The following is a 72,089-nucleotide window of genomic DNA, read 5'->3' as shown; positions in this document are numbered from 1 at the left end:
ACCGATAAAGTATTTTGTAGTTTTATTTTATTTGATTTAAGTAGTAGATAGAATAGAGTAGAATTACAGGTTGCAGTTAATCCAAGAAGCCCATGAAGTGACGGCCTAAAGGAGCAAGGTGGATGCGATCCATGATGATTCAAGTGGGAGCATTTACTTTATTAGTTTTCTTAGGATTAGGGGCCATGCTATGTCTTATTCATGCATTCAGTATTTTATGCATGTTAGATTTTATTGATGTTTTGTGATGATGCGCTAGAGTTCACTATTTATTCACAACATAATAAATCTAGATCCCAGTAATATTGAGGCAGTTTTTCCAATTAAAAACCCGATGAAACCTTTGACATTTATGATGGGTCATGCCAAAGCTGGGCGTCATAATTTTCATTGGGGAGTGGGGGTAGGACAAATTCTACACTTTTAATTGGTTATACTCAACAAGGTTGCCTAAAGATAAAGTTTAGAACCTTGAAGCTAAGGGTAATAATTAAACATGTGATGGTTAATTATTCAACTAAGAGTTACAAGAGTTGTAATCAGTAAATAGTTTACTCACCTTGAAAATGTAATGGTTAATGGCAGGGCAAAGTCCGGTCAATTATTGCACGAATAAAGGATCTTGGAATCATTTAATTCAATTGGGATCAATTAGCATTGAATAACTGCTTTAAAGTTACCAATTTAATTCGCTTTTGGTACTTTAAATTTAATAAACATAATTAAATTTTGTGTTTACTTATAAGTAACATGTCGTTCTAATTTTATTATTAATATATATAATTTCCTCGATTGAAAATAAAGTTGAGAAACGTTCTCAAAAGGTTAAAAGATAATCCATAAACTATATTCCAATTTTGCTAAGAATGTTCTAAAAGACAAGTTTTAGAAATTCATGTCACATGTCTAAGGTTTGTTTTATTCAAAATGTTTGAGAAAAATACCAACACATCTTCATTTTGAAAAGTGTTTTCAAGGGATATAATGAGATGGGAGGTACAATCCCTCAAAAGACAAGTGTACAAATCCAATAAAATCTCTTATCTTCAACACGATTGAATATAAGAAAGTGATTGGAAATCTCTATGATCAAAAGTTGATCAAATAACAGTATTCTTCATCTACTTTATATAGAGTTTAATACTTGATTAAACTTAAATATAAATAATGATAGAATAGACTAAGCAAAGTCATGAAAACTGCTTAAAGTAGTTGAGCAAGGTATCATTTTTAACCTAAGAGAAATGTTCTAAGTGGCTCAAACGGGAAAGGTTTAGGAATATATGAGGATTGCATTAAGAAGTTATAGGCCAAGAATTGCAAACAAGTTGCTACTTCTCAAACCTAGAACTACTTACATTCTAAAAGTTGTTATGAACAACAAATGTTTCAAATTAAATGGACCAATTCCAATTGATTAGATATTACCTCATATAGTTGGAAGGTAAAAGAATGGAAATATTCCAATTTAAGAAGTATACTATAGAAATTGATTTAGCATATTGCTACTTCTTGGACATATGATGTCTTGTTTAAATCACTCATTGCACAATCTGGTTGAACTAAAGGAAGATTTTAGCAAAAGGAGGAATAATCTACAAGTTTAGAAGCAAATGTTGCTACTTCACAAGTAGAATCTACATGTTTGGAAGCAAAAGTTGCAACTTTACAAGTAGAACCTACATTTCACCTTACCTTGATAATGGCTAGAATTAAATAAATGTTATTCATTCTTGCCATTATCAAAACACCATTCAATGTTAGTAATGACTAAGCATCGAAGATTCAAAAAACGTGGAATAAATGTTATTCTATGTTTCTTTGAGTCATAATGTGTTTTGAATTGCTAAATAGGTTTAAAAATTCTATATGATAGAAATAATTAAACCATTTCTATATATATATATAAATTGTCTCTAAAATGTCAATTAATTCGAATAAAAATGAAAATTGCATGCGGAAGATCCAAAAGGGTGGACTTTCAATTTCATTAGATTATGAATCCATTGATATATGTAATTATCATTCAAATTTGAAATTTTGACAAAATCACCATTTAGAGAAATGATGATGCAAACTCGAGGTCGCATACATATCGATGTAAGAAAGCCAAAGGTTCAAAGGCTAAAGGTGGACAACGAAACTTCATTTGTGATACGATCACTACTTGTGCTTAGTTGAAGCATAAGAGTGAAGATTTTAAAAAGTTCAAAATGTTCAGTATGAAGTTCAGTATCAACTTGACAAGATAATGATTGCACTAAAATATGATTGTAATTGTGAAAATTTAAGTCGAGACATGTATTGGCAACACATTCAAAGTATTGCGATATGATCGTAATAATGAGAATTTAAGCCAAGACATTGATAAACATCCAAGAGTTGTGAAAACGTTTTACAACAAACTCCGAAAGTAAACCTTGTGAAGTGTTTATGAAGGAAGCTAACAATCTATATGAGATATACTTTGATAATGGATGTAAATTACCTATCTTCCAATCATTGTTCAAGGGATATACTTTTAAGATAAGCTACAAAACAAAACAAACTACATACGTCAAATCAAATGTAGCAAAGGCTTCATATGTGATATGGATAAGAAAAGTTCTTATAAAGTCTTTCTACAAAGTAAGGAATAAAATTTGTATTACAACGTTTAATGCACATTCGATTCCTATATAGAGCAAGGGGTACTACTACACAAACCATACTTAGCACAAAATGTTTGTTGCTCAAGTAGGTGCCCTTATGGAAATTGTTCCAAAAGGTCAAGTGGGAGTAGTGTAAATCTCAAAAGTGTTTGAGAAAAGCAACAAACAAACGTGGTGCAAATCATGATTGGTTCACCCTATGCTAAATGTGCCTCCTCAAAAGGCAAGTGGGAGTATAAGAATCTTGAAAAGTTCGAGATCCTTGAAAGAGTTCAAGAAAAGTGATTTCGAAAATCTCGAAGAAATTTGAGAAGTTATCGAATAAAAGCAACAATATGAGCATGATTCACCTCATGTTACGAATGACAACGCGTGGTCTCATTAAGTGTTATGGGATTAATAACCATGTGTCGAAAGTAGTACATTCCAAGTGCAAATCCTCTACTGTCGTTTCTCATTGAAATCTAAACAAAGTTGTTGTATGAGTTTAATTGTTGCATAAGAACCCACAATGATAACTAGCATATGTAAAACTTAGTCAAAGAAATATGATTTCATATTGACTAAGAGTTCTAAAATATTGATTTTGGAACATTATGTTTATGCAAGTAATAAAGATGATTTGACAAGTTATGACTCCAAGTGGTTTAAAACCATGAAATCTGAAATAGATTCTAAGTCTGTAAGCAAATGTTTGACACTTGAATAATTTGCCTAAATTGGGTGAAACCCATTGTAAGCAAAGCAGACAAGAAAAAAAATGTTTTCTAACTAAAGCAAAGACTTGTTAATGGATTCAACATATTCATAGTATGACTATGATTACGATGAAACCTTTACATTAGTCATGTTGCAAAGATATATTAAAGATATTTGAGTGATTTCTACCTTATAAGATTTGGTAAATGGATTTCAAAACAATTTCTTGAAATTGTTCATGAAATAAGATTTGTATATGATACAGTCAAAAGTTTGGAGATCCAATAATCCTAGGGATGCATAAAAGATCCATAATGGATTGAAGTTAGCATCAGGGAGTTATGTTCCTAATTTTGTGAGTTAATGAAATCGTTCGATGTTCTCGTAAAATGAAGAAAAGGTCTTGTATGTACAAGATTTTTAGTGGGAGCTATGAAATCTTCTTGGTCTAGTATAAAGAGCATTTATTCATTGCTTGAAGAGTCGAGTGGTGGGTAATGCATTTTGTATGAAAATCTTGAAGAAGAAGATGAGTACATTTGGGATTCAAGATCTATATAGATAGGTCTCGAAGGATGTTTGAGTTTTGGTTAAGAAACTTATATTGATAAGATTCTTATAAGGTTCAACATTATATTGAAAAGAGTTTCAATCCCATGTGACATGGCACGTTCCTTAATGTTTCAATACCTTGAAAGGTTGATGAAATTAAGACTTTGAGTGATGATCCTTATGCAATTCGCAAAGGATGTATCATGCATGCCATGGACTATACTCGTCCAATTGATTCACGTGTTTTAAGAACAAGTGATGATAGATTTCAATCGAAATCCAATGTAACGTTGGAATACAAATTAGAAATTCCTAAGTTCATTCCTTGTGAAAGGGCGAAGGAAAATTCTTTGTGTATGGAGATGAAAATGATTATAAAACTTAGAAATTGCGAAATTCATGTTTATGAGAATGTCTCATGAACTATACTTACTGAACCCCTTCCATGACCAAGGTATGAGAGTCATACTAAGGTTTTTGGATTGAAGCAAGTTATGTAATTTTAGTTGTGTATGTTTTGAGAAAGCATATTACAAAAGTAAATACATTAGCTTGCAGAATTATGTTTATCAATTGAAACAAAGTTTCAATCTTATTTAATCGAGGTTTCAAGATTAAATAAAATGTCCAAAATAATTATGAATTGATGGGCTCACTAGGTTAATGACCTTTTGAATGAAACCCCACAAGTGAACTAAATTCAAATATCATTTAAGTTCCTAGTTCGGAATCATTAAACTGGAAATAAATGATTTCATTTAATGGACTAGCATGTAAGATTGATTGGATAGCGCAGTTTTATGGGCTATAGGAGCATAGTGATGCTCGGTCAATCACATGGATATGCATGAATGATGCATGATCGAACTAAGACCTATTTTGAAGTTCAGTATAGAGCTTCCGGATATACTAGTGGATTCCTTTGACATGAGTGGAACACTGATTCCATTCAATGATTGATTTGACTGTGGTACATTCAAACGTCTTACCGTAATTGGAGATTATAAAGGATGTTTTCCGGTTACTTCATGAGTTGAGTGGGAGCTTTGGTTGCCACAAGATTGGATAGAGTCTACCTATTTAATTAGGAATGTCTTGGCCCCTTGAAGAGGGAGAATTCAGAAAATGCATGGCCGTGCTCAAATGGATTACATTGTAACCATTTGTTTTGTAATTCTAACTCAGATTTCAAGAATGATTTGTAGATTAATATGATCACGACATAAGATGCAATCATAAAATCAAATCGACACACATTGACTTAAGGAATTTGAATTTTGCGCACTTGTCTCAGACAAGTGTGAGATTGAAGGAGTTATGTCTTCGATAAGTGCAATTACTAGATATATCAAGGATCACTATTGTGGAGATAATAAGTTCATTCTATAGGGTCGTCAATATCTGGTGCTAGATATGATAATTGATCTTTGGGTTAGTTAAATAGCCCAAAGCCTTATAGAATGGATCCTATGAGGTCACACAACAAGGGTATTGGGTTAAACAAGTAAGAGGCGGGCCTCATGAGGATATAACAAGCCATATAAGGAATAGAGCTAGTGTAGTTAGAAATGGGCAAAGTGTTTGGGCTTCACATGGACTCTAATTATATATGTGATATATAAATAGAGGCCATGCCTAGGGTTGCATCAAGTCACAACTCACTCATACAGTGAATTATGAAACAAGCAACCAAACACTCTAGAACTCTCTCTCACACGCCTCTCTCCTTCCCCTCATCCGTACAACTGTACGGACTACCGTAGCAAGGTGGTTGCTCGTGGTGGTGGTGGTGGTTCATGGCTCGTTTGTCTCCTCTCCTCTCCGTTGAAGGTTGATTGAAGCGTTCAGTCACGACTAACTAGCATTAGTGGAGGTTTAACTTGTGCCCGTGGACCAAGTAAAGGAATCACGCTTGGGGTTCTTTATCTCCCATTGTTCTTGCTCGATCGCACGTGGAATCACGCTTCAAAGGTGCAATTATTTGTTCTTTATGTGTTATGCATTAGATCCTTGGATTAGGTACTGTATGAATATGATTCTTGTTATTTCCGCTGCGTAGTACCCATAAATCCCTACAGTGGTATCAGTTAGCCTATTGCATTTACGCATATTGCCAATAATTCTTTGATAATCCACAATTTTAATTCAATTAGGAGGGAGAATAATTAATTATGGTTCAATCTTTATATTAAATGCGATTTAGTTTTTGGGATATGATTAAATATGATTTAATTGCTCAACAAATCCGAATTAAGCCCTAGTTTTTCGAAATTTTTGATTGAAATAAAGCCCTAAAATTTTGATTTTTCTGCTTACTTTTGATTATTTTCGAATATTTATGCTTCATAATTTTAATTAGTTTGATTTCATACATAAAATATGATTTTTTTATAATCAATTATTTGATTTAAAAGTTAAATTAAATTTGAATTAATTTCATGAAGAACCCTAGAATTGAAATTGGATTATGAATTTAATTTCAAAATTGAATTAGGCATAAGTGTTATGTTTAATTCAAAAGATCTAAATTAATTTAATTCAACAAATGTTATTTTATTAAATTAAATCTCTCAAAAAAAAAAGGAAAGAATCAGTTTTTTTGGGAGGGGCAGCCGTGGCTGGGTGGACGAACCACCGTGAGGTGGGCCACGGCGGCTGCCCAGGTGGACGAAAGGGTGCGCGAGTGAGGGCGGTGGCAACAGGCGGCAGCAGGCGGTGCAACTGTTGCACTGCCGCAAGCTGCAGCCTGCGGTCTGCTGTTGGCTGGGCTCTGGCCTAGCCGCGACGGACGCCAACAACCTTCGGTGAACAGACGCAGGTGACAGGGCGCAGAACTCAGGTGGCTGGAATGGTTCTCGGCTAGCTACAGGTTGTTGTCGTGGCTGGGATTCGTTCTTGGCTGCGGTTGCGCGTTGGTTTGGGGCTTCCTGACTGACGCACAATGTGCGTGGTTCAGCTGCTTCGTTGGCTGGGGATTACTCCCTGGCTGACGTGGCAGCAGTTTTAATTTCAAAAAAAAATGTTTTTTAAAAATTATTTTGTTTTAAGATATTTCAAAATAAAATCTGATTTTATTTTGGGATAAAATCAAATTTCAAAAGTTGGTTTTTGATAATTATCCTTAATTAAAGTTGTTAATTTTGGATAGGATTTGTTAGAATATTCTGAGCATATTCCAAAAGGATAAAGATTGATTTAAATAATGTGATTATCCCATAATTATTTTTGGATATAATTGATTTAAAATTTTGTGATTGGCTAGTAATTAGGATAGAATTTTCAAACTTTGTTAGGATAATCTTTGAGGATAAATAATATGATTTATCTTTTAAGATTAAAATAACATTTGATTCTATCTCATGACTAATTTAGAATATATGATATTTTATTGATGATCATGAATAATATATGATATTATCTAATTACATTAATTAAAATATGAGATATTTAGATGCCATGTTTCCTTAATTATGATCATTTGATGTTATAGTTTAGGAAAGCATGATGAGTGATTTATTATGTGGCAATTTTATAATATATGATGTTGTTTATTTCTATATAATGACTAGTATGGCCCAGTAGATTGCTAAATACGATCTGCGCATCGTGATGTATTTTTGTAATCTAAGTACGGTCTACGTACCGATAAAGTATTTTGTAGTTTTATTTTATTTGATTTAAGTAGTAAATAGAATAGAGTAGAATTACAGGTTGCAGTTAATCCAAGAAGCCCATGAAGTGAAGGCCTAAAGGAGCAAGGTGGATGCGATCCATGATGATTCAAGTGGGAGCATTTACTTTATTAGTTTTCTTAGGATTAGGGGCCATGCTATGTCTTATTTATGCATTCAGTATTTTAAGCATGTTAGATTTTATTGATGTTTTGTGATGATGCGCTAAAGTTCACTATATAATCACAACATAATAAATCTAGATCCCAGTAATATTGAGGCAGCTTTTCCAATTAAAAACCCGATAAAACCTTTGACATTTATGATGGGTCATACCAAAGCTGGGCGTCATAATTTTCATTGGGGAGTGGGGGTAGGACAAATTCTACACTTTTAATTGGTTATACTCAACAAGGTTACCTAAAGATAAAGTTTAGAACCTTGAAGCTAAGGGTAATAATTAAACATGTGATGGTTAATTATTCAACTAAGAGTTACAAGAGTTGTAATCAGTAAATAGTTTACTCACCTTGAAAATGTAATGGTTGATGGCAGGGCCAAAGTCCGGTAAATTATTGGAAGAATAAAGGATCTTGGAATCATTTAATTCAATTGGGATCAATTAACATTGAATAAATACTTTAAATTTACCAATTTAATTCGCTTTTGGTACTTTAAATTTAATAAACATAATTGAATTTTGCGTTTACTTATAAGTAACATGTCGTTCTAATTTTATTATTATATATAATTTCCTCGATTGAAAATAAAGTTGAGAAACGTTCTCAAAAGGTTAAAAGATAATCCATAAACTATATTCCAATTTTGGTAAGAATGTTCTAAAAGGTAAGTTTTAGAAATTCATGTCACATGTCTAAGGTTTGTTTTATTCAAAATGTTTAAGCAAAATACCAACACATCTTCATTTTGAAAAGTGTTTTCAAGGGATATAATGAGATGGGAGGTACAATCCCTCAAAAGACAAGTTTATAAATCCAATAAAATCTCTTATCTTCAACACGATTGAATACAAGAAAGTGATTGGAAATCTCTATGATCAAAAGTTGATCAAATAACAGTATTCTTCATCTACTTTATATAGAGTTTAATACTTGATTAAACTCAAATATAAATAATGATAGAATAGATTAAGCAAAGTCATGAAAACTGCTTAAAGTAGTTGAGCAAGGTATCATTTTTAACCTAAGAGAAATGTTCTAAGTGGCTCAAACGGGAAAGGTTTAGGAATATATGAGGATTGCATTAAGAAGTTATAGGCCAAGAATTGCAAACAAGTTGCTACTTCTCAAACCTAGAACTACTTACATTCTAAAAGTTGTTATGAACAACAAATATTTCAAATTAAATGGACCAATTCCAATTGATTAGATATTACCTCATATAGTTGGAAGGTAAAAGAATGGAAATATTCCAATTTAAGAAGTATACTATAGAAATTGATTTAGCATATTGCTACTTCTTGGACATATGATGTCTTGTTTAAATCACTCATTGCACAATCTGGTTGAACTAAAGGAAGATTTTAGCAAAAGGAGGAATAATCTACAAGTTTAGAAGCAAATGTTGCTACTTCACAAGTAGAATCTACATGTTTGGAAGCAAAAGTTGCAACTTTACAAGTAGAACCTACATTTCACCTTACCTTGTTAATGGCTAGAATTAAATAAATGTTATTCATTCTTGCCATTATCAAAACACCATTCAATGTTAGTAATGACTAAGCATCGAAAATTCAAAAAATGTGGAATAAATGTTATTCTATGCTTCTTTGAGTCATAATGTGGTTTGAATAGCTAAATAGGTTTAAAAATTCTATATGATAGAAATAATTAAACCATTAGATTATGAATCCATTGATATATGTAATTATCATTCAAATTTGAAATTTTGACAAAATCACCATTTAGAGAAATGATGATGCAAACTCGAGGTCGAATACATATCGATGTAAGAAAGCCAAAGGTTCAAAGGCTAAAGATGGACAACAAAACTTCATTTGTGATACGATCACTACTTGTGCTTAGTTGAAGCATAAGAGTGAAGATTTTAAAAAGTTCAAAATGTTCAGTATGAAGTTCAGTATCAACTTAACAAGATAATGATTACACTAAAATATGATTGTAATTGTGAAAATTTAAGTCGAGACATGTATTGGCAACACATTCAAAGTATTGCGATATGATCGTAATAATGAGAATTTAAGCCAAGACATTGATAAACATCCAAGAGTTGTGAAAACGTTTTACAACAAACTCCGAAAGTAAACCTTGTGAAGTGTTTATGAAGGAAGCTAACAATCTATATGAGATATACTTTGATAATGGATGTAAATTACCTATCTTCCAACCATTGTTCAAGGGATATACTTTTAAGATATGCTACAAAACTAAACAAACTACATACGTCATATCAAATGTAGCAAAGGCTTCATATGTGATATGGATAAGAAAAGTTCTTATAAAGTCTTTCTACAAAGTAAGGAATAAAAGTTGTATTACAACGTTTAATGCACATTCGATTCCTATATAGAGCAAGGGGTACTACTACACAAACCATACTTAGCACAAAATGTTTGTTGCTCAAGTAGGTGCCCTTATGGAAATTGTTCCAAAAGGTCAAGTGGGAGTAGTGTAAATCTCAAAAGTGTTTGAGAAAAGCAACAAACAAACGTGGTGCAAACCATGATTGGTTCACCCTATGCTAAATGTGCCTCCTCAAAAGGCGAGTGGGAGTATAAGAATCTTGAAAAGTTCGAGATCCTTGAAAGAGTTCAAGAAAAGTGATTTCGAAAATCTCAAAGAAATTTGAGAAGTTATCGAATAAAAGCAACAATATGAGCATGATTCACCTCATGTTATGAATGACAACGCGTGGTCTCATTAAGTGTTATGGGATTAATAACCATGTGTCGAAAGTAGTACATTCCAAGTGCAAATCCTCTACTGTCGTTTCTCATTGAAAACTAAACAAAGTTTTTGTATGAGTTTAATTGTTGCATAAGAACCCACAATGATAACTAGCATATGTAAAACTTAGTCAAAGAAATATGATTTCATATTGACTAAGAGTTCTAAAATATTGATTTTGGAACATTATGTTTATGCAAGTAATAAAGATGATTTGACAAGTTATGACTCCAAGTGGTTTAAAACCAGGAAATCTGAAATAGATTCTAAGTCTGTAAGCAAATGTTTGACACTTGAATAATTTGCCTAAATTGGGTGAAACCCATTGTAAGCAAAGCAGACAAGAAAAAAAATGTTTTCTAACTAAAGCAAAGACTTGTTAATGGATTCAACATATTCATAGTATGACTATGATTACGATGAAACCTTTACATTAGTCATGTTGCAAAGATCTATTAAAGATATTTGAGTGATTTCTACCTTATAAGATTTGGTAAACAACTCACTCATACAGTGAATTATGAAACAAGCAACCAAACACTCTAGAAATCTCTCTCACACGCCTCTCTCCTTCCCCTCATCTGTACAACTGTACGGACTACCCTAGCAAGGTGGTTGCTCGTGGTGGTGGTGGTGGTTCGTGGCTCGTTTGTCTCCTCTCCTCTCTGTTGAAGGTTGATTGAAGCGTTCAGTCACGACTAACTAGCATTAGTGGAGGTTTAACTTGTGCCCGTGGACCAAATAGAGGAATCACGCTTGGGGTTCTTTATCTCCCATTGTTCTTGCTCGATCGCACGTAGAATCACGCTTCAAAGGTACAATTATTTGTTCTTTATGTGTTATGCATTAGATCCTTGGATTAGGTACTGTATGAATATGATTCATGTTATTTTCGCTGCGTAGTACCCATAAATCCCTACACCAAATACCCCGAATGGGTTGCAAATGTGGGCCCAGTTCCGAAAAAGGATGGTTGGGTTTGAATGTGTGTGGACTATCGAGATCTAGATAAGGCAAGTCCAAAGGACGACTTCGCTTTACCACACATCGATATTTTGGTAGATAATACAGCGAATCACGCACTTCTCTCATTTATGGATGGATACGCAGGGTACAACCAGATTCTCATGGCCGAAGAAGACATGGAGAAGACAACGTTCATAACACCTTGGGGTACTTACTATTACACGGTAATGCCATTCGGGTTGAAAAACGCGGGTGCTACTTGCCAACGAGCAGCAACTACCTTACTCCATGACATGATGCACAAAGAAGTCGAGGTATATGTGGACAACATGATTGTAGAATCCAAAGACCGTCCAGGACATCAAGTGGCCTTAAGAAAATCAAGTGGTCGCACACCACGTGTGTGTGGGCGCACACCATGGTGGAGCGGGCGCACATGCCCTGTTGTGCGGCCGCATTGGCATGGGTCTTTTTCGATCGGATTTTGACGATTTTCCGCCTCTATATATACCTTTTGGAACCCAATTTTTGTAAGCAAGTTAATAGAATTAGATCATATTCTTAGCTTAGTTGAGAGCTTCTCTCTCAAGATTTAGGGGTTAGTTTTAGGAGTAGATTTTAGAGAGAGAAAGTGAAGAATTTCAATGGTGATTGAGAGATTGAAGATTTAATGGTGACAATTGTATTGGAGATCTTCTCTATTATATTATCAATGAGCATTTCTAAACTCTATCTCATTTATTGTTTTGTTTAGTATTCATGTTTGGATTGTTTGATTTTGATTGGAATTTGATGATTAGATGATTGATATTTGATTAGAGTAATTGTTCTTCTTAGACTGTTGATTGTTGATTTCTCTAGTTGTTGGTTGAATTGATGATGTTGTTAGAGTAGTTGTTTGGTTAGGGATTTGGTGAAACTTATATTATGTAATGGATTGATGTAGATTGGGGAATTTGATGGAGTTGATGATGTGATTAAATTGGTTAATTGATTATGTGCATGTGTGTGTTTGATTTAGGCTTGATCACCCTAGTTATTCACACTAGATTGCATTGTAAGTTCACATTGATACGGACCATTGATTTGTGGCTTGCATTTACACGATTGAGGTGTCTTGTGATGTTTTGCTAGCTAGAGTTTATCTTAGTTGACGCTAGTTAGACCTCTAGGAGAATAGCTTGATATGCTCTTTTGGTTGCATAATTGATATTCCCTCACATTGCTTGACTTAGTCAACTTCCTATACCAATTTGCTATGTTCATTACTATTATAAGTGAATCCTAATCCCTAGCACTTTATTTGTTTGGTTTCTTTATCTTAGTAGTTGTTAGTGACACCTTCTTTCCTTAGACTTCGACCTAGCTTTGGCACATAATTGAAAGCACTTAGACAATACCGTTCCTTTGGGTTCGACCCTTGACTTACCTCTATACTTGTATTTAGGTTTGTTGAGTGTTTATAAATTTTGTTTGGCTTAGGGAGAATTAGTCCAACGACCTAGTTTTCCCACGTAAAAATGGCGCCGTTGCCGGGGAACGGTGTCTATGTTTGAGTGTTTTTGATTGCTTGAGTCTAGGTTACTTTTCTTTAATTTCGTTTTGTTTGCTTTATATAAAATGGCATGTCTATCTTTTTCTCAACATGATGATGAGCCTTTTTGTGAATATTTCAATAGACTTAAGGAATTTCTTGACTATAATTGTTGTAGTCTTTGGGAAGCTTGTGAGATTTGTTATCATGGTTTTAATGAGAAAACTAGGGATATGGTTGAAGGAATGCATAATGGTAATTTTAGAGCATTTTTTATTGAAGATGCTTGGAAATTTTATGTTTGGTTTGCTTGGGAAGTCTATAATAAGGGTAAACGTGCTTCTATTTTTGATGTGCAATGTGTTAATTCTTCCATTGTTAGCATGATTTACCATGATGTGTCACATGTTCCCATAGTTGAACCTAGAATAAATGCTTCCAATTCTATTTCCTCTTTTGTTCATGATTATGTGTTGCATGTTCAAGCTAACAAATCTCATACATTTGAAAATGCTCCCAATCCCCTATTTGAAGAAAATGCTCATGTTTGTAATGATGATGATCCTACCTTTGGTTGTACTTATTCTTCTCTTGTTGAGCCTCAATCTCCTACCCCTTTTGAATCTCTTATTGCTACCTTGGAAACTCAAATTAGGCATGTTGAGCTTAGTGATGATCTTGGGCCTAAAAAGGAGTCGACTCTTGATTGTTTGAGAAGTTAATTGGAGATGATGAGAAAGAGTGAGGAGCGTCTTGAGGAGGGAAGAAGGAGAAATGAAGAGCTAGAAAGCCGTTTGTCATCTTTGACACTTGTGTGGGAAAATTTCAAATCCAATGTGTGTGTTGAGAGTGATGATGGTAATTTCGAGCAACCAAGAATATGTGAGGATCCTATTGTTGCGCATAGGAGTGAAGGAGAGAGAGTCGAGAGTGATAATGAGTTTGATGAAATTTTAAGTCTAGACTTCTCTTCCTTTGTTGATTGTGATGAGTCTCAAGTGTATGAATGTGACTCTTCTATCCATGAGTATTTGGACTCGTTTGAGGTTATGTCAAATGTGTTTATTGAGTGTATAAGGAATAGCAATAGCCTTTTAAGCAAGTTCATTGATGATGATTCATGGGAGAGAGATGATTTTGAGTTATATTTGCCTCCATTCATGCATGGTTTTGAGATTCTAGGCTTTAAGGAAGTTGAGGGAGCTATTGTTCATGAAGGTAGTGGAGGAGATTATGTGGTTCCTCTTGGGAGTTGAATGTTTGAGGGAGATGGTGATCATGATTGTTCTTCTTTTGAGGACTCTATGATTGATTTTCATGCCCTCATTGGCGACGTGAGACCTTGTGTTGAGGGAGTAGCTAACCCTTTGCCTATTTCTCATACCCCTTTCTCTCAAAAGTTTGACCACATCCCCAATTGCCCTATTTTTCTCCCTTCCTTTGTTGGTAAGCCTATAGGGGACCCTTTTGTCTATGAGGATTTGCATGTGGCTCATTTGTCTCCAATTTAGGAAGAGGGTGATGTTGCCACCCAAAAATATTTTGAGGAGAGTTTGCCATCTTTTTCTTCTTCTTCCTTTTCTTTTTCTTCTTCTTCTTCTTATTTTGTTAAGTTTTCTTTTGATTCTTCTTCTTTCTCTTGGCATCTCTCTCCTCATAGGTGTGCACTATGCTTGTTGCATACATTATTTTTGTCATGTGCACACTTACTTTCATATGAAATGTGTAGTAGTGCATTTGACAAGCTCTTGCGTGCGTTGAATTATTATTTTCTAGAGCGGTCAAGCTTGGACCTTAAGCAAGCCTTTCTCGGGAAGTAACCCATGTTTTAGATTAGATTTTCCTTTTCTTATTAGAATAGATTTTTCTCTCATGGAAATGTTTATGTGCCTTTTGCTAGGTACATAACTTTATATACTTTGGTGCTAGGTACATAACTTTATATACTTTGGTGCTTCGATTCGGATCAAGAACCAAGGAAGTTTGGCACCACAATTGCTAGCATATGGAAGGCAATATTCAATATTAGAGGTTGTTAGCTTTGAGAAGTTTAATTGGGTCATTTGCGGGTATTTACACCCACCTAATATTCGGTAATATCCTTCCTTGCTCTTTCTCTAGTGGATGATGACTAGTTGGAAATATGTTGGTTTGTTGGATTAATCTCCTTGTTTTCCCCTCCCATGGATTATATGATTTATGTTTGAGTGTATTGTCTCATTCAAGCTTGGGGGAGGGTTTTCTATCATGTTTGGTGGGATGTAGATCCTTATGTGTTTTGCACCTTTGTATATGATTTTCCATGTTTCTTATATTTTGAAAAACTCCAAAAAGATTTTTATTTCTATCAAGGCAAATTTGCAATGTCTTTTGTTTTGTTCATGCTTTGGACATAATAACATTTGGACTTGTATAATTGAATGCTTTTCTTCCTAAATGGTAATGGTGTGCAAGGTTTGAGAGTACGCTTGGTTGACTCTAGGATAAAGCATGCTAAGGTAATTGGTTAGAACTAGTGGGAACATGATACCGGATTCTACTTGTTTGTGGCATGTTTGATAGTTGCTTCCTATAGTCGATTTGACACCAATGGTGAGTTTTTGCTACATCCTTGTAAGTTCTTTGTTTTTAAGCCTTCTACCTATATTTGCATGAGCGGCATGGATCCTTGACTTTTGCAAACCTAATCTTGAAACTTGACTCATAGATCTTAAATCCGAGACCGAACCATTTAGGGAGGACGAAGGCATATTTACGGGGTGGTATCTTTTATTTTTAGGATAGTGTGTTTCATTCTTTATTTTTGGGTTTACATTTGCCTTCTTGCAACCATTTGAGCCTTATACTTTCTTTTCAAGCCACATCTGTAAATCTTTGGCCATTTGTTTCATTTTCTCTCTTTTCTTGGTTTTTGTGAAGTAATTGATCATTCTTGATGGAGTTTGTGGTGGAGAAGTTGGAATGTTTGATTCTTATGAAAGCAAGATTGTGTTATGATTTCTTTGTGAATAATGGCAAAAGAGTATGAGTAAAAGCCGTCCTACATTATAAAAGGCATGGACAAATAAGTGCAAGGTTGAAAAAGACGTCAAAAGTTAAAAGAGGCGAGGACGAAGCATTATTGAAAAAAAAAAGAAAAAAAAAGTGAAAAATGAAAAAATTCAATAATATTTTGATGTGAGTTTTCTCCCTTTTTGAGCATTGAGGACAATGCTCCATTTAATCTTGGGGGAAAGCGTTCTCACGCTTTTTGTGTATATGTTTGTGAGTATAGCTTTGAATAAGCTTGGGGGTGTTGTTGTTTTTGTTTGATAATTACTTGGTTTTGGTGTAAAGAAATGCGCAATCTTTGCTTCACAATTTAGGTTAACCACCAAATTTTAAATTTTAGCCTACCTTCACCCTTTTGCCTTAACGTTACAACCATGGGAAAGACCTTTTGACCTAAGTGGTTGAGTCATTCATCGGAGGAGAGGAATGTGAGTTTTAGGAATAGGGAGAGGGGATGCAAAAGTCAAGATGTCGAGTAGCCTAAAATTCTCTTTTTCCGGTTCCTTCGAGGAATCATTGGGATGCTCACTAGAGGTTACTTTGAAGCTATTTAGAAGAACGTGGTAAGATCGTTTGGGATGAAAGTGGATTGTGAAAGCTAGTTCCTATGCTTAGCATATTTATGTTTCAATCAACCTTGGGTATCTTGGAACGTGCACTCCCTTACTAGTTTAGAAAGATTTGCATTCATTTGTGTTTGTACATTTGGAAAAGTCCTTTCATGAACATGTGTTTGTTTTGCTTTTCTCTTGATTTCTTTTCATGCTTTGCCTTGTTTGTATTATTATGAGAGTTATGGGTTAAACTCTTAGGATACCCTTACGAGAGCATCACTCATCCTCTAGGGCGATCTAGGGGTTTAAATGGCTTGTCTTTAGTTGCTAAAATTGACCGTGATTCCTATGAAAGTGAGTTAGTGTATATTCTTGTCTCCTCTCTTCTCTAGTTTGTTTTAATAAGCTCGTTATTTTCACTCCCTTGGTTTTGTTTTGCTCGAGCACGAGCAAAAGGTAAGCTTGGGGGCATTTGATGTGTGTCATTAATGGCACACATTTGATGGGCATTTAGGTCCTTTCTATCCTCTTTTTATAGCTTTCATGCTTAATAAGTGCTTAGTTTTATGCTTTGTTGCTTAGTTTTACCTTTCCTCTCTTATTTTGTAGTTTTCGTGCATTTCGTTGGTTTTCTAGTCTTTTCTACTTTATTTGCTTTATTTTCGTGGTTGTAGGTATTGAACGAGGTTCGGGTCTTGATTTTGGTGATCCACAATGGTGGAGGAAGCTTTTGGATCAAGTTCATGGCATTCGGGAGTCTTAAGATGCAAAGAAGTGGAAGTTCCAAGTCTTGGCTCTTCTCTTGCGCTCGCATGCGGTGCTACCATCTAAGGGGTTGTGTGCCCACCAATGTTAAGCCTTAGCTACTGCCACTTCTAGTGTTCATACCAATCATAAGTCATGTGCCCATCACTTGTGCTTGAAGATTTGAAGAGTCGAAGAAACCCAGCTGGGTAAGGCCGCACTCGGGGATGGTGCGGCCGCACACCACGTGTGTGTGGGAGCACACAATGGTGGTGCAGGCGCACAAGCCCTGTTGTGCGGCCGCACCGGCGTGGGTCTTTTTCGATTGAATTTCTTTGATTTTCGGCCTCTATATATACCTTTTGGAACCCAATTTTTGTAAGCAAGTTTCATAATAGAATTAGATCATATTCTTAGCTTAGTTGAGAGCTTCTCTCTCAAGATTTAGGAGTTAGTATTAGGAGTAGATTTTAGAGAGAGAAAGTGAAGAATTTCAATGGTGATTGAGAGATTAAAGATTCAATGGTGACAATTATATTGGAGATCTTCTCTATTATATTATCAATGAGAATTTCTAAACTCTATCTCGTTTATTGTTTTGTTTATTATTCATGTTTGGATTGTTTGATTTTGATTGGAATTTGATGATTAGATGATTGATATTTGATTAGAGTAATTGTTCTTCTTAGACTGTTGATTGTTGATTTCTCTAGTTGTTGGTTGAATTAATGATGTTGTTAGAGTAGTTGTTTGGTTAGGGATTTGGTGAAACTTATATTATGTAATGGATTGATGTAGATTGGGGAATTTGATGGAGTTGATGATGTGATTAAATTGGTTAATTGATTATATGCATGTGTGTGTTTGATTTACGCTTGATCACCCTAGTTATTCACACTAGATTGCATTGTAAGTTCACATTGATACGGACCATTGATTTGTGGCTTGCATTTACACGATTGAGGTGTCTTGTGATGTTTCCTAGCTAGAGTTTATCGTAGTTGACGCTAGTTAGACCTCTAGGAGAATAGCTTGATATGCTCTTTTGGTTGCATAATTGATCTTCCCTCATATTGCTTGACTTTGTCAACTTCCTATTCCAATTTGCTATGTTCATTGCTATTTTAAGTGAATCCTAATCCCTAGCACTTTATTTGTTTGGTTTATTTGTCTTGGTAGTTGTTAGTGTCACCTTTTACCCTTCGTCTTCGACCTAGCTTAGGCACATAATTGGAAGCACTTAGACATTACCGTTCCTTTGGGTTCGCCCCTTGACTTACCTCTATACTTGTATTTAGGTTTGTTGAGTGTTTATAAATTTTTTTTGGCTTAGGGAGGATTAGCCCAACGACCTAGTTTTCCCCACGTCACTGCCCTTGGCCGTCTAGGGCCACAGTGTCTTTGACGGCAGAGAGGTAGCACTCTGGGCCGTCTTCTGATCCCCGTTCAGGGAACCAACAGAGCCATCATCCCTCTTATACTTGATGAGCATGAGAAGAGATGATTATAGTCTTGGCTTCGTTGAGGGTTGGACGGCCTAAGATGATGTTATAGGCGGTCAGTTCCTCAACGACCAAGAATTTGACGACGAGGTGTCGTCCTTCTCCTTTTTCTCCCAGCCGGATAGGTATGTCAATCCTACCGGCTGGGTAAACCATCCCACCCCCAAAACCAACCAAGGGGTGGGTAACCGGATGCATGCTGCTGATATTGTATTTCAGCTTTTGCAAGCACCGGAGACTGATGATGTCCGATGAGCTGTCGGTGTCAATAAGGATCTGCCCAACCAGCTAGTTGGCGACCTTACATTCAATAACGACTGGGTCGTTATGCAGACGGCGGACGTTGCCCCGGTCCTTCTCAGTAATCAAGACGTTCAGGAAGGTGGAACTAGCAGACGCCTACTCATCATCATCCTTATCCATCTTTCTAAGACGGCTTTTGGTGCCCCGGATGGTAGGGCCACCACATGAGTACCCGCCTGCTATGGTGTAGACCGGCTCCTTGCCGGTATCCGAGCTACTAGTAGGCTGGAGAGTCTTAGATGACTGCTCCTTGTTCTTGTTATTAGTCCTTTTGGACTTGGAAATGTAGGACTTTAGCATCCCCTTGTCAGCTAGACGGTCCAACGCCCGTTGAAGACTGAAGCAGTCGTTGGTGTCATGGCCAACTTCTTCATGGTATTGGCAGAATTTGTTCTTGTTCCGTGACTGGACGGAACTCTTCATTGGATTTGGCTTCTCAATAGTCAGCCGGTCCTTTAACTCCATGAGGATGAAGTTGCAGTCCTTGTTAAACTTGTACTTAGGAACATACGGTTAAAACTCTCTCTTTTTCTTCTAGGACGGCTTGTATTTAGGAATGTACGGTTAAACTCTCTCTTTTTCCCTCAGGACCGCCTATAGCGTGAATGCCCCTTTTCAGACGAGGTCAAACTTAAAGTTCGACCCGCCTCTCAGACCCTTGAAGAAGTTTGTGAATGATACCTCGTCAGACAGTCCCTGGATCTGGATTCTGACCAGGTTGAACCGCCTGACATATATATGATCATAGCCCTTCTCTCTCACCCTGCTTAACAGTGCTCAAATCAAGGCTCGTTTTCTTAGCAGGGATGTTCGTTTGGAAGTTTGTGGCAAACAAGAAGGCTAGATTCTTGAAGCAATCAATAGATCCGGCTGGCAGGTTGCCAAACCATTGTTAGGCAATGCCCTTCAAAGTAGCTGGGAAACATCGACACCAAGTGGCATCGTCCCAACTAGGGCTGTACACCGGAAAAGACCTGACCAGGACCTGAATGGTCCGGGACTTGAATCCTTGATTTTTAAGGACCAAACCTGAATCAACAGGTCCGGTTCTGGTCCAGATTTGAAAAATCAGGTCCGATCCGGGTTTGGACCTGAATAGACCTGATTATGATTTTTTTTTAGTTTTTTTAAATAATATGAAAGTGCTAACCTGTTTAGACCTGTTTGGACCTGTTAGGACCTGTTTGGACCTGTTATGGATTTGTTTGGACCTATTTAGACCTGATTGGACCTGTTTAGACCTGTTATGGACCTGTTTGTACCTGTTTATGGACCTATTTAGACTTATTAAATTAAAAAAAAAAAGTAGTTTTACCGGTTTCAGGTCCGGACCTGAAATTTCCGGGTTTTACCCGGATCGGACCTGATCCGGACCTGTAGATTCAGGTCCGGTCCCAATAGGTCCGGTTCAGGTCGGTTTTCAAGTCCGGGCTAGTTTTTGTACACCCTTAGTTCCAACCTTGTAAGCACATGAGGTTGGTGTATGCCATTAGGTGGTCTTCTGGGTTGGAGGTACCATCATAAGTACCCACCAACACATTCTTAACCTTGGCCGGCTAGGCCGCCTCAGTTATATTCTTGGTGAACGCAGAAGGTTGTTCACCAAATTTAAGTAGATGGAGCTGCCGGTCCAATGGCTGGACACTATTGAATGTCACCTGGCCTCTGAAGGGAGGTGGCTGCATGAACTGTAGGCCATATTGTCCATATTGCGCCTGGGGCGCATACGGGACATACCCAATCATCATTTGAGGGTCGGAAGGGATCGGACGGTCTTGTCGCCTGTCCGACTCTCGTGTAAGGACAATGAGTTCCTTACTGAAGTTTCTTTAAAGCTGTCTGGAAAGCTCGAAGTGGAGGCTGACTCAAATAGCTGCTGGTGTCTCCTTCACTCAATTATGAGCCGAGCGTCAGAGACTGACTTCTTGCTGGCTTTCGGCTGTTGATGCCGGGTGTGCCTCTGAGGACTCGTTGGTAACAGGATCTTGGTCCAGTCAAGTCTTGCGGCTGCCTTCTCCTTCTCCTTGGGATGAGGAGTAGGTCGCCTGTCCTTGACTAGCTTCTTCCTCTCAACTGGAGGAGTCTTTTTAGCCGGCTTACCCTTGCTAAAGCCAACCTTGTTTTTGTTGATCATATCCTTAATTTCACCCTTGAAAGAGTTCATGAATTTCATGAGTTCAATCCTAGTGACTGGGGCTTCCCTTTCTAGCCTACTAGGGGGCCTGCTTGGACCCACCTAGCATGTGTGGCGTTCCAGCTTATCTCTGGAACGGGTGAACTTGGAGATCAATGAGCCATCCTTGGCCACATACGTCTCCACATCGTCATCATCATCCTCTTGGTCAGTAAAGACCTCCGGCTGAGGTTCCGGTTGAGGTATGCTTGAATTACCCGGTTGAATTATCGGTTGTAGATTGTTGGGATCAGAAAGTGGTACATACTCTTGAACCATCTTTGAGGTAGTCTCCCCATAGACGGCGCCAAATGTTTTGGGTTTTTTTGTCCCTCATGAGAGTTACGTCACAAAGTCTGGTCCGGTGTGAGTTATACTTGCAAAAACACAGAGACTCCGGGTGGTTGGAGCTCCGCCTCCGACGATCAAGCTAGTAACTTGAAAGAGAGTAAAAAGGTGCGGAAATTTAGGTGGGTATCTGCTCGGATTCCAAGCTCGAGATGTCTCTATCAAAGATTTAGTGTGTAATAAATGGTAAAACGTGTCCTCCAAATGGAGGGAATCACCCTATTTATAGGATCCTTGGGAATTGTGCCCCTGATTAGGTCATCGAGCACTAATAGTGGTGGGCTGCGCCGCATTGCGGCTTTCTTGGGATTTGGGCCATGAAGGCCTCCTTTTTCCCCATTTCTTTGGAATGCCACGTGTCAAGCAGGGATTGGTCCGTTTTAGACTAACCCTAGGCCGACATGTGTCACCCTCTTATTGGACCACATGGCGGGGTAAAATTACTTTAAACAACATGGATAACTAATCATTTATCGTAATATCACATGTATAACTAATTGAAATAGTAATTTTAACCCAAAAGTGTTATATATTTCAAGTAATGCCTTTATCTGCATGTGCAAAAATCATATATTTATTTACAATTTCGCCATTTTAAAGTACTATTTTCTCTGAAAGAATTGTTTCTCATTAATGGCCATTTGAAAGGTTATCATTGTATTCAACCGGAAGGTTTGTATTCAATGGGAAGTTTTGGTTTGAAAATGGTCCAAACATCTTATATAGTATCATTTGTACACAATTTCTAGGTCACGAATTTTAACACCAAACCCAATAAAAAACAAGAAAACTTTAATCTTGTACTTATCTATCTAAAATCCAAATCAAATATTCAAACCAAAATCAACTTATTAATGGAAAAGTATTACCCCAAATACCATAAAGATCTTTGAGTACTTGAAGATATAACTTTGATTTACATGCAATCCCTAAAGAGAATATATAAAATACATGGAGATAGAAAAAATTAAACAATACTTTGTAGTTAAATTAATTGAATGTGTAGTTTATCAATTTTTTCGAAAGAATTATTCTCATTAATGGCCATTTGAAAGAATTGTTTCTCACTAACAGGCTTGCTCGGGTAGTGGGTTTTACTGTTAATGAAGCTCAAGTTGGTTTCATTCCTGGGAAGCATACTGGTGATAATATCCTTTTGGCTACCGAACTCATATAAGGTTACTCTCACAAATTTGTTACGTACTCCCAGGTGTATGCTTAAAATTGACTCGAGAAAAGCTTATGACTCAGCTGAATGGAGTTTCTTACAGACTATTCTTGAAGAGACTAGCTTCCCTCAAAAGGTGGATAGATGGATTATGGCTTGTGTATCTTCTGTCTTTTACGGTGTGTTTGGATAGAAGGAAATGGAACGAAAAGAAGGGGAGGGAAATGGAGAGATGTGATATCTTTCATTTGGATAACAAATGAGGAAGTAAGGGAAATGGAGAAGAGAGAAATGGAGGGATTAAATTGTAGGAAAATGATCCCTCCAACAATGGAGAGATTTGGAAGGAAAATTCACCATTCTTCTCTCCCCTCCTCTTCTCCTCCCTCCCTTTCTTTTTATTCCTCTAATGTTATCCAAACACACTGTTACTCTATATATTATGGTGAATGGGTTTTCCTCTAAGCCTTTCCCTGCTTACAAAGGGTTGAGACAAGGTGATCATATGTCTCCCTTTCTCTTTGCTTTATGTATGGAATACCTTTCTACGTGCCTCGAAGAAATGACTCAGGACTCTAACTTCAATTATCACCCTAGATGTGAAAAGCTTGGAATCACTCACATGATGTTTGTTGTTGACTTGCTTTTATTTGCTAGAGCTCGCTTCTCTTAAATGCTTTCTTCTCTTGAATGCTTTTCAAAAGTTCTCAGGTGCCTCTAGTCTTTCGGCTATTCTCGGTAAAAGTGAGGTTTATTTAGGGGGTCTTTTAGAGAATGATAAGGACAACTTGGGGGCTATTCTTGGGATGAGCAGAGGTAGTCTCCCTTTTAAGTATCTTGGAGTGCCTATATCCTCTAAGAAACTGATTGTTGCTCAATGTAGACCTCTGGTAGAGAGAATTGAGTGTTGAAATACTAGACATCTTTCATATGCTGGTAGACTTCAACTCATCAAAAGTGTCCTCTTTGGCATTCAAGCTTATTGGGCTCAAATCTTTATTTTTCCTAAGAAGATCCTTAGAGAAATTGAGTTAGGGTTCAGAGTGATCTGATGCACTGGCAAGAACAACTATTCTAAGAAAGCTCCTGTTTCTTGGTATCATATGCCTCTCCCTAAAGTATGTGGGGGTTGGAATATTACTTTGCTTGTTGATTGGAACAGGGCTGCTATTTGTAAAATTCTTTGGGATTTAGCTCATAAATTTGATAATATGTGGGTCAAATGAGTGCATGCTTATTATTTCAGCAATAAGGTAAACTGAACTGTTGTCATTCCCAAAAAGTGTACTTGGCTTCTCAAGAAAATTATGAGTTGCAGGAAAGTTATTGATAATATTGGTGGCTGGTCTTCAGTTATGCAAAAAGGCAAGATAAGTATTGCTAGAGTTTATGCTAAGATCAGACCTAAGGCAGCTAAAGTGGAGTGGAAAAGGATTGTTTGCAACAATCAAGCTACTCCTAAAAGCATTTTTGTCACTTAGTTAGCCTTAATGAACAGAATGGTTGCTAAGAATAGGCTTAGTCAATGGCATTTGAGTTGTGACCCTATTTGTTTCTTCTCTCAGACCTGATGTTTACAAGCAACTATAAACGTGCTGATTTGGTTGTTAGAGATATTTTGTATAATGTAGGTGTTAGGTGTCATGATATTGATCGAAAGCTTTTGATTTTGTCTTGATGTGTTGGTCCTCTAAGTTGCAGGCTTTTTTTGTGGCCTATTTTCTTTGAGTCCAGTTTTTGTTTCTTTTTCTAGTCTGTTTTGTCCAACTTTGTTTCCCTCCCCTTCTTTCTCTTTGCTCCTGCTTGCGGGCCCTTCCTAGATTATATCACTTGTTAGTTTGCAAATGTTGGGGGGAGCTGGGGCTTTTGGCAGCAGGGAACCCTTCCTAGAAGGTGGCTCTGGTTTCCTTTTGCTCTTTGGGGTGTGTGTCCCTTTTCAGGGGCTTGTGGTGCTTGTAGGGTGTTTGTGTGGCCTTTTGGTCTTTTGGTGTTTGTGTTGGACTCAACTTAGCTTGTTGTAAGTTGTTTCCTTTCTCTCTTTGGTAATGTAGTTAATTATTTATCAGAACAAAAAAAAATTGTCAAATAGTGTGCGGAAATTAATATTTTAAAAATAATTATTGTACATATTTTTCCTCATTAGTTTAAAGTTGTCACTTAAAACCAAACTGAAATGAGAGCGAGTGATAGCTCAAGTGGTAAGAACTTCCTTCCAAGTTCTGATACCAGGTGATCTTGGGATCGATTATCATTACCTGTCCTATCTGAAATAGCTCTCGAACCTAGCTAGCTATGAGCCTATGACCCTTTGTCGCGTGTATCGCACACATTAGCCTCCTAGTTTTTTTTTTTTGAAGGAGATTAGCCTCCTAGTTAAGAAAAAAGAAGCAAAAAAAAATTGAAACAAAACACACAGATGATCTTCGGGTTGGGAGGAGTAGGAGGTGAGTCTCCATTTCCATTCCGACGTCACTCCAACAATGACCACAACCCCTGCTTTCATTCTCACCTCTTCTCCACCACCGTCGTCACTCTTCGCCGTCACCCTTCTTTCTCTCTCCTCCTCCGCTCCTCTTTCAAGGTCTGTTACTCACTTCTATCCACATTTTTTCTGGGTTTCTTTCATGCTTCATTGTTTGATAAGAATTTAGATTGGTTTGTTCAATTTTGCGTTTTTCATTGTTAATATTGAAGATTATGCACAAATTATTTTATGGGGGTTTGCAATTACATTATATATTCTGTCTGAATTGGAATTTTGAGTTGGGTTCACCATCATCTTCTAGCTTAGGAAATAGGAAGGATGGTTTAATGTTGAGTACATCCTGAATTAATTCACGTTTATTCTTTAGAGAAATCTCTTATGATATCTGGAATCACTATTTTTGAATGTTTATTGAACAACTTCTTGTCAAGTTACCTGAATTTTGAGCATTTTGTAAGATTTTAGCATTCCTCGTGTTCGTGTTTATCTCGAATTGGGAATTTTGTATTGTGTTTGTTAGTTTTAGGTACGATGCTAGTGATCATATTTAGGTTCATTAAGGCAGTTGTTATTTTTTGGGTTATGATCTCAGTAGCTAATAGGCATTCATATCTTAGCAAAAAGCTTTGATATGATAATCTTATGGAAGTACATCTGAAAATGAATACACTTTGAGATTGACCTGTTATACATTTGACAATCTATTGTCATTTGTCAAAGTCAATGAATTTTGTTCATCTGTTGCTTATGATTTTGGATTGATCATAGGATTTTATTTTTACCAATTCTCAAAGGCAATTTTAATGTTTTGGAAGCTAACAAATAGATAAGAGCACCTTTATATAAAATATGGTCTTGCATTTAATAGTTCTTAGTAGCTTAACAAGTTCAGTATATGGTTTGTTAACTCAATTTGTTTAACTAAACTTGTTTCTGTTGACTCTTATTTATTTAAATTCTCTTGATAATTCATTGTGAGACAAGCGTGAAATTTTAATTTTTAACAGGCATTTTATTTGCTTGGAGTTCTCGTGTGATACCATTTTGGGGTGGATTTTATTTGTTTCATAATACGTCCTCCGCTCCCATCTACATTAGGAATTAGGATTTTGGCACTATGCATACTCTCTTCTATTATGATATATAACAAAAAATTATAGTCAAATTCGTACTTAATCAACATCTAATTTTTGTATTTTTTACTAAAACGCAGCCAAAGATATTGATATTTTAGATTGTGCATTGATAAATACTTGTATGAAATAACAGGGAGTAAATGGAGTGGAGGGAGTAAATTACTATGAGTACAAGTCTTATGAGTGTTTCTTAGCAACAAGTGAGAAGACTAAGAACCATATACTTCATGATTTATATAATTCTCACAAACATAATAGTGTTGAAATGTTGGATTCTAATTCCGATTCAGTCTTCCTTCGTCTTATGTAAAGAAGACCACCCTTTCTTTTTTATTCATCAAACAAATGGAATTCCATCTATGATGATTAATAATAATTAGTTGAAATAGCTTCCACTTTTCCCTTGACTAGGGGAGCGTACGCGCGCGTTGCGCGCGGCATGTTTAGTCGTTATCTTTAAGTTGTAAAAGTTTGTCCTACTATTGGAAGCGTGTTAGGTAGGTTTTTAAACCCTTACTAAGAAATAATGTAAATTGAATTTTAAGTATCTATCTATTTATAACATACTACTAAAAGCGAAACAAAGATGACACTTTCAATGTTTAATTAAAAAAATATTATGAGTATAAATTGTTTTCATAATCTAATATGTAACTGCGTAGCTTATATATGGAGCGAAATTCCAATAGTCACATTGGCAATTTCTATCTTAAAAGGTGAAGTGTCATGTAAGTCGAAGGAAAATTCTATCAAACTAAGCAAGATTCGTAAGTGTACATATGATAATAAGATAGAGCTACAATAATCAAAATAATCAATCTAATATTATTACTTATAGAAAGCACATATTAGACACCGCCCTCTTAGCTTGTTTGTGAGTCACATCCACCTAAGAGCCCGATAATGCAACAATTAAAATTCCTTGTTGTATATTTGATTTCGGAGATAGTCCATTATATGCTCTTCTTATCAATATTATCTTGCAGTAACTCTACTAAGTTAGTAGCATCCGTCTTAATAATTACATATCGAAGGCCCATATCCAAACATCATCTAACAGCACCTAGACATATATTTCCAAGACCCATATATTTCCAGCACCCAGCCAAGTCTCATGTTCTTGTTTGTCTTGTTCCAGCCTTCCCGGGTCCGTCAAATTGTATAAATCAAGGACCTTCTACATTCTTCCCTAAGCTAGCAATTAGGAAGCCTAGTGGAATTCCAAATTCCCGGATCAAAGACAAAAGGTTGAGCCTCTGCTTTTAATTCCTTATATTTGAAGGCAAGTAACATGCTCTTGAACTCTCAGCTTTCCTTTTTCCATGGTATCAGTGTATCACCTATAGAGAAAGTACCTCCCCGGAACAAAAAAAAAAAAAAAAAAAACCTTGATCAGAATAATGTGAGGTCTTTGGATATGAAATCGTGAAAAAAAAAAACCTTCCCGGAAAATCGTTTCATTCCTTTCCAACCAGATTTCCCATCCACTGTAAATTGAATTGTATGAAAATATTGAATTGCATTGAAAACCAATAATAAGCTTTGGCTGCTTATAATTTAACTAATTAAAATTTGTCTGTTTTTCTAAAAAATAAGCTTTGGCTATACATAATCTAACAAATTAAATAAACACTATAGCATAGAACGAAATGATCTGATTAATTAACAAAATAATTAAACACAAAATAACTATATAAAATTAAACCTTTTACAAATCAAGAACAACAGACAATAATAATGAAAAATTTAGCAAAAATCATAACATTATCAAGATAATCAAGTGACAAAAAAGAAAAAACATCATATTATACTTTAAAAAAAATCAACAAATGTAAGAATTTACCAATGGAAGAAACGTTAAAGGCACCAAATTGTATTGCTAAATTAAATCAGATTTCAGAACATGTCGTTTAAAACCCTAAGAAAGGCGTAATTGGTAAAATCAATCAATTGAAACCTTTGATTAAAGAAAACCAGATGCACACCATTGTAGAAAGAGGTTAGTGAATTTTCAAAATAGAGAAAAAGAAGTGACCCGTGGTGACGGTGGAGATGAGGATAAGAATTGAAGAGGTGTGCTTTTAGTGAGAAAGTTGAAAAGTTGTGCCAGAAATAATTTAACGAAGAAGAGAGAAAGAGATTAAAAAATAAAATTAAATTCATACTTGTATGCTTTTGATGTGAGGGCAAATAGGTAAAATGACTTTTTTAAGGTTATAAACGTCCACACACTGTTCATAAGAGAAAGTTTCTACTTTTTATAAGGTAGGGATTGTTAGAATGAAATCTATTACGCACCAACACCTAGTACTCCGGTTATTTTATTTTTTTTCAAAACTTCCCATAATGGTCTTTTATTATTATTATTATTATTATTTTTTTTTTTAAGTGCAACAATTCTGAAAATAAGAATCTTTGCATTTTTTTTATTATTATTTTTCCCTCCAGCTATGGTCCTCTTAGTTTTTCATTATTTCCTCTAAAAAGGTAGAACTGAATACAAACCATCGTTGTGGCCATGAATTTAAAAAAAAAAAAAAAGTAAAGTTGAAGTAAATCTTTGTTGGGGATACTGTGAAAGGGTCATGCACCTTAGTTCGGCAATTTAATTGTGGAGAGTGGAGTAGTGGACAGCACTGTACATAAATTTTATTGGGAAAGCTGTAAAAGGGTCATGCTACTCTCATGCACCTAGGTTTAGCAATTTTAATGTTACACGTTTTACAAAGCAATTTTCTTAAAGGTTTGATCTTAATTTTTTCCGAAGTGTGCATGCCAAAATATATGGGGTCTTTCCTCATTCAGGCTGTGCCTAGTTGTGTTGTAAAAGTGGCAGGTGACAAGACAATTGTGATATGATGCATACTTCTGAATTGTTATTTGTTGGCTGATTCACTGCTACCAAAATTGTAGATTTTACTCGAATAATCAAGCAAAACCCTAGTCATATGAATTTATTATAATGTGTGAAAAAAAATCTTGCATACTTTACATGGTGATTATGGTTATTGGTGAGAAAGAATGTATCTCACATTGGGGATAAATTTTTGGATGTGTGTCTTGTAATTTTACCCCTTCCCTTTGTTTCTGGAATGATATAGATTGATGCTACTAGTTTTACATCTCAGATAATTTAGAGAGATAATTTAGAGAGTATTTCCTTGTTAATATATGCTATGGAAATATCAGATTGATATTTTCCTTTGATTGGTGATTCGTTCTATTGCTTTTGTTATTGGATTGAAGGGAACAGCTAACAGGAGTGGCTGCCACCTAAAGCAATTTAGCTTTTCCCTGAGGTTAGATGATGTTGCCTCAGCAGCATGTACTTCATGTCTTTGTCTCTTTGGTGGAAAATCATCTGGACAGGAGAAAGACAAGGAAGCAAGCTCATCGCAGGACAAGCCGAGAAATAATAAGTTTCTACAAGGGCGTTGGACCAATGCACTCCTTGCCATTAATGTGCTGTTAGTACATCTGACCTACATTTAAGAAATTCTAGTGCTGTATATATGCCTAATGAGTGCTAAAGTTAATGTGAAATAAATTGATGAATTAACCTTATAAAATAGTTTTTTTTTTTTACAAATATGCTTTATTTTAGTTGAATAAATGGAAGTATATAATCCAAATGTGCTTGTCAATTGATAAAAAGAAATATCGCTGTCCTGTTGCTTGAATGTTGAATGTAAGGGGTTATTTCTTCAATGTAAGATATACTTCATTATAGTTGGAAAAAGAAATGGCAAGATCTTGAGGGCATTGGTGGAAAAATCTATGATACCTTGGCCCCATGTAGCTATTGTGACCTGTGATAACCAAACCAAATTCAGTAAGGGGTTGGTTTATTGCCTAAACTCTTTTCTTTCCTCTCCCAGTTTGATAAGCTAATTGACTTGGAGGCCAGTGGTAGTAGTTATTTAAATCTGAATTATTAGACTAGACAAGTAAGGATTAGTGGGTGAACATTATACTCCATAAATAGGATGAAGGTTATAGGCAATTCGAGCTCCTTAAAATATGCAGTTTTTTTAGTAGATGAAGACATACTTTAGGCACATGGCTTGGTGTGATTTCTTTTTTTTGCCAAGGGCATTGTTTTATCAGATGATACCGTGATGCACGAGAAGGCATAAGTGACTTCTAGGATATTTAAAGGGATATTGCAGAGTCAAAATGCTTGAAATTAAAGTGCACTGAAAGCCTAAATTAGAGTTTTGAAATTCAAAAATCACATTTACTTCTATTTCAGTTGATGTTAAATCGGCATCGTACATCATATAATCACCAAATTGCTAAAAGTGGGCATTAAGACTCTTGTACAATAATAACAAACTGAGGATTGTATAACATAGAAAGATCTATATTTAAGCATCCTTTTCCTAACAAAGGCAAACCATAAATATACCCTTGAAGTATGTAACTTGGTTGCATCTGAAGAGACTATGACAATGCAATGGATCTTTGTTGTATAGTTAATTATCTTGCAACAAGTTTAATATTTTTTATATTCTGTTGGCAATAAGGAACATTTATATACAGAAACAAGTAGAGTTAAATCTATATGCATATGTCTTTTGTCATTGATATTCTTTCATCATTGGAAGATAAGTAAGAATTTCCCACTACTTATTATGTCCAGTTTCTTATATTTTTTGTTATATATAGCGGAATAAATAAATTATAAAAGACAATTACTCTAAATTATGTTTGCACATAAAAATTTAATTTAGTGCCTAACTTTGTATTTAATGCATGTGTTCAAATAGTTTCCTTTAATCTTTAAAGGATGATGCTTTTTGGATCAATTTTTATAATGATTTTTAACGTTTATTGGATATATGGGATGTCTTATTCACTCTCTCAATTTTTCTATCCTACCTTTGACCAAAGAAAGATTGGTGAGTGATAAAACATTTGGAGTGTGATTAGCGTTTTAGGATTTAGAATATTGATATAGACTTATAGATATATATATTCTATTGTTGCCTTGATTGGAATTGGACTATAAATGACACAAATTTGTCTCAAGCAATGGATTGAGAAGGGACAAACTTTTTGACCCTTTCATTGAGATAGTGTCATATCAACTTTTCAAACTGGAATAATTTCCAGGCATTATGTCATGGTTCTCTGCATACTTCAATAAAAAAATATCCAAATTTAGAAGTTCAGATACTTTTCTAGACCTATTGTGACTACAAAGAAGCAGCCAAAAGTTATAATTTGTTTTCCTTTGTATTATTTGCAAGTTAGCTTTTAGTGAATCCATTTGGAGGTAAACAAAAAAAAAAAAGTAGTTTCTACAATGGAGTTTGATAAATGATATCCTGTGTGCTTATTTTAGTAAGTAAATAAACTGTATAAAAAACATCTAAGGAACATTAATGATAAGCTTAAAGAGCAAAGAACAATAAAAATCTATGCCACTGACGAATCTTGCTACAATTTATTAAAAAAATCAAGAAATGTCTAGCATCTCTTATATATAACCTGTATACAAAAGCCTCAGAAAATGGAACATGAAATCTTGGCAATGGAAGCTCTACCCTCGAATGTTCTTTGTTGTTGTTGTTTCCCCCCCCCCCCCCCCCCTTCTTGTCCTGGTGTTCTGCCAAATTGTCAACCGAACCATCTTTCTTGCTCTAGCAAATCAGCCTTTTTCCCTTTATCTTTTTTTGCCAAGCTACAAGAACATGATCAAGTCTGCTGTCACCTCATCAGTTATCACAAATAATGGTTATGATAATTTCCAAAAAGAAGAACCCAAGGTCAACTCATGATAGTATATGATGATTAACGTATTTTCCTCCTCCACACACGAATTACATCTAGCAAACGTAGATTTTCTTTGATTCACTTAATTCATGGATTGTAATTAATTTAAATCCATTTTGCTTGCCTAATGCTTGGAAGCTCTGTTCAGTACATTACATTCTTGGTGCTGGACAATGTTGTTGATAAAAAAAAAAAAAAAAAAAAAAAGGATTCTTGTTGATACTGTTCTTTACTTGGCTAGACTACTGAAATGTCTTTATTAGGATAAACCTAATATTTTTGTCGAAGAAATTTAGTTAGTGAAGGAAAATGTATTTATGTTTGGAAAATCTGATACTTGTATCAGATTTCACTTTCATTCCTTCCATTGGCTCCTTTTCTTGGACATTTTACTTGTGCCAAATATATTGTTGAGCTTTTTGAATAGGTAATAGGCTGATAGCTAATTATGTGTTTTCCTCCCCTAACCCCTGTTTGGTGATTCTCTCTCCCCCTTTTTTTTGTTTGTGTAGGCTTTATGTTGGGCAGATGGCCACTCGAGGGAAGTTGATGTTATGGGGAGCTAAGGTTAGATCTTTGTATCTGTGAACTTGTACATATGTGTTTTGTCATGAGATTATTCATTTTTAGGATAATTGTCTGGCAATTTTGATCATGAACAGATTAATAGTCGAATTGATGAAGGGCAGTTGTGGAGGTTGGTGACATCAGCCTTCCTACATGGAAATATTGGACACCTCTTGGTATGATTTCATTCTATTGACTTAAGGATGTCTATTTATGAAAAATTGTAATTAACTAGATATTTTAATATCCAGGCAAACTGTTATTCCTTGCATTCTATTGGCCCCACTGTAGAGAATTTATGCGGAACTCGAAGATTTTTTACTGTCTACTTTGCCTCTGCTATCACTAGTAAAGGCTTTATTGACTGAGTTTTTACTTTATTTCTCCAATCAAATGTGCTTAATTTTACCGAGCTTTGATGCCTGTTTGATGTTTCATCAGGTTCTGCTATGAGTTATTGGTTGTCTGAAGCTCCTGCGGTTGGTGCATCAGGAGCCATTTTTGGATTGGTAAACTTTCTCATTCTGCTTTAAATTTTACGTAGAATTTTATAAATCAAATGCATGTTATTTGGAATGTACTCCATATAATGAATGTCTGTTGTTAGTTTAAAAAAAATGTCTTCTGTTAGTCAAAATCTCAAAATACTCACTTTCTAGAAATCTAGGGCTACCCTTTTTTCTAGGTCATGTTGCATTATTTCTTTGCAGAAACTTATCCTTTGCTGTTCTCTTCTCATTCTTTCACTCTACAAATTGTAGTGAGACAACTTACTTACAAATTCAATCCTTTGATGTTTTAGTTTCTGATTCCTGACAGGTTGGATCGGTAGCCGTATTTTCCATGAGGCACAGGAGTGTTCTTGGTTCTGGTGCTCAAGATTTGAAGCATATTGCAAAAGTAATCGTGTTGAACATGGTAACTATTTTTCCTAAGTATCAAATCTGTTAAGTTTCGTATCAAATTGAAGCTAGGTCATTGTAGTTAAACACTCTTACAAGAGTCTGTTATTTGTGAATGATCTCAGTTCATATCATTGTTATCTTGCCCTCATATTAATACTGAGAAAAAAGTTCTTAAAAAATAAAAACCTCAACCGTTAAAGCTTATTCTCTTCAGAGTCAGTGCTACAAGGGCTACATTGTTACAAGACAGCTACCACTGCCACCATCAGGCACCAATGTTAAGACTTCAAAACTTCAAATTTTTTGTACCCGTCAACAAGCTGTCATCCTTTTTAAGATTGGCATGTCACTTAAACGCTATTGTAATGTCTTGTAGTTTTATTACTTGTGCACAATAAAGTATACAGGCTTCACATTGTCTCCTTTTACAGATTATTGGGCTTTCATTCAGCAGAATAGACAACTGGGGCCATGTAAGTATTATTATTATTGCTTGTAATTTTGATTGTCCTTCCACAATATTGACAGAAGTCAATCTGATTATAGTAAAAGATATAACAGATTCAAAGGAAACTCCTGCTTTTTCTTTTCTTTTGTTTTTCTCCCTGAATAAACAACTTTGAAATGTCGATACATTAACAGTTATAAGATTGCTGAGATTACTAAAAGCAATTATACGAGATCTATATTAAAAAACTGGTATTCTATGATTATCCAGATATGCTATATTCGTTAGTGGTAATGGAATATGAATACTGTGCTTATAACTGCTAAAGCTTTTAACGGCTGCTGTTTAAAATAAAACCATATTGTAGAATTGGAATGGTTTGAATAGTGGCTGAAAACTGCTTTAAATTACTAATTTTTCATTTATTTTTCTGACTAATAATGTTTTGCAACATTGCTTGACATGTTGTGGCTTCAGTTCGGAGGCTTGCTTGGCGGAGTAGCAGTCTCATGGCTCATCGGTCCTGCTTTGAAATATAATTTTACTACCAGGGATGGACGTCAAGTTTTTGTAGATCGAGCTCCCATCTTTACATTCAACCCAAAAAGGCCCCAACAATCTAATTGACAATGTAATTATATGGGTTTTCATGAATTCTCACATTTGGTGCATTGGTTAATCTCTGTAAAGTTATGTCAGTACATATTTCAAGTCGGTGACGCATGTACGTGCCTGTAAAGTTGCTTTTGAGGAGATTATATCGTGTAACCTTGTACTTAAGGCTAAATTTCAAATCTTGCATCCATACTTCTTGATTTAACTATAATGTTGGAAAACATTGTTTAATTTAACATAATTACTGATATTAAACACTACATTTTCTCAGCTTAATTTACGTAGTACGGAGTATTTGATTTTGATAGATTTATACACTCAGCCTTAGGCAAGAGTAGTAGTGGCCACCTGGCGGGTTGGGTGTGTTGGGTTAAGGTTAGGTGGGTCATGGGTTGGGGTAGGCTAACACATGGATCGCTTGAGTTGGGTAGGGTGGGCTAGGTCGAAGAAAATAGAAATGCTAGGGTTGAGTCGCGTGTTAGGTGTGTCATGGGTCAGGCTTGGTTTATCGGTTAGGCGCGTTGTGGGTGGGTCAAGCTAGGTTTGTTGGTCAATTTAACATTGCTAAACTTTTTTTTTTTTTTTTTTATTGGTAGTATTAAATATCTACGTTTTCTCAAATTAACTTCATTGTATTTGATTCTTTTCTCTCTTTTTCATGTTATCTACTTCCTCCCTTTTTATATACTTGTTCTATTTCAGCATTAGTGGAGTTTTAGGAGAAATTGGAGAAAGTAATAAATTATGGAGCTAGTGGGGCAGGTGGAAAAATAAAAAATTGTAATAAGTAAAAGTAGTTGAGTGAATTGGAGGAGAGAGAATATGAAATTAATAAAATATTACTTTAGTAGTGTCAACTAGTTGAGAAAAACGAATTAAATATTATAAAAGCTTTCCAAATAAGGAAATAGAACGAGTACTTAAAAACGGCTGGAAATAGAAAGTGAAGCAAGTAGTTAAAAACGGAGGAACGTAATTTTCATTCCTCAAGTAGATTATTGCTCAAGTTTCTTCATTGTATTCAACTTTTAGTCAAGTTCATTTCAATCAAGCAATAATTTCAAGTTTTCATCTTTAATCAAGTTCATTTTTAGTAATCTCTAATCTCTTCTTTTGGCTTTATTTATCTGCTTTATTATTGCTTATTTTCATTAATCCTTTTAGTTTATCTAGTTATTATTGTTTTCATCTTTCTTTATCATGTTTTGTTTTGTGTTTCTTGAGTTCATGTCTAATTTTGCTATTATGTTTAATCTCCCTTCTCTAGGCTAATTTCTTAGCTAGGGGAAGGGGGTGGAAAATATGTGTTAATATTGGATAAATGATAATGGTTGGATTGAACTCATGCCGTAAATTGATGAAAGACATGATTTTTTCTAGCTTGAGATTATTGTGGTACTTTATTTGATGTTCTCTAGAATTAATGCATGAAAGTGATTTGAACTAGATTAAGATCATCTCTATTTTAATGATTGCATGAGAATGAGTTGTTAAAGTGGAGTTTTATGGATTGTGCTTCTTTAATCTCTTGTTTTGATTGTAACTAATAGGATGCATGAGAATGATCCTAATTAGTAAAGACCTTTTTCATTGATTTGCCTATACTATTGCATGAGAATGAATTATTTAGGTAGAATCTTGTATTCTTTGGCATGTTCTTCATGATAACTATCATTTCTCCACTCTTTCTAATCATGTTTGACACCCCCGCATCCCTAGCGTTGTTCTCTCTTGATTTTATTCATCTATCTTTGCTTTTTTTTTTTTTTTTTTATAGTTTTAGTGCCTTCAATCCAAAAAAAATCAACAAAATTATCCTTTCCTTGACTCTTGCTTAGTGAATTTGATGTTTAGCTTGCATGCTTCCTTTTGGGTTCGACCCTATACTTACCCCTATACTTGTATTAGGGTAGTTTAGGTTATAAATAATTAATTTGACTAGGGTAGTAGCTCAACGACCGATCTTATCCCTATCAAATTTTGGCGCCGTTGCCAAGGACGCGGTTTGTTTAGCGTTTATTTTTGCTTTTGTTAGAGTCATTTTACTTGCTTTTCTTTTTGTTTTGTTTATTCTATCATACTTCTCATTGCTAATTGTTTGCTTAGCTTTGGTGAGTGCTTAGAAGATCTCAAGGACCACCCACACATCAAATTGACCAAGAGATCAACCGAACTCTAAGACAAGTCCGTAGACTTTTTCAATAAGAAGGAAGAGGTCTTGGTGCTATAGTTGATAGTGGGAGTGATTCTTACTCTTTAAGTTCGCAAAGTGAGTCAATGACAGGACAAGAAGATGATGTTTTGTTTCGTGAGTTCGGAAATCCTGAGGATTATGAGCTCACGGGAGGGATTTTGCTACCCACTACGGAGACCAACTTCACAATCCATCCCCAATATATTAGAATGGTCCAATCTGAACAATTCTCGGGATCTTCTAGTGAAGATCCCATTGAGCATCTTGATAGATTCCTTGAGCTACGTGCCATGATACAAACAAACCAAGTTTCTCAAGAGTATATTCGAATGCATCTATTCCGACAATCTCTTTCGGGTAGAGCTAAGAAGTGGCTCAAGCAAGTCAAGCCAAATTCTCTAACAACATGGAGAGAGATAGCCAAGGCATTCTTGAAGAGATTCATTTCCGAGAAAAGGACTGCCGAAATGAGAAGGAAGATTGCATCATTTGAACAAGAAGAGGATGAGTGTCTTAGTGAAGCTTGGGAAAGGTTCAAAGAGTTGGTACTAGCATGCCCTAACCATGAATTTAATTAAAGCTTTCTCATGCGATTCTTCTACGATGGATTGGAACCTATGTCTAGAGCTAACTTGGATGCGGGGGCGGGTGGACTAATCAAGATACCCCAAAACCAAGTTGATGCAACAATTGAAGAGGTGACCAAGAACTATTCATGGGGAAGTAGAAGAAGGACTACTCTTGAGAAGGGAAGAAAAGAAGAGTTGGAGAAGCTTGATCGACTTCAACATCAAGTGGAGCTTTTGAGTAAAGGAGTATCCAAGTTAGGCTCTTGTGGAATTGTTGGCTCAAGCCCCTCTCAAGTCAATTCTTTCTCTTGCCAAAATTCTGGAGGTACAAACCATGATACATCTTATTGTGGAGGTTTAAACCCCTATCATGTGGCGGTCTTAAACTCAAGGCACGACGGTTTTGTGAGCCATGGAGTTGAAGTTGATTGGAGGCAACCACCCACCGGTTTTTCACTTCAACCCCAACAATGGAACCATTCAAATCAACCATCCTCAAACCCCCAATTCCAACACCAACACCAACCTCCACTCTACAACCAAAATCAATACCTTCAAAAGCATTATGACCAAACCCCACAACAAATGGACCAAGCCCAAACCCAACTTCTCCAAGCCATGCATCAACAAATTCAAACCTTTGGGCAACAACTTCAAAAACAAAACCAACAAATGCAAGAAGTGAAAGCTCATAACCAGATGGTTGATTCACAACTAGCTCAATTGGCCGAGAGAACCTCTTTCAATTCACCTTCTACTACCCGGGCAAACACAAACCAACCCATCTCACAACCAAAAACCCGATTCATGCAAGGCAATCACATTGAGATCGGGAACATCTTATGATGGTCCAAAAGAGGGGGATAGTGAGGAAAAGATGGGAGGAGAAGAGAATGTGAATGAAGATAAGAGAGTTGAGAAGGAAAAGGGTGTTGAGAAAGAAGGAAGCTCGGAGAAGAAGAAGCTCGAAAATGAGAAGACAACTTCAAGTGAAACTAGGAATCTTGATGGGCCGGTTCCATCTTGTGGAGAGGAAGTTGAATGACAAGTTTGCAAGGTTACTTAGTGTGATGAAGAATTTGCACATTAATCTCCCCTTCATTCAAGTTGTCACACAAATGCCATCATACTCCAAGTTCCTCAAGGAAATTCTCACCAACAAGAGGAAGCTCAACGATGAGCTCATCACCCTTCCTTATCAAGTGAGTGCTCTCGTCCAACATAAGATGACAAAGAAGGAAAAAGATCCGGGAAGCTTCACTTTGCCGGTAAAGATTGGGAACATGGAAGCTAGGGGCGCCCTAGCCGATCTTGGAGTAAGTGTTAGCTTGATCCCTCTATCCATTGCTCAAAAACTTAACATAGAGATGATCCCTACAAGGAAGATAATCCAATTAGCCGATCATTCGGTGAAGTTACCTTGTGGTGAGCTTGAGGATGTTCCAATCCAAGTGGGGCACATCTACGTGCCTTGTGATTTCATGGTGATGGATATGGAGGAAGATGTTGACACTCCTTTGATCTTGGGACGTGAAGCCCTTAAAACTTTGGGGGCGGTCATCAATTGCAAGAACAACACTATTACATGTGAGGTGACCGATGAGAAGATTGTTTTTAAGTTTTCTAAGGTGCTCAAAACCCCCATGGTTGAAAAATGTTGTAGAGTGGATGTTGTAGGTCTCCCTCGAGAGGAGGAATTTGAGAAAAATGAGAAGGTATTGAAGAGAAGTCCTAAGCCCCTTTTCAAGAAATCAAAGGAGGAAGCCAAGGTGTCTATGATGAATGAGGATAATTTAGAAGGATTCCTATCCTTGTTTGAAGACTCTTGAAGAGGGTGGGGCTACCCCTCCCAAGATGGAGAAAATAAAGAGTGTTAAAGAAAAGAAGGAAGAAGAAAAGAAACAACAACAATAAGAAGAAGAAAAAGAATGTTGACAAAGTTTGGGTCCCCAAATTGCCTCCAATGCCTCCTTGTGATCACTACCACAAAAAGTGGAATAAGCAACACACAACTGTTAAGTTGTATAGGCGACTTATAGAATTATACAGAGCGCCTATGTAAGATAAGCGTTTTGTATGTTAAAACGTATAGAGCGCCTGTCTTAGTTAACGGATCTATAAGATACATCCAAAATATACACTATACAATATAGATCGCCTCTTTAAGTTGACCGTTCTATATCTATTTAACATAATTTTTTATTTTTTTTTTAAAAAAAAAGCCCAAAACTTCTAATTAACCCTAACTTCTTCTCATCAGTCGTCATTCATCAGTAGATCATTTCCCCTCTTCAGTAGATCATCTAATAAACCCTCACTCCTTCTCTTTCTCCTAACTTCATTTCTCAATCTAGTTCTTCTCCTTCTCTCTTACCCAATAGCCACAAGATTGCTCACCTCTACAAGATTGCCGGAGAAACGAAGTCTACATATCAAAATCGACGAACCCAAAACGAAGATTAAAATCGGACAGCCCAGATTCAACAATGAAGATCACGAACGATGGTCGCTTCATGAAAACCGGTCCTGTTGTCGACACAATTTAATTATACATTTCCGACGAAATCGATTAGAAATTTGTCTGATCTCCCACAAATCTGAATTTGGAATTGCTCACTCCCTGGTAATTTTTCTTATTTTTTCAATTTTACATCTCCCACGCACTAATATGATTTTACAGTTATGTCTTTGGTTTTATGAGATTATGCATGTGGTTTATTTTTCAATCATGAAATTAATTATAATGGTTAAGTTTTTGTAACTTACTTCAACTTTAGTTGTTTATCTTTTCAAGATCCCCTTTCTTGATATTTTTAAAGATTTTGCTTTTTTTTTAATCATATATTTGGATGATATAACTTCCAGTTTATATTGTATATATTACTTTTACTTATTACATCTCGCTAATGCATTTTGAGATAATAAATTATTTATGTGATTGGCAGAATAATTTGCTCTTAAACTATAAATTTTATGGTTAACTAGTTGAGTTGAATTTTTAGTTTATTTTTATGTTATTTGTTTGGTTTTTTTTTTAAAGTTGAATATTCTGCTCTTGAACTTGCATTTTGCAATTTTTTTTTTTTTTTTGTTTTCTCAAGATTGATTAGACGATAAATTCATGAGGTTTTGTTTTCTCAAGATTGATTAGACAATAAATTCATGAGGTTGAACTTGCATTTTGCAATTTATTTTTATGTTAATTGTTTGGTTTTATTTTTAGCTTGTTGATTATCATTTGCCTACATGAAGGATGAAGATGAAGGATAAAGGTTGAAGAATTTGACAACGATCTATAAATACAAAGTATTTTTTACAAATTTAACTTGTGATGTAATTTTTTTTCATAAGTACTTCAATTATTGTCATGAAATACTTGAATGTTAATTTATTTTTAAATAAATTATTATCAGTGGTGTTCTATCCATTAATTACGAATTATTATTATTATTATTATTATTATTATTATTATTATTATTATTATTATTATTATTATTATATTTTTTGAATAAAAAATAAGGAAAAGAGAGCGCCTATCTATGATAGGCGTTCTCTTTTTTATATAGTTATAGAGCGCCTAGCTATCCTAAGATGACAACTCTCTTTTCCTTGTTTTTTATTTACATTGTACCTAGAATATAAAGCGCCTATCCAAGATAATAGGCGATCTGCATTGCGTTAGATATAAAACGACACAAAGAGGCGTTCTGTAGACGTTATACAGCACCCCACTAGAAGAACGCCTCTGAGGCGTTCTATATTGCTTGTTTTAGGCGTTCTGTATTCCTATTTTGTAGTAGTGGATGGAGGGATGATTCAAGATGTATTTTTGCCCAAGCTTGGGGCCATGCATCCTAATTCCACCTCCAAGTTGAAGAAGGTGGTATTCTTTAATCTACCTTGAATGAGGTGAAGGGTCAAGCTAGAGACCATAAACAAGCGCTTCCCGGAGGCAACCCGGAGGATTTCTAACCCTTTTTCTCCCCCTCCTTTCTTTTTCTTTTTCTTTTGTTTTCTTTCTTTGTTCCCTTTTAATGTTTCTTTTGTGTCTTGTCTTGCCTTTTAGGTTGCTTTTTGGAATCTTGGAGCGGAGTGACATTTGGTGAACTCTATTTTATGCTCCTTTATTTATTTATGCCAACCTCCCGGTGAGACCTTTCTTGTTTTCCCTCTTTTCTTTTTCTTTGAATGCTTAGTTTAGGTTTATCTTAGGAAGAATTTGAATGGTTCAAGGTTGCTTGAATTTGGTTCTAAGGAACCTGGGACAGTTGATGTTGTTATCGACGGTCATTTGTATGACGATTGGGATTTGCTTGAATTACATGCCTCATTTGTGAACCTTTTTTATTTCTTCCTCTTTCTTTTGTATTGTTTTTCCCTTTTTATGTGACAAACATGACTATGGCAAGTTGAAATGATTTTGATGTGGAATTTTCTCATTCATTTGGTTGTATTTGCCTTTCATGATGTTGTGTCCTTGAATGCTTATCTTCCTAATTGATGAGGATTTACACGGTTTGAGAATACTTAGGGTTGAATTAGACACATTGTAAGCTAAGGTAGCCCGGTTAAGAACTTTTGAGGACATTTGAACCCCTAGTTCACGGGAAAGTGGTAAGATGGTGTTGCTCTCTATGGTGAATAGGATTCCCTTGGTTGGTATTTGCTTATTTCTTATCCCGTGTGAGCATCATTTGTTATAGCCTTCATCATTCTTGTGAGCAGCATTTAGGATCCTTAACTATACATAACTTAATCCTTGTGTTGTCCTCTAGCTCCCAAGATTGTGACCAAGCAACTCTAGGGGTGGAAAAGGGCACCCTTTCTCATTTTTCTTTATCTTTTTTTTTTTATTTTGTTACAAATTTGGTTTTCTATTTTGCATCAACCTACTTATTAACCAATTTGTGCCTAATGTTTCCCGCTCTTGTTTAAACCGCATTACAAACCTAATGGCCTATTTACCAACCCTTTTAGTTAGTGAAGCATTGGCATGTGAGGTTTGAGTTTTTTGTGTGTTGATCATGAGCAAGACACTTTGTGAATTGGTTGAAGTGAGGTCTTGAAAGTTGAGCTTGAAGACACTAGTGCAAAAAACTTTATTTGTAACACCTCATTTGTAACAGGCATAGCAAAATCTGTTACAAAAAGATTATTCGTAACGGGCAATATATCTGATCGTTACAAATAGTAATTATTCGTAACGGACAAAATAATGTCCGTTACGAATATACATTACTCGTAATGGACAAAATAATGTTTGTTACGAATATACATTACTCGTAACGGACAAAATAATTGCCCGATACAAAAAGACTTATAAGGAGTAAGCCCATTACATTGGACTTTAGGGTTTTAATAATAGCCGTCAAACTTTTACTTTCTCTCTCATCTCAGTTCTCTCTATCTCGCTCTCTCTCTCTCTCCTCACTCAATCTCCTTCCTCCGTTTTGCTAAGGAATTCAAAGCGGTTTTGTTCAGATCAGTTTTGCACGATTATTTTAGAGATCCGGAATAACGACGAGAATAATTTCTTTTCCTTCTTTAAGGTATGATATTTTTAATTATCTTTTTGAATTATAGTGTTTTTAGCTTACATTATTTGGGATTTTTTAAAGTTTTTTTCAATTTTTAATAAATATTGTTGGATCTTGAAGATCTGAGTTGATTTGTTGAATCAAGAGGACTGGAGTAGTGTTGATTGTGATAACGAATATGGTAAAATGAAGGTTCTATTAATGGAGTTCGATAATTTCAAGCCAAATCCGCTGAGAGTACTGTCACCGCCTACAGGCTGCTCAAAGTTTTCTTCAATTAATTTGGTAGATCTGTTAATTAAGGTTGGAATTTGGTTGTTGTTTGTGTTTGTTGCGTTGATTTGCTATGATATTTGCATTTTTGTGGAAGTATTGAGTCTTTGAGGAATTATTTGAGAACTTGATCTGATTTTGGTAGATTACAAAAATTGAGGTATGCTGTAATTTTATCATTTAGTTTCACAAGATAATTGGAATTCGGACATTGAATTAGAATATTCCATTACTTAGTAATATACCGTCATGAGCTTATATGATGAAACTTAGTCTTGTGAAAGTTACAACTAACAGCCCTTTCAGAAGCTTATATGACATGAATGAAGTAAATTTAAAAATGTCTTAAGTATCATGCCAATCCAATTATTTTTGTGTATGTGTTATAATTTTACTACTATCGTTTCCACTTGAAAGGACATATTGAGTGGTATTGTTCATATTTGAAGAAGCATGTTTTTGACAATGGAGTTGCATTATGTTAATATTGTTCATATTACCATTAGTTTTTGTTACTGCCATTATACATATGTTACCTCCTATCAAATGAACCGTAAGGTCTGCCCCTTATTCTTAAGTTACTTACATGGAATGGAGTATGATTAGTTATACTTAAATTTATGGGGCAGGTACTTGGAACAAATGCCGGTGGTACAAAAAAATTAGTTGAGCAAAATATTACAGGCCTCCTCCATCCCGTGGGACGTTTAGGGACTAAATTACTAGCTAAAAGTCTCGGGTATTTGTGGAAAAATTCATCAGTATGTGAAGGATTTCTCCTTCAGCCTTTGCTTTCATTGTTTGATTTCATTGTTTTGGCCCTTCCTTTACTTTCAAAGTTTCACAAATGTGTATCAGTTGGCCCTTTAACTCTATTATAAAGTGTGGCCATAGCTAAGCTTTCATAATATATATATGAAATTGTAAATGTTGGCAGGTGAGTTTGTCATTGACACACCTCGAAAATTGAAAAACAAACTAGAAATGGTAAGTTTTCATAGTTGCAACCTTTGACTTCAAATAGTACTTTCTTATTATCTGGTTACCTTTGTTGGTATTAACTTTTCATTGTTATTATTATTGTTTAACAAGAGATGCTTGATGCTCATTGTTACTGTATGGCTCTGCTACTGCTTTGATTTGTTAGGTTGAGGCATTGGGTGAAATTGAGCTTGCAATAAAATTGTTGAGTTTATGCCTTTTGTTAGGATATGGGAATGTAGGTACACACTTGCCTTTATGCCTTTTGTTTGTTAGGATACTTATGATAGCCTGTTCAGCTGATCTTCCTGTCCAAATAAGTACTATATATTTAGCTTCTTGATCATTACATTTTGTCCTTTCAAGTATCTTATTGACTTTCAAAATTCTTGCAGGATGATTCCTTGTATGCTTAGTATGAACTAGGGCTGTGCACGGTGCGGTTTGGATCTCTAACCGCACCAAACCGCAAAATTGCGGTTTGTGATTTTTTCAAACCGCGATTATATACAAACCGCACCAAACCGCACCGCAATATACGGTTTGGTGCGGTGCAGTTTGCAGTTTTTCCACAATTTTTTTACCTCACAAATAATGTTTATTTGCTTATCTTCTCTTATGAAATTTTTAATTGAAAACTGTACAACTATGCAGCTGATTCAATACAGATCAGAGGTAGTGCTTTACTAATAGTGACCCAAGTAACATGCCAACGCAAACATGAAGCGAAATTATTAAGTAAACCACAACCACTCCATTATAACTTAACTGATGCAAAAACCAAAAGTTATATCACAAATGAAAATGCCTTACAACTCCAAAGCACAAGAAACGTACAGTAAGAAAGGAAAACTTTTGGTTTTCTTAATAAATGACCCACACAATTCAGTACATATAAATACAATATAAGAGTCTATTTTCCATGTTTCCTTCCCACACCAACTCAGATTTCTTTGTGAATTTAGTATTGGAGGCGAGCAATTAACAATCTGATTGTATGTGGTGGTCGATTGTTTGAAAATCAATGGTCTTGATCTCTCAAAAATAAGATTTGAAGGAGAAAGAGATGTATAAATTGTGAAATTGATACAAAGAGTTAGAGAGGAAGAAAAATGAGGGAGAGGAAGGATAGATGAGAATTAGAGATGAAGATGTATGTTGGCTACCAATGTATTGCATAATAAAATCAGTAACCCTACAAAATTTTAGGGTCTTTTATATTTATATTTGTTTTTTTTAAGTTTATTTTTATTTTTAGTATATTTATTGATTTTACGGTTTGTGGTGCGGTTTGGTTTGAATTTTTTTTGAAACCGCACCAAACCACAAAACCGCGGATTGGTCAAATTTGAAAACCGCACCGTAATTTTCAAACTGCAAACCGCACCAAACCGTAAAATTGCGGTTTGGTTTGCGGTTTGTGCGGTCTAGACCGTACTCTGCATAGCCCTAGTATGAACGACTTCATTGTCAATTGATACCTCTAGAAGTTGAAAATTGTCACAGGATGATGCTTAGTATGCTTAGTATGAATGACTTTGAAAGTAAAGAAAGGGCCAAAACTTTGAAAGTAAAGGAAAGATACAAATTTAATTTATTCGATGTTGCAGATCAAGTACGGGGCCTTCAGCAAGAGCTTGAACTGATGCAGCAATAGTTTTGGACTAAGAAGAATCAATGAAGGAGAAGGTTTGGACTAAGAAGATCATTGAAAAGTTAAATAGCTTTGGACTAAGAAGAATCAATGAAGCAGAAGGTTTTTAGTTTTAATTATTTAGGCGATAATAAATGTATTTCTTTTTTTTGTTTGCTGATTGTATAAATATGAAGAACTATTTTTATCTCAATTGATTAATTAAATAATTGTGCTATAATTTTTATGCAAGCTAGTTAATCCAGCACATCATGTGGTGGATTTTTTTTTTTAAAAATTGTGGTACACACTATTTGTAACGGGCAGATATCATGCGCGTTACAAATAAGTCGTTATTTGTACCGGGCACATGAAATGTCCGTTACGAATAACGAATAACGGGTTATTCGTAACGGGCACTTGAAATTTCCGTTACGAATAACGGGTTATTAGTAACGGACACTTGAAGTGCCCGTTACGAATAACACTAGCTATCCGTAACGGTGGCATACATAACGCCCATTGCCCGTTACGGATAGACCTTTTTTGCCTGTTACGGATAGCTATTTTTCCACTAGTGAGAGAATATGAAAAAAAAAATAAATAAATAAAAGTTTGAGAAGAAAGATGCAATTCAAGAAAATCAAATGAAGTTTTAAGAAAAAGTCGTCCAAAGCTGAAAAAAGGCAAGGACAACAAATAAGATTAAAAAAATAAAAAATATAGTTTGGTTTCGTTTTCTTCCCTAGTTTAAGCATTGAGGAGAAAGCTTTGTTCAAGTTTGGGGGGGATCGTTACTTCGTGTTTGTTTATATTGAGTGTTGGTGTTGAGTAAGCTTGGGGGAGATGGCATAGTGGTATTTTTGTTTGATATTTGGTGACTTCTTGAGTTTGTTGTTTTAGAGAGGGCCCCTCTTTTGCTTCACTTAGGAAATATCACTAAAATTTTCAAATTTTTGCTCCGCCTTGACCCTTAACCTTACGTTACAACCCTAGTAAAGACCCTTTGACTTTAGAGGGGTGAGCTCAAAGACCGGTGGAGGGAGATAAATTTCAACCCTATGGAGAGAGTATGCATAGTTGAGATGTCGGGATGACCTTATGATTCCGCATAAAAATTTCTTTTTCCGGTTCCCTTGAGGAATCATGAGGAGCTAACTAAGGGATGATTTGAAGCTAGTGGAGAGAACGTGGACCGTCTTGGTTGGGGCTAGGGCGGAGAGTGAAATCATTAGTTCTCTATGCTTAGCTTATGTTTGTCTCTTTCAACCATGAGTATCTTGGAACGTGTATTCCCTCATTTAAGTGAGAAAGGTGAGCATTCTTTGGTGCATGTCTCTACGTTTGAGTCCAAATGGAGCATTTTCTATCTAAAAGCTTGTTTGGTTTTCTTAAGCCTTGTCATGTCATGCTGGTCGTGGTTGTGCTTGCTTTTGTGTATGCTTTTTTTTTTTTTTTTTTCTTTTTGTTTTGCTTGGGTTTTGTCTAGAGTTGTGGGTTAAGCTCTTAGGAAACCCTCACGAGAGCACACTCGTCCTCTAGGGAGATCTAGGGGTTTAAAGGGCTTGTCTTTAGTTGCTAAAATTGACCGTGATTCCTACGAAAGTGAGTTAGTGTATATTCTCTTTTTGTAGTTTTTCTTGCTCGAATAAAATAATCTCCTTATCTTGTGTTTTGTGTTAATTTGCTCAAGGACGAGCAAAAGTTTAGCTTGGGGGAGTTTGATAAGTGACTTTTATGTCACTTTTAGGGTATTTTTATGCTTATTTTCCGGTTTAATTTCTAATATTTTCCCTAGTTTTATACTTTATTTCGCTTATTTTCTTATTTTCTTTATTCGTTCTCTATTTTTGAGTATTTTTGCATTTTATTAGTTTCTAGTCTAATTTCGTAATTTTATTAATCAATTTTTCTTTTCTCTCATTTTCTTATTTTATTTTCTTTTCTTATTTGTTTTCTTTATTTTATTTGATTTCATTTAATTTTATTTTTAAGTGTTTTATTTAATTTTATCTTTACTTTATTTTATTTTATCTCTTGGTAACACCCTCGTGTTTTTATTCTAGGTCGAGTTTGGTGTAGTCCCGGGTTTCAAAGTCATATTCGAGTTCAAGGTCCGAGGTTCGAGGCACATAATTTGAGCCAAGCAAGCTGCTGCCCCTTACCTCCCTTTGCTTCCACCTCTTATCCTTCACCCCACCACACCATATCCTACACCACTCAATCCCCTGCTTTCCTCAACAACCAAGAGCCACCTCTCGCAGCCCAACACCACAAACCAACCTGCCCTGCTCCCTGCTACTCCACCTTTGCCTCCCACGCATTTCACCAACAACAACCAAATAGCCACCATACCCAGACCACTTCCATTCACCACCAGCCAACTCCCCTGCTCCAATACACCAAGCTCCCGCCACAATTGACCACCAACAACCACCAGCAATCACAACCACACATCCCACCACTTCGCAACTTCCCCTGCTCCCTCAATTCCACCACGGTAACAACAACAAAAGCAACACACAACACTCCAACCCCCTGCGCAACTCCCCTGTTGCAACCAGCCACCACCAATCCCAACAACACCACTCGCCGCCAAAACCGCTACAACACCGCACCTTCCGACCACAAGCACCTCCATTTCGACCCATAAAACCCACGAATTGCTGCCACAAAGCTCGAATTGAGCCTCAAATCGACGACCCTTCAGAGCGGACGCTCTATGATTCGAACCGGCCGCTCCATTTCAATCAATTCCATCAATTCAAGGCGGAAGCAATGAGCGTCCGCTCCTAAGGGTATGCGCGGCCGCTCCTATTTCATGCTACTTTCTGTACGGGATTAATGAAATTGGACTGCTGAGATGCATTGAGTCGATTATTCAAAGGCCACGATTTTAATGAGGATTGGTGGTGAGCTTTGAGCCGTTGATGATGGTGAGGCGATGGTGATGATACATCAGAGCACTAGAGCAGCCACGAAACGAAGAAGGAGATTTGGGTCTGAAGGTCTGATGGTGTTTATGGGTTTTTATGGTTTATATTCCTTTTTATTTTCTTTTATTTTATTTTTATTTCTTTTTCTATTTTCCTTTTCTTTTCTTTTTTTGATTTTTCTTATCTTTTAATTTTCTTATCCTTTATTTTATTGAACTTGTATTTATATACCCATTTTTGGGTAATAAACGGGGATCTATCATGCAATTTTCTTAGTTAATTTTTGGGAGAGCTTCTCTCTCTTAGGGTTAGATTAGATAATTTTAGAGAGAGAAAGTAGATTATTGCTCAATTTTCTTCATTGAATTCAACTTTTGGTCAAGTTCGTTTCAATCAAGCAATACTTTCAAGTTTTCATCTTTAATCAAGTTCAACTTTAGTAATCTCTAATCCCTTCTTTTAGCTTTATTTATTTTCTATATTGTTGTTTATTTTCATTAATCCTTTTAGTTTATCTAGTTATTATTGTTTTCATCATTCTTAATCATGCTTTGTTTTATGTTTCTTGAGTTCATGTCTAGTTTTGCTATTATGTTTAATCTCCCTTCTCTAGGCTAATTTTTTTAGCTAGGGGAAGGGGTGGAAAATATGTGTTGATATTGGATGAATGATAATGGTTGGATTGAACTCATGCCATAAATTGATGAAAGACATGATTTTTGCTAGCTTGAGATTATTGTGGTACTTTATTTGATGTTCTCTAGTTTAAATGCATCAAAGTGATTTGAACTAGATTAAGATCATCTCTATTTTAATAATTGCATGAGAATGAGTTGTTAAAATGGAGTTTTATGGATTGTGCTTCTTTAATCTCTTGTTTTGATTGTAACTAATAGGATGCATGAGAATGATCCTAATTAGTAAAGACCTTTTTCATTTATTTGCCTAGACTATTACATGAGAATGAATTGTTTAGGTAGAATCTTGTATTCTTTGGTATGCTCTTCATGATAATTATCATTTCTCCCCTTTTTCTAATCATGTTTGACACCCTCGTATCCCTAGCGTTGTTCTCTCTTGATTTTATTCATCTTTATCTTTACTTTTTCGTAGTTTTAGTGCCTTCAATCCAACAAAAAATCAACAAAATTATCCTTTCCTTGACTCTTGCTTAGTGAATTTGATGTTTAGCTTCCATGCTTCCTTTTGGGTTCGACCCTATACTTACCCCTATACTTGTATTAGGGTAGTTTAGGTTATAAATAATTGATTTGACTAGGGTAGTAGCTCAACGACCTATCTTATCCCTATCAGGCTGTCGCGCGCATGTGATTTAGTTGCGCGCAGATGTCGCGCGCAACTCATGAGTTGCGCGCGTCACCATGAACTTTCCTTTGGGCGAATATTGCCGAAATTTTGCCCCTCTTGGGTCTATTTAAGCGTGGTTTTGTGCAGGCTAATTTTGATCATCTCGCCTTCCTTCACTTAGTAATATTATAAGAACCTAAAAAGAATTAATCTCTCTATATTCTTACTCTCTTTTTTTTTTTTTGAATTGAACAATGGTTAAGACCTTTGAACGATGTTTGAAGCAATTGGTCACCTCCCTTTCAAACGAGGACAAATTAGCTTTCAAAATTTACCACATAGACTCTCTATTGAATTATATGCATTTAGTGATTAATTTTGATTTCCTTCATACCGCAATTAACCATTGGGACTCCAACCACCATCTCTTCTTATTTAAAGGGGACGAAATTATCCCACTACCTGGTGAGTCCGAGGCCTTGCTAGGCTTCCGTACAAATACTCTCCCTGTGACTTATTCGCCCACCTTGTCGGATCCTAAACCTATATTCCAAATATTTTTTGGCTTGATCGATAATGATATGACCAATATTGGAACTGAAGAAGGCATGATAGTAATTCAATTTATTGAACATTTCGTTGCCCCTCGTGATAACATGACTAAACAACGCTTTAAAATTCGTGTTTTATGTTATAGTCTTGTTGTTAATTGTTTACTTAGGACAGGCAAAGAATATGGAGATTATTCCATGGTGTCCGTAGTAGAGCAAATAGAGGGATGTCATTCACCCGCTCCTTTGGCTTTGGCGGAAACCGTTCTATGCTTGAATCGCCTTAGAGGAAATCCTAACGAAAATGGTTTCACGGGAAGTCCACTCCTATTACACGTAAGTTTTTTTTTCGTCGTTTATCAGCGCAAGTAACGAAGTTGCGCTGGCATGACCAGCGCAACCTTCTGCGCTAACTGATTTTGATGCGCGCGCCACCTGTTTGTGTAAAGATCGCAAACTGACTTTTTTTTTTTATTTTTTTCAGATTTGGCTCATGGAGCGTTTGCGACTAGTTGATCAACAACAAAATATTGAGGCTAATGGAGTAAGGACATTTCCTAGACGTCGAATCCTTTATAAGCACAAGAATGAAGAGGAATGGACGTCGTTTTTCTGTCACGGGGTTCCTAACATACGTTTTGTGATTTCTTGGTGGAACATAAATAGTATGGTTGGGAATAGTCTCAATTGCCCTTACATTAGGCTTTTAGGCCTATCTAGTGCTACTTATATTTTTCCTTGCAGGGTAATGAGACAATACGGGGTAAAGCAAATTATTCCCCCGTAAGATTGTGATGCCCCCAACGACCCGAGTGAATTTTTCGTTAGATAGAGTATTGGTCAGGTCTTCCCAGGTGGGTAGTACAAAATCCTACTACGAGTATTGCATTATCTTCCTTTTACAAAGCTTGGATGAATGCGGCGAATAAGGGCGAATTAAACAAGACCCGATCTCAATATCAAACTGCCGCGGCTCGCAACCCACCAAAGACTTTGATGCATTCGACCACTACTACGCCTCCTAGTAGCCAAAACAAAGGAGTGAGAAGAAAATAAGATTTCTCATCTCCTAAGGCGCGTTCGAAGGAAACAAAAAGGAAAGCTCCCTCCAAACCCGCACAACAAGGTGTGATAATCAAATAACCTTCCCAACAACCCCGAAAAATGACCCTAATGAAAGCTTTGGAAAAAGGAAAAAGGGTTGAAAAGACTCCTATTCCTAAATTGAAGAACAATGTATGGGTCAAGAGGAAGAGTGTAGGAGAAAGCTCTAAGGTTTCTGAGAATACTGGGATGGAAACTGTTTCGGGGTTTTTTGTGATCTCCTCGGATACTGGTCACGTTCTACTGACAATGAGACTCGGACACCTGCAAAACAACGAATATTCCGGTGATCGGAATATTCGCCTCCGACGATCAAGTTAGTGATCGGAAATCGGAAAAGCTAGAGAGAGAAACTAGAGAGAAGTTGGAGCTTTTCAATGCTCTATCTTTATGTTATGTCCTAGTCCACCCCTCCCATCATAAATGATTGGGGTATTTATAGGGGTGGGAACATGTGCCCCTCTAGGGTTTATACCCTAGAATTTCGTGACGTGATTGGCTGCGCAATCAGCGGTCGCCACGTGTCATGGGGGGCGCCGTTTTACGGCTTTCAAGGGTTTCTCGGGATTTTGGCCTGATGTAATCAGGGCCTTTTTCTCTTTCTGATGTTGTATTGTGTATTTAAAGATAGCTAACATGTGTCACCCTGTCAGGTGGACACGTGTCACACTCTCATAGGGCCACGTGTCGCCTTCTTATTGGGCCACGTGTCCCTGGGGTATTTTTACCCTAAACATTTGCCCCTCAGAGGGGGTGGCTCGTACACTTACTGGCCGCCTCCTCTGATCTTGCATTCTGGACGTCCTGGTACTCTGGGTTGGGTTTACCTCCCATCTGCCCGGGACGTCCATATACTTTGGACTCAAAGCTCTTTTTACTACCTGGACGTCCGTATATTTTGTTCTGGACGTGCTCGTAGTCTGGAGTGAGCTTGTCTTCTTGCTCATTTGGACGTCCATACTTTGTACTGGACATTCTCGTACTCTGAGAGAGGCTTAACCCCTGGTTCATTTGGACGTCCACATGCTTCGGACTGGACGTCTTCATACTCTGGGAGGAGCTTATCTCCTAGCTCATCGGGACGTCCACATATTTTGGACTGGACGTCCTCATACTCTGGGAGGAGCTTATCTTCTAACTCATCGGGACGTCCACAAATTTTGGACTGGACGTCCTCATACTCTGGGAGGAGCTTATCTCCTAACTACCCAGAGCGTCCACAACATCGAAAATGAACATCCTCGCTTTTAAGTCTGGACGCTTTTGTACTCTAGGAGGAGCTTATCTCCTAACTACCCAGAGCAGCCACAGCAGTGGGACTGGACGTCCTCCTATTTTGGTCTGGACGTTCTGATACTCTGGGAGGAGCTTATCTCCTAACTACCCAGAGCGTCCACATATTTTTTTTAAATGGATTGGGATTCTTTGATTTCAGGCGTACTCTCTGGTTCTTTCATCATGCTGCGTACGTCTGAACTTTTCCCTTTGGACTAAACGTCTGAGAACTGGGCGGACGCATTTTCCTCTTAGATATTTTCAAGTTTTGGGGATTAAGTGTTGAAGGTGTAAATCTCTTGAATTTGTGACTTAACTCATTTCAACTCACTTTGACATGCCGTCAATTGTCCGTCTGATTTTTTTCACAAGTTAACAGAACCCTAACGTCATTCTGTCCCTTTCTTCGAGTAATTTCTCAAGAAATTACCGTTTGAATGTTTAGGCGGGAAAGATGGTTTTACCATTTTGCCCCCATAAGTTCATTCTATAAATATGGGAGGTGAATTCTCATTTTCACACTTTACCCAATTGTGAATTCTAGAGAGAAGTCAGAGCATTCTAGTGAGAGAAAGTGATTTTTCTTTTAATCTTCAAGAGCGCCGCCGTGAGTTTGAGTTTTCCGGGCATTTTTGAGTTTTCCGGTCAATCTTCAAGAACTCCAAGAACACCTTCAAGGTTTTCAGAACGTACAAAGGTAGGCCGTCTATATTTTCTCTTTTACTTGTACTTGTGCTTTCTTTTTCTTTGCTTCAATTCTGGATCCATACTCGGCTTCGTCCGACTCTCCTCATGAGGTCGGCCGTTCGCCTGGGACTGAGGAGTCTAGAGTGGACGGAGAAGAGTTGTCTCCTCCTTGGAGTGAGTCTATGTCTGATGCATACATACTCACCCCCACTTATTCTTCTCTGTCCGCACAGGAAATGGCAAGAACAATGCGTACGCGCGAGATTCATGCGGCCAGGAACCCAGACGGCAGTCTGGTTCACCCTAGGGTCCCCTATGACCCTAGTAACCCTAGTAACCCAAGTACAATGGAGGTGGAGACTACCTCCACCACCCAAACAACGACCGCCTCCACTGGCTCTCATCACTTGGCCGTGGAGGTCACTTCTTCCTTCGAGGAACGCCTACAAGCTCAAGGCGCCTCGTCCACTCCTGCTCCAGAACTTAGGTTCCCTCAATTTGCCAGCTCGGTCATGGATGGGGCCGAGCTGGTAGCCTGCAAAGACCATCCTACCGATCTTGGGGCGGACGCTGCTGGTTCGTCCGTCCCTTCTTCCTCTCAACCTCTACTTCAACTGGGCGGGGCGGACAGACCTTTGACGGGAATCTCAATCAGGGAACCGTCCGATCTGCCTATTCGCAATGCCCCTCCTTCGGGAAATCAGGCGGACGCTGCCAAAGACAAAGGCAAGCGTCCCTTAGTTGAGGAGGGCGTTCCTTCTTCCATGGGCGTACATAGCTCAAGAGGCCGAAGCTCGGCCAAGGCAGCAGACTTGGACAGGGTGCTGTCTTCAGAGTTTGGTAGTGCCCCTTCTCACCAAGTGGAAGAAGAAGAAGTTGAGAAAGAGAACGTGGGTGAGACGGCCGAAGGTGAGGCGGCGGCCGAAGAAAACGTCGCCAACATTGACAACTTCAGGGACCCGTATGCCTGTACAGTTGGAGAGACGGCCCTGAAGTTTCTGAAAAAAGATTTTGAGGAGTACAAGGAGTCCCTCCATTTGGGGGAGGGATTCGAAATACAAGTCCTCAAGAAAGCCATTGCTGTGGCTACCTGGGATGATGAGAAGCCGTGCAAACGGGCGTTTTGCTTTTACAGGGCCGCATTGGATGTAGGCCTTTGCTTCCCTCTTCATCCATTCATCCGAACAGTTCTGGACGAATATGACATTGGCCTTTTCCAACTGACGCCAAACAGTTTGTTAAATATTTTTTGGTACTTGGTGACGTGCATCTGCAAGGGTTTCACGCCAGACTTTGCGGTCTTCTGTGAGATGCACTTACTCACTCGGCTGGAGAAAGATACGGATGGTTGGCTCGTCCTGAGTGCGACCAGGGATTATATGGTTGTGGTCGACCGTGTCAGCAAATGGAGGGACTGGAAGCACCGATTCTACCGCCTCAAAACCAAAGATGCGGAGTTTAACCTCCGCATGAACAAGTGCAATCCAGATCCCATTCAGCTCGGACGCGGGGATCATAAACCTGACAAGCCGCCCATCCATCCAAGGCACGAGCACCAACTTGAATATTTTAAGGTCAACCGAGTCAAGCAGGGTAACAAAACTGAACGTGTCCCTCGCCATTGGGTTCCTCTTACCAATTGGCTTAGGGACACTACCTTCATGTCTGCGTACGACCTGTAGTACTAGAACATGCCCCAAGGTGGACACTTAGATATATAAACTTTTTGTACGCACGTAGAGTTTTTTTAGAAAAATATTCTAACACTTTGGTTTTTTCTCTTTACAGCGGAGGCGTACGCTATGCTTGACTCGGCACAGAAGGGGGAGGTGGCGATGTCCGAGGTGGACCTTGCTCGATACAAGGCTCGTTTCAAGATGTACGAGCAACTCAAGGAGGTAAACACTTAGTTTATTTTTTTGAGTTTTTCTTTCCTCATTGTCCGTTCTGCTATATTGGGAGGAGCCTACTTCCCGAGTTTGCACGGACGCATTTCGTCCATTCAGACATGCTGGAAGGGAGCTCCTTCTCCTATTTACACGGACGCTGACACGTTCTTTGCCTTGTAAAATTTTTCTAACTTTGCTTGTGTTTTTGCAGTCCTCTACTCCGAAGGCAAGGAGGAAGCAGCCGGCCTCATCCACTCCTGATGCGAACGCATCTAAAAGGAGGAAGACGGTTTCAACCAAAACGCCTTCAAAATCCGCGGCCAAGGCGAAGTCGCAGACTGCTACGACGCAGTCTCAAGGAGAACAACCTCGGCTGACACAAAGCGGGGTCTCCAAGCCCGTGGAACCTGTTGCTGATCAGGTCCATAATGCGTCCGTCCCTTTGGACGGTGGGGATAAGTCAACCCCATGAAAAATGACCGGCTCCCTCTCGACTCCGAATATCGAGATAGTCAAAAAATCTGACTGGCTAAATGCCAGTCAGTCGGCCAGTGATGCTGCTGCTGGTCATTCAGAAAACGAGGGGGAGGCCTCTTTGCTGCCCCTCGCATCAATCTCTCTCCTCCTAGCTTCTCCACTGGTTAGCCTTTCTTCTTTATTCTTGTACATTTTGGTTTACTTGTACTTGTAAATTTGAGCTAATTCTTTTTACACGGTCGTCCGCAGATATCTCAGAGGAGATGCAGCTGAGGATGCCTGGCCAGTCACTGACTGGCGCAGACAGGAAGGCCATGCGCGAGGACATGGTTCGCGCGGTTCCCCAAGCGCAGCGTGACAAGCTGCGGGGAATCAATGAGGGCTTCCTCGGCCCCATGCTCAATTGTAGTGTTAAGGTATGTTTCATTTGCATTATACTTTTTCTTTCCAACACTTAGCAAATTTTTCTATATTTGACTAGGTTTCCCTCTTTGTCCGCAGCTCTTCCTCCGCCTGAACGCCTTCCTAGACTGGAAGGACAAAGAAAATGAGCGGTTGAAGCAAGTTTGGCTGGAAATCAAAAAGGCCGAGGACGCTGTAACTGGGACGGCCGCCGTCCAAAGGGTACACTTTGAGAACCAAATAACCGCGCTGTCCGACAAGGCGGCGCGGCAAACAGAGGACCTGGTCAAACTGGGCGAGGCTCTCGAACAAGAGACCGTGGCCAGGGAGGCCATGAGGGTCAAAAGGGACGAGGCCGTCCTAGAGAAGGAGAAGTGGAGGTTGGGCTTTGAGGCGTCTGAGGCCTTGAAGAGTGAGCTGAAGTTGGCCCAAGCCAACCTTAAGTCTGCTTTGAACGAAGCGGACGCGCTGAAGGTCGAGGTTGAGACCTTGAAGAAGTCCGTTTCGGACTATGCTGAGCAGCTGAATGCTCCTCGGCCACCCAGCGCGGAGGAAATCGTCTGCATAGAGCAAAACGCTGAAGACAGACTTAAGGCATACTTCTTCGATGCCTTTGAGCTGATGGTGGATGATGGTGAGGCCGCCTATTATGAGGAACGCTTCAAGAAGCGGTTGAACTATGTCTGCTTCAGAGAAGAGGCAAAGAAGGCCGACCAGCCTCCTCCCGAGCTGGTAGTTACTTCTCCCGAGTCCGGAGAGAACGAGGAAGAAGAAGGGGATGAGGAGGAGGAGGCGGACGACGGGGCTGCCAAGGTCAAGGACGCCAAAAATGCGGAGGAGCCTGCCAAAGACAATACGGCTAAGTAGAGCTCAGGTCCTCCAGCAGCCGTCTGCTCAGCTTCCAAGCTTTTCTTTGTTCAGCTTTCTTTGTACTTAGCTTGTTGTACCTTTTCTTTTCTTTCTTTTTTTTTGGTTCTTATTTTGAGGCCGCCTATTTGAGCGGTTTTGTAAACATTTCGGCCGCCTTTGCGCGGTCAGATCAATGAAAATTTTTTCCGCCTTTTGAGCCGTTTCTTCACCTCTGTTTCATACTTAGCAATTTTTGCAATTTTGTGCTTTTTGAATGTTTTCCGTACGTCTCAATATTATGCCTTTTCGTACGTTCCTAGGGGTATGCCCCTTTATTCGGTGTTCGCCTAGTCCATTCTCTAAGTGATTTGATTAACTTGGTAGTTTTTATGCCTTAAAGGGTATGACGACTAGCAAGTTAATCAAATCATAGTAATGATTGCCCTTGGACTAGGTGAAGCACCGAATCAATTTAATTGGCCGTTTGGCTATCTTTGTACGAGTAGTCCGTTGAATCTATTGCTCGGACGTACCCTAGAAATCCCAAGGATTATCTCAACTTAGAGATTCCTGGCTCGGCCGGGCTAAACGCCTAGGTATGCCCTTGCCCTATTTGTAAAGGACACTTGCTTTCTACGCAAGTTCAGAATACCTTGCCTCAACCGTCCACCTTGAATGGGGCGGACGCATTGTTCTCTGAATTAAATCAGTTTTTTTTTTTTTTTTTTTTTTTTTTTTTTTTTTTTGTGGCCGAATTACTATATTGGGAGCAATCTTGCTTCCTTTTTACTTCGGCCACTCAGTGAGACTGATAAACCGTGTTGCTATATTGGAAGCAACTTAGTAAATCATTTCATTCGGCCTTTAATCACAAATCATAATATGCAAATAAATATAAGTAAAACAGCAAATAGTTCAATAATGCCTGACTTTTCATTAATTTTGTCAAAAGTACATTGTTGTGGCCGTATGGCTTTAATTACAAGGCTCGGTCAGTATACCTAGCTGTATACACAGCTTTTTGGCTAAGTACTTAGAGAAATGAAAACTTAAACATGATATTTCTTCAGATTGTCAGTGTTCCATGTCCGTGGGATCTGACGGCCATCAATTGCTTCAAGGCGATATGTGCCGTCTCGGACTTCTTCCATGATTCGGTACGGCCCCTCCCAGTTTGGGGTCAACTTGCTGTCCTCATTGGCACGACCAACAACTTCCATTTTCCTCAAGACCAGATCCCCCATTTTGAGCGGCCGCTTAGACACTCGGCGGTTATATGCCCTTGTCATCCTTAAGCGATAAATTTCATGTTTAAGCGCCGCATTCCCCCTAGCTTCTGGAAGAAAGTCTAGAGCGGTCTTCATGGCCTCCCAATTGGCCGATTCATCATAGAGCATTACCCGCAAAGTGGGTTCGTACATTTCAATTGGGAGTACAGCCTCAGCTCCATAGACCAAAAAGAATGGAGTCTCCCCTGTAGAACTCTTTGCTGTTGTACGTATGGACCATAGCACATTAACCAACTCATCTGCCCATAGGCCGCCTGCCTTTTCAAGCTTGCACTTGATCCCATTTGAAATCAACTTGTTATAGGCTTCAACTTGGCCATTGGCTTGTGGTCAGCCGACTGAGGCAAAACAATGAGTTATGCCTTGGTCCCCCAACCATTCCTTGAGTTGGCGCGTCTCAAACTGAGGTCCATTGTCGAACACCATTGACTGAGGTACCCCATACCGAGTGATTATGCTCTTCCAAATGAAGGCTGACACATCCGTCCATTTGATGCCCCGGACGGCCTCAGCTTCAACCCATTTAGTAAAGTAGTCTACTACCACTAGTACATACTGTCTCTGGCCGGATGCAGGAGTATACGGCCCCAAAATGTCCATGCCCCATTTAGCAAAAGGAAGCGGACTACTGATGGATGATAGACTATTTGCTGGACGATGAATAAGGGTTGAAAACCTCTGGCACTTGTCACATTTTTTCACCATTTGCATGGCGTCCGCATTCAAGCTCGGCCAGTAATAACCTAAATGTGTCGCTTTTTCAGCTAAGGCTCGTCCTCCAATATGTGAGCCACAATGTCCCTGATGAAGGTCGTCCAGCACATCATGCCCTCTTTTAGGGGTTATACACTTTAGGTAAGGCTTCACAAAGGCTTTTTTGAATAGCTCCCCATCCTTCATCTCGAACCAGGCCGCCCTCCTCTTCATTAGCCAACTCTCTTTTGGATCGTCCGGAAGTATTCCATCCCTTAGATAGGATATAATTCCGTCCATCCAGGTTGAACTTCTATCTATTATCTGAACGGGCTCCGCATCAATGCTCCTTTTCTCCTTTACTTCCCAAAACACTGATCTTGGAGTATCACATGATGCCGAAGAAGCCAATTTGGAGAGCGCGTCCGCTTGATGATTTTCTGAACGAGGAACTTGTTTGAGAGAGAAAAGCTCTAGGCCCTCGGCCTCATCCTTTACTAGCTGCATGTACTTCATCATGGCCGGCTCCCTGGCTTCGAAGCCACCATTGACTTGGTGAACTATTAGCCGGGAGTCCGAGAATACTTCAACTTTGGTTGCCCCGACCGCTTTACACATCCTTAGGCCGGCCAACAATGCTTCGTACTCATCTTCATTGTTTGACGCTTGGAACTGAAATCTCAATGCGCACTCATACTTGTCTCCCTCAGGAGACTCACATATAATACCAGCACCACACCCGGTCGCTGTTGCACTACCATCCACAAACACTTTCCAGACTTGGTCCCCGGTCGGCTGAAGATCAGGCCGTGTCATTTCAGCCAAAAAATCCGCAAAAGCTTGCCCCATGATTGCCTTCCTTGGCTCAAACACAAGGTCAAAACCTCTGAGTTCCAAGGCCCACTTGAGCATGCGGCCACTTGCTTCTAATGTTGAGAACGACTTCTTCAAGGGTTGGTCTGTGTAGACCACAATTGAATGTGCCAAAAAGTACGGCCGCAGCTTCTTTGATGCCATGTACAAGGCCAGGCCAAATTTTTCGATTGGGGGGTACTTAAGCTCAGCATTGTGAAGTACATGGCTGATAAAATACACTGGGACCTGATGGCCGTCCCTCTCAGCAAGAAGGACGGCACTTAGAGAATGTTCAAAGATGGCAAGATAGATATATAGCTTCTCATTCCTGAGCGGACTGACGAGGCGAGGCAATGTATGCAAGTGACTTTTCAACTGTACGAATGCTTCCTCAGCCTCCTCTGTCCACTCGAACATGGCTTTCTTCTTGATGGTTTGAAAAAAGTAACGACACTTATCCCCTGACCTTGACAAAAATCTTCCAAGGGCTGCTAAGCAGCCGGTCAGTCTTTGCACCTACTTAATTGTTCTTGGAGACTTCATGTCAAGGACGGCTTGAATTTTTTCAGGGTTGGCCTCAATTCCACGTTGATCAATCAAAAATACGAGAAACTTGCCGGACTCAACACCAAATACACACTTCTTTGGATTCAACATCATCTTATGCCGCCTGAGTTCGGTGAACGTTTCTCGTAGATCCTTGAGATGGTCGGCCGGCTCTTTTGACTTGACAATCATGTCATCAATGTACGCCTCCATATTCCGGCCGAGCTGGTCTCTAAAGACTGTGTTAACAAGCCTTTGAAATGTAGCAGGGGCATTCTTGAGGCCGAATGGCATAACCTTGTAACAGTACAACCCCTGCTCGGTCACAAACGCTATCTTTTCTTGATCTTCTTCCCACAAAGGAATTTAATGGAATCCGGAGTATGCGTCCATAAAACTCATTAGGGCGTGTCCGGCCGTAGAGTAAACCAAACGGTCAATATTAGGCAAGGGGAAGCTATCCTTAGGACACGCCTTGTTCAAATCCATGTAATCCACGCACATCCTCCAAGTCTCATTCGGCATTTCACAAGGACTACATTGGCCACCCAATCTGGGTAGAAACATTGCCGAATGAAACCGGCGTCCAGCAGCTTTTTCACCTCTGTTGCGGCCGCCTAATTCCTCTCTTCTCCGTGATTCCTCTTCTTCTGGCGGACAGGCTTTATCAAAGGGTTCACGGCCAACTTGTGCACGGCCAGGTTAGGACTTATTCCTAGCATTTCACCAACTTCAAATGCAAACACATCTTTGAATTCTCTTAACAGCTGAACTAACTCATCCCCAAGCAATTCCAAAGCTATAGTGCCGACACTAACTGTCCGTTCTAGGTGGTTGGAGTCAAGCACTATATCCTGGTGGCTGTCGGCCGGCTGGGGTCTCAACTCATCTGGCCGGCCGACAGTCATTAATTGCTAGGCTTCTTCTGCCCTGGCCGCCTTACGCTTCTAGCCGACCTGGTATGCTGAGAGTGAGGTTCCTTCTTCCTTAGGCTCGGACAATTTTGGGCCGCGCGCTGTTGGCTTCACGGCCAGCTGATTACATTCCTTAGCCATTTTCTGACTTCCTTGAATTGTTCCAATTTTTCCGTCCGACCTTTCAAACTTCAACAACATTAAGTGGGGCACTATGACCGCCTTGGCTGCATTCAGAGTGGGGCGGCCAAGGATGACATTGTACCCGGTCAACTCTTTGACAACAAGGAAGCGGACGACCATGTCTCTTCCGTCTCCCTTCTGCCCGAAACGGATGGGAAGGTCAATCCGTCCGACCGGATGAATGATATTCCCCCCAAATCCTACCAAGGGGTGAATGATACCCTGGAGAGCATCTTTTGGGAAACTTAAATTCCTTAGGGCAGACAGGCTGATGATATCGGCCGAACTTCCCGTATCAATCAATATCCGTCCCACCTTCAAATTTGCTATCTTCATGACAAAAACCATGGGATCATTGTGCAAAGCCCTAACCTCTCCACGGTCAGCCTCACTTATGATCACTTCAGGAAACGGCTCGGCCTTAACGGCGTCCGTTTGCATCACATTTGACAAATTTCGAGCGTCCTGCTTTATTCCTTTCATGGTAGGGCCGCCTGAAGCAAAGCCTCCTGATAACACGGCCACAAAACCTGAATCAGTGCTATTCCCATCATCTTCCTTGTCATTTTTCTTATCACTTTGTTGCTTTTTCTCGGACGTGTTGTCTGTCCGTTTGAAGGTGAATTTGGACTTGGTCACATAGGGTTTCAGCAGACCCTTGTCGGCCAACTTATCCAACAGCCTCTTCAGATTGATACAATTGTTCGTGTCATGACCTACATCCTTGTGATAATGACAATACTTGTTCTTGTTTCTGTACTGGGCCGAGCCTCTCAAAGGCTGGGGCTTCTCAAACTCAAACTTGTCTTTTATCTCCATCAAAATGGAGTAGCCATCCTTGTTGAACTCATACTGAGGCTCGTACGTCTTGCTTTTCTTTGGCTTGGGTTGCTTGTCATCAGCCACCCAGCTTTCTTTTCTTTTGTTTCCTTCTCTCTTTCGGCCGGCCGAGTCTTGCTGGGAAGATTGCTTCTTCTCAGCCCCCTTGGCCGGCTGTTCTGATTTGGTGAGCGAACAAAAGTCCGCGGCCTTAATATAGGCTTCGGCTTCCCGCAATACACATGCGTATGACCGAATATTTTTCCTCACCAAATCGAACTTAAAACCATTATGCCTTAATCCCCGGAGAAACTCTGAGTATGCCATTTCATCCGGAAGATTATGGATTTGGGCTTTTTCTTGGTTAAATTTTTGGACGTACGAGCGTAGTCCTTCATCCTTTCCTTGGACAATTGTTGCCAAATTGAGACTTGTCTTTCTTGGTGGGATGTTGTATGAGAAATTTCCCACAAACAACAAACTGAGGGTAGTAAAACAATTTATGCATCCGACTGGAAGGCTATTAAACCAATCTTGGGCCACTCCCTTAAGAGTGGCCGGGAAGCATCTGCACCATGTGGCATCATCTACACTTTGCAAGTACATCAAATTCCTGTACGAGGTAATATGCTCTTCTGGGTTGCCCGTACCATCATCTACACTTTTGTTAGTATGTCTTGCGAAAACGGAGGCGGCTTATCTCCCAAATTCAACAAACGCATCTGCCAATCAATGGGCTGAGGCTGTGTGGACGTTCCAGCCAGGTAGGGAGCCTGGCCGAACATCTGGCCATACGGCCCATATTGCCCAAAGACTTGGGGAGTTGGCTGTATCAACCCATTGAGTACTTGAGGGGGCTGATATTGTGATGGCTGAACTGGAATGGGAGTAATAGTATGAGCAGCTTGACTTCTGCTGGAAACGGCCGTGTTGGTGTATTGAGAGAAAGATTGGTTGGACACTTCATCCGGCATGGTTGGGGTAGAGGCCGTGTCAGAGTATGCGGCCCTCTCCCTTTGCTTGTGCCGAATGTAATCCCTTGCGTCCTTGAAACGCTGTGACGGCTCAGTCTCCACTCTTTTCAGCTGTCTGCCCCTCCCCCCAGCCGACTGTGTTTTCGTCAACAGGCTAGAGAAGTTGGTCTGTGGGACTCGGGGAGACCTTCCGTGCGGACGACGGAATGGGGTGTTACCAGCATCAGTTGCATTGGTCTTGTTGTTGGCTTTCTTGGAAGTACCTCCTCCCCCCTTTTGTTGGTTGGCGGCCAGCTCTTTGCGGAGCTTAGTCAGCTCGGCCATTAGGGTAGCTGGGGTAGCAGGAGGTTGTTCGGCCTCTTCAAATGAGGCAGTCAAAGGATTGCTTGAATGTATGGTAGTACGTATGTCTTCTACATATCCGTCCTCGCCTGGACGAGGACCAGTATTAGGTGTCTGACCATCTATTGCCATAACGGACGAGTATCCCCACAGACGGCGCCAAATGTTTCGGGGTTTTTTGTGATCTCCTCGGATACTGGTCACGTTCTACTAACAATGAGACTCGGAAACCTGCAAAACAACGAATATTCCGGTGATCGGAATGTTCGCCTCCGACGATCAAGTTAGTGATCGGAAATCGGAAAAGCTAGAGAGAGAAAGTAGAGAGAAGTTGGAGCTTTTCAATGCTCTATCTTTATGTTATGTCCTAGTCCACCCCTCCCATCATAAATGATTGGAGTATTTATAGGGGTGGGAACATGTGCCCCTCTAGAATTTTTACCCTAGAATTTTGTGACGTGATTGACTGCGCAATCAGGGGTCGCCAAGTGTCATGGGGGGTGCCGTTTTACGGCTTTCAAGGGTTTCTCGGGATTTGGGCCAGATGTAATCAGGGCCTTTTTCTCTTTCTGATGTTGTATTGTGTATTTAAAGATAGTTGACATGTGTCACCCTGTCAGGTGGACACGTGTCACACTCTCATAGGGCCACGTGTCGCCTTCTTATTGGGCCACGTGTCCCTATGAGATTGGGCCACGTACCTGGGGTATTTTTACCCTAAACAGAAACTACTCCTCCATCGTTCGTGACAATTGAGGATATAGTAAAGCCTTAGAGTGTTACACAATTTCGTTGTTAGTTATTTTTTTTTAATTATTGAATAAAGTGTAATCACTACTATGCTTCTTTTTTTTTTCGTTTATCATCTAGTTTAACAATTTCTCAGATTTTTTTTTGAATTTGAATGAAATAAAAATGAGCTTTATATTTTAATATGACCGAATCATAAAGATTGCATACGTATTCGTATTACGAAATCAGGTCATTGCGTAGTTCTAATTTATTTATTATGTATTTTTTTATTTTTTCTTTAATTTTTAATTTTTATCATCAGGTGGCACGCGCAACATCTAAGGTTGCGCGGGCCTATCGCGCGCAACGGAATGATTTGCACCGGACATCCGCGCACAACTATTCCAGTTGCACTCGACACATGTATTATGAGTGTTTCGGAAAAAAAAAAATTTATCTTGTACGCTGTTAACCCCCCCCCCCCCCCCCCCCCCCAAGTGTGAAGTTTTTTTTCGTGAAGTTTGAAAAAAATCCGAACACTTAGAATGGTTTATTATTTTTAGTTTTTAATTACCGCCCCATTTGTTATGTATTTTACCGTGTTATTCGGTAAAGTGCATGACACTTAGAATCTTTCAATTGAATGCTAATTTAAATTGGTTGTACGATTGAACGAGTTTATCCGGATTTCATATGTAATATTTCTTAAGTCGATCAATGATTATTAATTGGCGAATTTCATCTCCTCCAATTTCCATTAATCTGACGGCTCCTCATGATAGGATTTCACTTACACGGTAGGGACCGATCCAATTAGGTTTGAATTTCCCTCTTGGATCAGTTGGTGGACCCCTAACCTCCTTTAGTACAAACTCACCTTCTTTTATATTTTTGGGTTTTACTCTTTTATTAAAATGACGCGCAATGCACCTTTAGTAGACTTGTACATGATGCAAAGCTCTTAATCGTCGTTCATCGAGGAATAAGAGCTCTTCATACCTCGCTCTTGCCCATTCAACTTCCGGTAGCTTACTTTCGAGTACGATGTGTAGGGATGGTATTTCCAGTTCTACTGGTTGAACTGCGTCCATTCCGAAAACTAAGGAGTATGGAGTTACTCTTATCGATGTCCGTATAGCCGTTCTATAACCCCATAATGCGAAGTGTAGTTTATTCGGCCAGTCTTTATAATTTTCTGCCATTTTCTTAATGATGACTGTTATATTTTTATTTGCTGATTCTATAGCTCCATTCATGTGAGGTCTGTATGGGGATGAGTGATGATGTTTCACTTTATAACGAGTTAGAGGGTCTCGACTTCAGCTTTGAATTGAGATCCTTGATCACTAATTAGTTCGTGTGGAACTCCATATCTACAAAATATGTTTTGTTTGAGAAACTTTGCGACATGTTTGGAAGTGATATTCATGTAAGAAGAAGCCTCAATCCACTTGGTGAAGTAATCGATGGCTACTAATACGTACCCGTGCCCTCCTGCTCCTGTTGGAGAGACTTTTCCAATTATGTCAATTCCCCAAGTTGAGAAAGGCCAAGGGGAAGTGAGGTTGTATAGCTAGTTCGGATGGTGGAAGGTGCTGTAAATTAGCAAACATTTGGCACTCGGATCATTTTTTAACATACTGTATGCAATCATGTTCCATAGTGGACCAATAGTACCCTTTTCGTGAAATTATTTTTTCAAGCATTTTACCATTCATGTGAGGTCCACAAACACCTTTGTGAGTATTCTCCATAAGGCGTGTGGTTTCAGATTGGTATATACACAATAAAGTTGACCATTAGGTCCTTTGTTGCATAATTGACCATTTAATAGACCGTATTGGGCCTTAAGTGTTCGTAAGGCTCGTTGGTCTTTCGATGAAGTATTTTCGGGATATGTGCCATGAGTAATATAATGGAGGATATGATCATACCAAGGATTGTCTCCTTCAATGTCATTTATTTCCTCTATTGCGTTGCAATATGATGGTTCTTCTCTTCTATCAACGCATAATGGCATCATATTTAAGTGATCTGGAATGTGGATCATTGAGGCTAATTTTGCTAGCGCATCGGCAAATTGATTATCGTCCCTTGGGAGATATTTAAAATCAATATGTTCAAAGTGCTCGATGAGTTGCTCTAGGTGTGCTTGGTATTATATCATTGTGGAGTTCTTGATTTTCCATTTTTTCAGTATATGATTTATAATCAAAATGGAATCTCCATGTACCTCTAATTTTTACACACCTATGCTAGTTGCTACTTCTAATCCAATAATGCACGCTTCACATTCTGCGGCATTATTGGTAACCTCAAAGTCTTGTTTAATAGAGATTGGAGTATGTGCTCCTTCTGGACTTATGAGTAACACTCCTACGCCACATCCTTTTTGGTTGGATGCACCGTCGAAGTACATTACCCATTTGTCATCTTGTGTCATGAGAATCTCTTCATCCGGAAGATGAGTAGTTTCTACATGACTTGTTTGAATTGAATGTTGGGCAAGAAAGTCGGAAATTACTTTTCCTTTCATTATTTTTCCAGAATATATTTTAACTCAAATTCGGCCAACATCACCAACCATTTGGATACTCTTCCTTGTATAGGTGGTTGTTTAAACAAATACTTTATCAGATTTTGTTGAGAAATCACATGAGTAGTGTGTGGTAGCATATAATGATGTCGTAGTTTTTTAGTTGCCCGCACTAATGCTAAACTTGTGTTTTCTAAGGTGCTATATTTTGTTTCATATTGGATGAATTTTTTTACTTATGTAATATATTGCACGGTCGAATTTTTCTACCTCTTGTGCTAACATGGCACCTGTGGCCGTGTCTGTAACTGTAATGTATAGCCTAAGAGGTAGTTTGGGTACTGGTGGTGCTAAAATTAGTGGACTTTTGAGATAATCTTTGATTTTCTCAACGGCCTTTTGGCATTGGTCGTCTCATTCATGTTTTCCCTCTTTTTTCAATTTTTTAAATATTAGCTCACAAGTCATAGTCAATTTGTTGATAAATCGACTAATGCATGTATTGTAATTTGCCAAGGAACCCCCTAATTTCTTTTTCTATTTGAGGGGGAGGCATGTCAACATTTGCCTCAATTTTAGAGGGATCGATCTCAATACCGCGTGTGCTTACTACGTATCCGAGTAACTTGCCGGAAGTTACCCCAAAGGCGCATATTTGTGGATTCAATCACATGTTGTATTCTTTTATGCGAGTGAAAAATTTGCGTAAAGCTTTTATATGTCCCATTCTATCTTTGGACTTTACTATCATATCACCCATATACACTTCTATTTTTTGATGCATCATATCATGCAAGAGAGTCGTAATTGTTCTTTGGTACGTAGCTCCTGCATTTTTCAAACCAAATGGCATGACTGTATAACAATATGTACCCCAAGGAGTGATAAAGCATGTCTTTTCTTCGTCTTCTTTTGCCATTAAAATTTGGTTGTAACCTGCGTATCCATCCATAAAGGATAACATCGCATGTTCAGCCGTGTTGTCTACCAATATGTCAATATGTGGTAGAGGAAATTCGTCTTTAGGGCTAGCCTTATTAAGGTCCCTAAAGTCGGCACACATGCGAACTCGTCCATCCTCTTTAGGGACTGGGACGATGTTCGTTACCCATTTTGGATAATTACATACGTGAATGAAACTTGCGTCCAGTTGTTTTTGTACTTCTTCTTTTATTTTAACGCGACGTCAGGTTTCATTCGTCAAAGTTTTTGTTTCACTGGTTTAGAGGTAAGGTTTAAGGGAATGGTATGTTCCGCAATTTCCCTATCTATTCAAGGCATGTCTTTGCATGACCAAGCGAACACGTCTTCGAATTCTTTGAGCGTCGATATGAGGGTCGATCGCTCTTCCGGATTTAGAGTTAAGCCAATTTTTTACTTCTCTTTTGTTTTCGTTAGTTCCTATATTGATTGTTTCGGTTTCTTCAATGATAGGGTTCTTTTGTTCTCGTTCATTCATTAGTTCAACCAATTTATTAATATTATCATTTTCATTAGATTGATTGCTATAGCATTCGAAAGATTCAAGAGAAGGCATATACTCGAAAATAGAGTCCATATTATTAAAATCAAAAGAAAGTACATCAAGAGAAGAATCCTTTTTGGTATCTTCGTCCTTAGAACTAGAAAATCAAGATTCAGTAATGGCCACAAGGCCTAGATTTTCAGCTTCCCTATAGTCTATAATTGATTCATCAACCGATTCTTCGAATATCTTCCCTTCGCCTATGACAATTTTCAGCTTATCGCCATTGTGGTTGGTCCATTTGAAGGACTTCTTCCATCCATGCTCAAGGGTTTCGTTGGAAGGGGTGATCAACGAAGTTGGGTCAAAAGCTTCATCTTGAATGGCGTTTTGATTGGTCATTGTAGCGACATGATTTTTCTCTAGTCCAAATAGCAAGTTAAATGCTTGCCTATCATAGCACCCTGGAGTTGGGTATTTTAATTTCACGATACTAAGATCGTCATCCAATAAGTAGCAATCGTGAAATATTTCGAATCCAGGCTTCTTGATTACTTCCAAAACTAGTGGATCTGGAAAGTCATAGCATGGGTAATCTTACCCCTCCCTAATGAATTGTCCATTAAGGGTTTGTTGGTAGGATGGGAGTAAAGTTATTATCCCTTTCTTATTGTTGTCTCTACGTGCTTTGTTTTTCGCATCGTGAGACTCTAGTTCTTCTTTGATTGGTTTATATCCCAATCCAAAGGAGAAGCTTTTCTTTGGGATAGGAAGTAAGAGAGATTTCTTCATTCCTATTCCCAAAGGCATCCCAGGAAAGTAACTACTCTTAAGTAAGATGTTGTCTACTATCCGGGTGGAATATGGATCAAGCTTGAAAGGTTCTTCCAAGTCTTCTTCCATTTCTATTGTGCAGATTGGCTCCGCGGCAAATCACCACATGTCCTCTTCATCATTGTCATGGTTTATTTCCAAAAGTGATTGATTATTTAAAGCTATTTTAAGTGGAGAAGCATGTATAGTCATAGGAAGCCCTTGATAGTTCAACCTAATCATTTGATGAAGTGAGGATGGTATTGCACCAAGCTCATGTATCCAGGGACGTCCAACTAGAAGGTTGAATGTTGGTATTATGTCCATAACATGGAATTCAACCATCTTTTGAATTGGACTAGTGGTAATTGGTAGCTTAACAGTTCTACACACCGATCTTCTCGAATTGTCATAGGCCCTAATGCTTTTTGTTGTTGATTGGAAATCTTTTTCTGGATTAAGGCCTAAATATTTTGCAGTTTGCAATAGGCATACGTTTATAGCTGACCCATTGTCTACCAAAGTTAGAGGGATATTGTATTCCTTGCACCCCACGGTTAACTATAATGCATTGTTGTGGGTAGAGTCTTTTGAAGGCAAATCATCATTAGTGAAAATTATTGATTTGTCGGATTTCTTGCTAGTAAGCAAGCTAACGAGATCTTGAGGGGTTGTGTCTGTACTTACAGACAAAGCCGTTAGTGCATTCGTAAGAGAATTCCTATGTTCTTTGTAAGTACTTAGGAGTTGCCAAATGCTAACATTTGCCTTGGATTGGTGAAGTTGTTTGACCAACGGATCTTCCACCTCAAGTGGAGGTGGTATTGTATTTTTCATTAATTTGACCTTGAGTTTGATTTTGTGTGGTCAAAGATCCATTTGGTGGGGTGCTTGGTAAACTTGCCCAGAACGAGTTAGATGATTTATCTCGTTCGGATTAGTTGTAGGACTCACAAACCAACTTTCTTCTAGAGGCTTTGGATGTGCCTCCATTTCAAGATGTTCCATGAGTTGTGCGATGCCATTGTTCATCCAAGGAGAGATTTGATATGTCTTGCGACTTCCCCAAGAAATGATCCCAATCAAACGCTCCATTTGTTTCATTTTGTGAACAAGATGGAGGTGGGACGACGGCATACTTAGAGACATATAAGTCTTGAAAGTCGTCGTCCCATAGTCCACATACTTTATTAGTTGTTCCTATGAGTATTGTAGATAGAGGTTCTCTTATAGGTGTGATATAGTCCAAAGGATTGAACATATCATTTCCCATATGGTTCTCATTGATGTGAAACACCCCTAAGGGGGATGCATTATTGTTAGGTTTAGGCGTGGGAATTCTCCCATCGTCCACCAAATCTTGTATTTTGTGCTTTGACATAGCAATGTTCTGTTCATGTCCAACGCCTGTATGATAAGCACAATAAGCATTACCATCTCATTAAGCAAATCTTCTTTCTAGTGGAGTGGATGGTATTGGTCGTGTTAGCGCAAGTAAGCCTTTTTCATTTAATTTTTCTAACAATTCTTTATAGCTCACAGGAAATGGAGTTAATTTTCTTTCTTTGGTCCATCTTTTTCTGGGATCATCATATCGATTTGTATTATTGTATTGCGTGGTAGTCTCAAATACATCAATAAAGGATGATGCATTATAATTTCCTTTCTTGTAATTATTCTTAGGTTGATGATGATGGTGGGGTTTTGTTTTTTCTTTAGCAAGATCATCTTCAATCCTAGTAGCCATGGAATAGACCATTTGAAAAGTGTCTAAACCAAGGTAACGTAGATGTTTGTTGTACTTTTCATGACAATTGTCGATGAATATTCATATTAACTCGAGTTTGGGTGGCACTCTATAATTATTGGTCATTTGAATTGCGCCTACGTTAAAAGCATATTGTGAATATGCTTGGAACTCATAGGAAGTGGGAATTGACACATACGATTAGGGACACGATTAGGGACAAGGAAAGTAGGGAGCCGCCAATAAATTTTTAAGGAACTTGTAAACCGTTTACGGATCATTATAAGGCAACCACAAAAAGGGACAACGAAAGGCAACAACGATTGACCCGTGAAGGATACACCCCATTCATAATCCATGAAATTACTAACTCCATATGGTTCGGAACCACGAAAGGAGGATCGGGGATGATGGTACGAAGTGAGTCATGAAATTTGCCTCTACTCGATTCTTATATTGAAAAGTAATCCTGCGATCTCAAAGGCATACAAAAAAAATTTTAATTTTTCCAAACTATTATTATGCTAAATTGGTTGAATATTAATACAACATATAATTCTTAAATATTAGTGATCACTTGATTAAATAACAAGATTAAAAAGGAACTTAAACTGGTTGTCCAAATTATCTTATTAGTCGTGATATTCAATTACATATTCCCTTTAACATGCAATATGGTGATCATAAATAATAATAGAACTCCCGCCCTTGTGGCTCTCTAAACACCAAAAAAAAAAAA

General features: G+C 38.2%; 1 protein-coding gene, 1 long non-coding RNA gene and 1 other non-coding gene across 7 annotated transcripts; 2 read left to right on the top strand and 1 right to left on the bottom strand.

Moving 5' to 3' along the window:
* Positions 1 to 25,230: 25,230 nt before the first annotated feature.
* On the top strand, positions 25,231 to 35,018 carry LOC145602232 (RHOMBOID-like protein 10, chloroplastic). The gene is made up of 9 exons (XM_081658407.1): positions 25,231 to 25,424; positions 29,711 to 29,931; positions 32,755 to 32,809; positions 32,905 to 32,985; positions 33,061 to 33,157; positions 33,251 to 33,318; positions 33,629 to 33,727; positions 34,146 to 34,187; positions 34,640 to 35,018. Exons 1-9 carry the CDS (start codon positions 25,260 to 25,262, stop codon positions 34,787 to 34,789), a joined length of 978 nt encoding a protein of 325 aa, XP_081514533.1. The 5' UTR covers positions 25,231 to 25,259; the 3' UTR covers positions 34,790 to 35,018.
* Positions 35,019 to 37,435: 2,417 nt separating this feature from the next.
* LOC145603230 (small nucleolar RNA R71) lies at positions 37,436 to 37,542 on the bottom strand. The gene has a single exon (XR_014104758.1). It is a non-coding gene; the product is annotated as a small nucleolar RNA R71 (small nucleolar RNA).
* Positions 37,543 to 42,825: 5,283 nt separating this feature from the next.
* On the top strand, positions 42,826 to 46,216 carry LOC145602287 (uncharacterized). Of its 5 annotated transcripts, none has more exons than XR_014104527.1 (3): positions 42,870 to 44,337; positions 44,498 to 44,573; positions 45,942 to 46,216. It is a non-coding gene; the product is annotated as an uncharacterized LOC145602287 (long non-coding RNA). The 5 variants fall into 5 exon arrangements; XR_014104526.1 differs by lacking the exon at positions 45,942 to 46,216 and adding an exon at positions 44,727 to 45,935 and having other exon boundaries at positions 44,498 to 44,569; XR_014104525.1 differs by lacking the exon at positions 45,942 to 46,216 and adding an exon at positions 44,727 to 45,935.
* The last annotated feature ends 25,873 nt before the right edge of the window (positions 46,217 to 72,089 follow it).

This window comes from Chenopodium album, chromosome 21 (genome assembly GCF_948465745.1).
Source record: "Chenopodium album chromosome 21, dcCheAlbu1.1, whole genome shotgun sequence".
Lineage (NCBI taxonomy): Eukaryota > Viridiplantae > Streptophyta > Magnoliopsida > Caryophyllales > Amaranthaceae > Chenopodium > Chenopodium album.
This window is presented reverse-complemented; position numbering and strand designations above follow the sequence as displayed.

Bases quoted from the DNA above. Each gene is read 5' to 3' on its own strand.
- LOC145602232 (XM_081658407.1), top strand. From the start codon at position 25,260: ATGATCTTCGGGTTGGGAGGAGTAGGAGGTGAGTCTCCATTTCCATTC. The intron at 33,728-34,145 runs GTAACTATTTTT...CTCCTTTTACAG, and splicing joins AAGTAATCGTGTTGAACATG to ATTATTGGGCTTTCATTCAG. The intron at 34,188-34,639 runs GTAAGTATTATT...TTGTGGCTTCAG, and splicing joins GAATAGACAACTGGGGCCAT to TTCGGAGGCTTGCTTGGCGG.